General features: G+C 34.5%; 1 protein-coding gene across 1 annotated transcript; it reads right to left on the bottom strand.

Annotated features, from left to right (window-relative positions):
- Positions 1-17,425: 17,425 nt before the first annotated feature.
- On the bottom strand, positions 17,426-66,447 carry LOC145245903 (uncharacterized). The gene is made up of 9 exons (XM_080107639.1): positions 66,087-66,447; positions 51,877-52,795; positions 50,883-51,287; positions 49,679-49,836; positions 38,138-39,413; positions 35,971-36,196; positions 24,432-24,684; positions 20,506-20,723; positions 17,426-17,735 (listed from the first exon to the last, which is right to left on the bottom strand). Exons 2-9 carry the CDS (start codon positions 52,766-52,768, stop codon positions 17,609-17,611), a joined length of 3,555 nt encoding a protein of 1,184 aa, XP_079963765.1. The 5' UTR covers positions 52,769-52,795; positions 66,087-66,447; the 3' UTR covers positions 17,426-17,608.
- Between the last annotated feature and the right edge of the window lie 5,642 nt (positions 66,448-72,089).

Raw genomic sequence — 72,089 nt, 5'->3', positions numbered from 1 at the left:
TTGTTAACAGTCGCTTCAATTGTGAAGAGTTTTTCATAAAAAAAAAACGATCTCTCGCTGTGACGTGCCAGCCTTCAGTTCTCCAAGAAGAAGCTTTGCTCTTTCAAGTCTCTTGTGCTTTTGGGCAGGTGTGAGGTACTGTCTCTTTCTTATCTTGTAGGGGGACAACTGAATATCGTTTTTTACGATGGTTCTCATCGAGGTCACGCTCACATTCATGTCTTTAGCCATTTGTCTTGCAGATCTCTTCGGGTTCCTCCTTACCCTCTCTTGGACAGCTTTAATCACCTTCTTTGTTCGAGCAGTGCGAGGTCTTCCACTCCTAGGACGGTCTTCAGATGTACCAAGTTCCTTAAATCTGTTCACAACATGGTACACGGTGGATTAAGCCACTTTCAAGAGCTTAATAATCTCTGAGTTTGTCCTTCCCGCGCAATGAAGCTGAATTATGGCCTCTCATTTGCTTATTTTTCTTAAAGTTTAAACAAAATTATTTTAATATTTTTGTTGAAAATAATTAGATCAATAGTTAGACTAAATACTTACTTTATTCGAAAAGAGAATAAGTGATTTTAACAATATTTAATTTTAAAATTTTAAAACTAAAAATGGTCCAAGGACTTTCTGTTCACCCTGTATATATATATATATATATATATATATATATATATATATATATATATACACACACATTAGAGAGAGAGAGAGAGAGAGAGAGAGAGAGAGAGAGAGAGAGAGAGAGAGAGAGAGAGAGAGAGACTTAAAAGTAGCCCAATCTATTTAATATTTCTCTAATCAATTTTTTTTTTCAGATTAAGCGGTCTATTAAAAGTAGTCTGATCTCTAATCTTTCTCTTAACAACCAACTGACACCACAAGACAAAATGCAATTCTTTTATCAACAAGATGGTGCTACATGCCACACGTCCCACAGATCACTAACATGAGTTCATGACATGTTTACAGAATAGAGAACAATAAGCAAAGGGTTATGTCATCACATGATTTTTATCTCTGGGGGACTTTAAAACAAAAAAGTTTATGCAAATAATTCTCGCAATCTAGACCAACTAAAGGAGAACATTACCAACGCTATCAGGAGAATCACCAGAGTAGTATCACTACAGGCAGTATCTGCAAACGTTGTTAAAAGTGTCCAGAAATGCATAGATTGCAATGGTGAGCACTTCCAGAATCTTTTATAACACTACAGGTAATTCCAACAATAAAAAATGTTCCTCTTCTCGGCTTTATTTTCTGGGCTACTTTTAAGTGGACCACCCTGTATATACATTCCATATATATACACATTATATGTTTGGCCCTGTCGGTGGGGCATTAGAATACACCGACTGCCCCCCTGCAGAGGGTAAAAGTCCCTCAATGGGGGTCCTTGATATGACCTTAAACTATATCCAGTGGTGAGGCCCCAGCTTGCGGGCTTTGGGGAGTGTGGAGCCACCCTTTAATTACCATTGCTCCCAGGTCCACTCTGACCTGGAGTGGTAGTACCTGTTAGGGTCCCAACTATGGGTTAAATAGAAACTGATTTGAAAACAACAAATATATTCTATTAAAAAATTTTTCTTCAAAATCTTTGGATTCGGCATTAAATAACCTGAAAAGGGTTGATATGCCGTAAACCACCACCACCACCATCACCACCTTATTATAAGCTCTATCTCCTATTTGGTTTTATCGAGCTTTTACATCTGGTTGAGATAACTTCATAAATATTAATTCTTTAATATTTATAATATACTTTAGTTTTACCATCTTGGATCATTTTGGTAAATTTAATTGTCATTTTTATTTTATTTTATTTTATTATCATGCATAATAAATGCATAACCGCATTGACACACCCGTTTTGGTCAGATCACCAAAGTTAAGCAACAATGTCGACTCAGGAGAGGTGTGGTTGGAGATTGCGCACTTCCTGCTAATAACACTTTCACGTGCAGGCACCCCTTCGTGGGTAAACCATAGTCTGTCCAAGACAGAGGGAGCTCAATTCAAATTGAACACAGAGGTAACCAGGACCTACAGCATAGTGGATAACCCTTTATTTGGGATAGTCAATAAAATAATTGGTAAAATTCAGTTGTAATGTTCAATCCTCAGTGTGAACGACAATCAAAATACAATTGCGAACTACTTGGGATCTCTATCCAGTCGTCACTGACGGACTGAGAGTATGCTACTCATGTGAATTAAATAAAGGATTCCATTTGAAATTTCATGCAGATTCCCGAGTTCGACAAGATACACCTGAAGAAGGTCGGAGGTTACGGCTGAAACGTTGTGAAAATAACACTCAAGATGAGAATGGTAGTTCAAATAATATGAATAATCAATCCTCATCTCAAAAATTGAGAAATGTAAAAAGACAAAAAAAAAAAACCTTTCAATTATAAATGTATCTGACTGTCTGAAAGGAGGAATATCAGCAGGTGCAAAGTACTGGGGCTGCTGTATTGCCATTTGATGAATGGAATCTGGACCATGCAGTAGCTTCTGGTGGGGCCTCTCGATGCCATATTAGTGGGTAATTGTTAAGGCTTTACCTTATCATTAGCTACAAATAAAAAAAAAAAAATTCTTTGTTTCTTTTTCTGTTTTAGTTTCCCCTCTCTGCCTTGCTCTAAGTAAATCTGACGACCTATGACAAGTTTCAAGAAAAAATACACGATTAAACCCGGTTCTCCAACTTCCAATGTAGACCCCTACTACCATGTCTCCTTCTCCAATATCAGGGGTCTACGTTGTAAACTTCCAGAGGTTGAAACACAATTACAGGAGACTAAACCAGACCCTTTATTTTTAAGCGAAACTGGCATTGGGTAGGCTATTTCCCTAGAAGAGTTTGCAATTAAAGTATACCCATGTGGTAGGGACATCTCCAGGGAAGATCCTAACTTACCCTATATGTGCTTCCAGGTTGCTTTAGCTCACACTACTGCATTTATATTTACTCTCTATCGCCCTCACAACAGCGGAATTACTATCTTTAAAAGCATATCTGAGAAAATTGACCAAGTCCTATCTGCTTATCCTTTAGCTAACACTAACGTATGTGGAGACTTCAATGTTCACAACATCGAATGGTTGACCCACTCAAACAAGACCGATGATGAGGGGAGGTTCTGTCATGATTTCTCCATTGCTTATGATCTCACTCAGATTGTTCATGAACCCACCCGTGTGCCCGACAATGACGGCCAGTATTCAAGCCTACTAGACCTTTTTCTCACAACTTGCCCTGAACTATGTTTAGTTTCTGTTCTGTCTCCTCTTGGATCTTCCGACCACTCTGTTGTATCAACTAAGATAAAAATGAAATGTAATAAGTCCCCAGACGTACCTCTCCATTGTACAGTATATCGATACACTAAAGCTGACTGGGATAGCTTCCGTACATTTATATCGGATCTACCTCTGCATTCCATGTTTAAAAAGGATGTGTCCTCTATAGTATCAGACCTGACGGAATGGTTAATTGTAGGTATAGACCATTTCATACCCTCGAAAAAGTTCCAGCAAAAAACTGTCAGACAGCCATGATTCTCTCCAGAATGTGCTACTGCTATTGCGCACAGAAATCACTTTTTCCACTGTATGGAAACTAAAGCCGCTTTCAGGACTGCCAGCAACTATTGTAAGAAAGTAATAAAGAATGCAAGAAAGTTGTATGCTCAATCCGTTAAGTCCAAAGTAGCTGAGCAGTGGCTTGGTTCCCACCAGTTTTGGCAAATAGCAAACAGAATCCTGAATAGAAGCGTGTGCTCTATCCCAACTATCATCAATGGACCTGAGGTAATCTCGTCAGCATCAGACAAAGCCAAACTCTTTGCCAAAAACTTTGCTGCTAATTCTACCCTTTGCGACCAAGGCCGCCAACCCCCAATATTTCCTCCTGTATTAGAAAACACGATATATGATATACATATATTTGTACGTGATGTTGCCAAGCTAATAAAAAACCTTGATTCCAGTAAAGCAACTGGCTCTGACGGTATTCCAATTATAGTACTCAAAAAACTTCAACCTGAACTAGCACCCATACTTACAAAACTGTTTAAACGTTGTCTTAAGGAGAATAGCTTCCCATCACCCTGGAAAATTTCATCAGTATGCCCTGTATTTAAAAATTCAGGTGATCGCTCATCCCCCTCTCAGTACAGGCCAATAAGTCTCCTGTGCATAATGAGTAAGTTGCTGGAATCTGTGTTAAATACAGAAGTAATCAACCATCTCAACAAAAATAACCTTCTTAGTGACACTCAATATGGTTTCCGTTCTGCTAGATCTACAGCAGATGTGCTTACAGTTATATCTCATAGGATTAGCAATCTCTCGATGGAGGCAACCTTTCTAGGGCAATTGCTCTTGACATATCTAAGGCATAAGGTATGGCATAAAGGTTTACTTCACAAGATCTCTAGCTATGGTATAGCTGGAAATGTCTTCTCAATTATTAAATCATTTCTTTCTGATAGGTTCATAAGAGTAGTAGTTGAGGGGCAAAAATCAGAAGCTCACATTATTAATGCTGGTGTCCCTCGGGGGTCTATCCTGGGCCCAACTCTTTTCCTGATCTACATAAATGATCTTCCAAATCACATCCTTACATCTTTTGTAGACAGTTATGCTGACGATACTACCATTTATGGTAGCACATCTAAGACAGTAAACGACCAAGTTCTCTCCGATTCTCTCTCCTCTGATCTTGAGCACGTAGTACAATGGGGTAAAGAATGGCTGGTTACTTTTAATGCATCTAAAACCAAGCTTCTCTCTTTACATCATCAACATTCTGATCCACATCTGGCATCAAGTGAAATGAATGGCTCTCGTCTTCAGGAGGCCTCAAGTTTTGACAAGCTTCTGGGCTTGACCATTACTCCTGATCTTAAATGGAACACGTACATCAAATCTGTTGCCAAGGCTGCTGGAAAAATGGTGGCATCTTTCTATCGATCCGGTAGATATCTCACTGCTGATGCTATTCTCTATCTATATAAGAGCCAGGTACGTCCAAGGATGGAATACTGTTGCCACATCTGGGCAGGAGCTGCTAGAAAGGATTTGATAGAGTTCAAAATAGACTTCGTAGCCTCGTAGGAGATGTCCTTTTCTCTTCCCTGCAACCACTATCTCACAGAAGAGATGTTGCGAGTTTGTCTCTGATGTATCGTTATTTTCATGGAAAGTGTTCGACTGAGCTTCAGTCTATGGTCCCCCCTTGCCAAACTTTCACAAGAAACACTCGTCTAGCAGAAAACACTATCAATAATTCCCCCCACTCTTTATTTGTGCCTAAACCTAAACGTAGATTCCATGAACAAAGCTTCTTTCTTAGAACTGCACGCCTGTGGAATTGTCGTCCGTTTTCCTGCTTTCCGGCTTACTACAATATGGTTGTGTTCAAGTCTAACGTAAATAAGTTTTTGATGAGCCGTTCCATATAAGTTATCAAATTTACCGAATTTTCATTACTAATGATTCCTATATTGTCCAATTTCTACTGTACACTCTTTAACCCTTATCCTTGAGTGGCCTCTTGGCCTTGATAATGTGGTGATGCCTGCGTAAAAAAAAAAAAAAAAAAAAAAAAAAAAGAACCTGAAGTCCTATCTAACTAATATTCTTGGCGAACCAAGTGCAAAAGAGATCCAAACAATTGCACTTAAGGGAACAGCGAGAATACTAAAAAGAGCTCTCGGTTGGTTTCAATAAAAAGGAGGGCAATGTTGGCAGCTGGTTTGGCTGCCTCATACCAAACATTACAATCTTCAAAGAAAGAAAAATAAAAAAAAATAAAATTCATATACTCATAATCATATCATATAATTAATGTTGGGATGATTACCATATATTTCAGCATATAAGGCGATCGTCAGATAAGACGAGGTACAAAATTGGAGCAAATTTGAATAAATTTATCATATATCGGTTATATAAGATGACTGCTAAATCACGAAACCATGTTTGTTTAGCCTAAGCTAGAGATTGCAACATCCGGTATCTAATGAAATGTTGGCTTTTTAAAGATGATTTTTTTTAACTTTAAAGGTCGTGTTATGCGTGGAAATATACGGTAATGGGAATTATAAAAATCGGAAGTTTTTGGGGTATAATCTGAAAAATTTGAAGCTTATTTCTAATTCCAAAAACGATTTTTTAAAATTGCTTTTCTTGACACTAAAAAAGAAAAAAATAAATGAAACAAACATTTCTTTATATATTAGAATACTGTTTATTTATAAAATAAGCCACAGGTTAGAAATTCATTCCTAAATGTAGTATTAAACTGTCTGAGTCTAGTTTAATTGTTTTTATTGGCAAACTAGCAGCCTGCCTGGCGTTGCACTGTCATAAAATACGCTTAAATATGATATTTTAATTCATGTGAACACCAAACGTATTTATTACTCTAAAGACAATCGATTATTATAATCAACCTATTATATAGTAGTGAGAGCAAAACTATATATATATATAGTGGGTGCCATCAGCTAGAATTGAAACCAAAACATACAATTCTCCATCTTCATTCCTTAGCCTCTGAGCCACACCCATATGCATATATTTATATATATATATATATATATATTTATATGTATATGTATATTATATTCACTTGTAATCCCTTTTTTAAAAGATGGAATCACCCGATCATCAAAGACAAGATTCAAGCAAGCAAGAAAGGACGCTTGGACGATCTACAGAGTTTTTATAATTATATAAATTATGGAAAGCAAAGTAAATATTCTAGAGTTCACTTATCTATCTCCTTATAAAACCTTTTCGAAATGTTCAAATTTCTTTTCAAACCTATCTGCAAAACATCTATGCGGTGCCTCTCAAAGAGATAATGGTATAAAAAAGTAACGGAATAATAAAATAACAGAATAACAAAATGATAGTGTAGGAGGATGTGCAGAGGTTGTGTGTTGCTTTGTAGGACCCACGGAGGAGTTACCAATTTGTTGGACCTGACCGTGGAGTTACTAACTGATAAGGATGTGAGTCAGTGTTCACCAATTCATAACTGGGATCTATCAATTTTTAGGATCGAGATTGCAGCTGCAGAAATTTCTTATAGTTGAAAGTAGTAGGATATCCAAGAGACCATTAAATGTAAATTTAATGAGATCGGCGATTAGTAGAAGGGTGTCATCAGATCACATCCTCACATGCATAAAAATAAAAAAACATGCAAGAGAGCTTTATTTCCAGTCTGTTAAATCCAAAGTAGCTGATCAGCGGCTTGGTTCCCACCAGTTTTGGCAAATAACAAATAGGATCCTGAACAGAAGTATGCGTTCTATCCCAACCATTATTAACGGACCAGAGGTCATCTCCTCAGCTTCAGACAAGACCAAACTATTTGCCAAGAACTTTGCAGCTAATTCTACCCTATGCGACAAAGGCCATCAACTCCCAATATTTCCTCATATAACACAAGGCTGACTGGGATAGCTTCCGTACATTTATATCTGATCTACCTCTGCATTCCATGTTTAAAAAGGATGTGTCCTCTATAGTATTAGACCTGACGGAATGATTAATTGTAGGTATTGACCGTTTCATACCCTCGAAAAAGTTTCAGCAAAAACCTAACAGCCAGCCATGGTTCTCTCCAGAATGTGCTGCTGCTATTGCGCACAGAAATCACTTTTTCCACTATTTCCAACGTAATAGATGTATGAAAACTAAAGCCGCTTTCAGGACTGCCAGCAACTATTGTAAGAAAGTAATAAAGAATGCAAGAAAGTTGTATGCTCAATCTGTTAAGTCCAAAGTAGCTGAGCAGTGGCTTGGTTCCCACCAGTTTTGGCAAATAGCAAACAGAATCATGAACAGAAGCGTGTGCTCTATCCCAACTATTATCAATGGACCTGAGGTAATCTCGTCAGCATCAGACAAAGCCAAACTCTTTGTCAAGAACTTTGCAGCTAATTCTACCCTTTGCGATCAAGGCTGCCAACCCCCAATATTTCCTCCTGTATCAGAAAACACGCTATGTGATATACGTATATCTGTACGTGATGTTGCCAAGCTAATCAAAAACCTTGATTCCAGTAAAGCAACTGGCTCTGACGGTATTCCAATTATAGTACTCAAAAAACTTCAACCTGAACTAGCGCCCATACTTACAAAACTGTTTAAACGTTGTCTTAAGGAGAATAGTTTTCCATCTCCCTGGAAAATTTCATCAGTATGCCCTGTATTTAAGAATTCAGGTGATCGCTCATCCCCCTCTCAGTACAGGCCAATAAGTCTCCTGTGCGTCATGAGTAAGTTGCTGGAATCTGTGTTAAATACAGAAGTAATAAACCTTCTCAACAAAAATAACCTTCTTAGTGACACTCAATATGGTTTCCGTTCTGCTAGATCTACAGCAGATGTGCTTACAGTTATATCTCATAGGATTAGCAAATCTCTCGACGGAGGCAACCTTTCTAGGGCAATTGCTCTTGACATATCTAAGGCATAAGGTATGGCATAAAGGTTTACTTCACAAGATCTCTAGCTATGGTATAGCTGGAAATGTCTTCTCAATTATTAAATCATTTCTTTCTGATAGGTTCATAAGAGTAGTAGTTGAGGGGCAAAAATCAGAAGCTCACATTATTAATGCTGGTGTCCCTCGGGGGTCTATCCTGGGCCCAACTCTTTTCCTGATCTACATAAATGATCTTCCAAATCACATCCTTACATCTTTTGTAGACAGTTATGCTGACGATACTACCATTTATGGTAGCACATCTAAGACAGTAAACGACCAAGTTCTCTCCAATTCTCTCTCCTCTGATCTTGAGCACGTAGTACAATGGGGTAAAGAATGGCTGGTTACTTTTAATGCATCTAAAACCAAGCTTCTCTCTTTACATCATCAACATTCTGATCCACATCTGGCATCAAGTGAAATGAATGGCTCTCGTCTTCAGGAGGCCTCAAGTTTTGACAAACTTCTTGGCTTGACCATTACTCCTGATCTTAAATGGAACACGTACATCAAATCTGTTGCCAAGGCTGCTGGAAAAATGGTGGGATCTTTCTATCGATCCGGTAGATATCTCACTGCTGATGCTATTCTCTATCTATATAAGAGCCAGGTACGTTCAAGGATGGAATACTGTTGCCACATCTGGGCAGGAGCTGCTAGAAAGGACTTGGCCTGCCTTGATAGAGTTCAAAATAGACTTCATAGCCTCGTAGGAGATGTCCTTTTCTCTTCCCTGCAACCTCTATCTCACAGAAGAGATGTTGCGAGTTTGTCTCTGATGTATCGTTATTTTCATGGAAAGTGTTCGACTGAGCTTCAATCTATGGTCCCCCCTTGCCAAACTTTCACAAGAAACACTCGTCTAGCTGTAAACACTATCAATAATTTCCCCCACTCTTTATCTGTGCCTAAACCTAAACGTAGATTCCATGAACAAAGCTTTTTTCTTAGAACTGCACGCCTGTGGAATTGTCTTCCGTTTTCCTGCTTTCCGGCTGACTACAATATGGTTGTCTTCAAGTCTAACGTAAATAAGTTCTTGATGAGCCGTTCCATATAAGTTATCAACTTTACCAAATTTTCATTACTAATGATTACTATAATGTCCAATTTCTACTGTACACTCTTTAACCCTTATCCTTGAGTGGCCTCTTGGCCTTGATAATGTGGTGATGCCTATGTAAAAAAAAAAAAAAAAAAAAAGTGCCTAAATCAAAACGCGGATTCCATGAACAAAGCTTCTTTCTTAGAAGTGCACGTCTGTGGAACTCTGTTCCGTCTGTCTGCTTCCCTCCGGACTACAACTTGGATGTCTTCAAGTCCAATGTTAACAAACTCCTAATGAACTGCCCCCTTAATTAAACACTTCATCAAATCTCCACACTAACGTAATGTACTTGCAATAACCCTTATCCCTGAGTGGCTTCCGGGCCTTGATAAGTGGTGATCACTGTGTAAAAAAAAAAAAAAAAAAAGAACACGCGAGGTAACATACAACTATCTGTGCATGAGGTCGCCAAACTAATCAAGAACCTTGATTTCAGTAAAGCTACTGGCCCTGACGGCATCCCAATTATAGTGTTAAAAAAACTTCAACCAGAACTGTCTCCCATACTTACGAAACTGTTTAAATGTTGCCTTAAGAAGAAGTGCTTTCCAACACCCTGGAAAACCTCATCAGTATGCCCTGTATTTAAGAACTCAGGTGATAAGTCATCTCCCTCTCAGTACAGACCAATAAGTCTCCTGTGTGTCATGAATAAGTTGCTGGAATCCATATTAAATAGAGAAATAGGCACCCACCTCAGCAGAAATAAACTTCTTAGTGACACTCAATATGGTTTCCGTTCTGCAAGATCTACCGCAGATGTGCTAACCGTTATATCTCATAGGATTAGTGAATCTCTTGACAAAGGCTTCCTTTCCAGGGCAATTGCTCTTGACATATCAAAGGCCTTCGATAAAGTATGGCATAAGGGCCTACTTCACAAGATCTCCAGGTAAGGTAAACCTGGAATATATTCTCTCTATCATTAAATTATTTCTCTCTGATAGGCTCATAAGAGTAGTGGTTGATGGACAAAAATCAGAGGCCTGCAGTATTAATGCTGGAGTCCCTCAAGGGTCTATCCTGGGCCTAACTCTTTTCCTGATCTACATCAATGATCTCCCTAAACACATACTTAAATCATTCGTTGACATCTATGCTGATGACACGACCATCTACAGCAACACATCAAAGGCTGTAAATGACAAAACTCTCTCTGATTCTCTCTCCTCTGATCTCTAACGAGTGGTTCAGTGGGGGAAAACGTGGCTGGTTACTTTTAATGCATCTAAAACCAAACTTCTATCTTTACATCATCCACGCTCTGATCCCCCATCTGGCATCAATTGAAATGGATGGCTCTCATCTAGGAGAAGCCCCATGTTTTGACAAGCTTCTGGGTTTGACCTTCACTCCTGATCTGAAATGTAACACGTACATCCAGTCTGTTGCCAAGGTCACTGGAAAGATGGTGGGATCCTTCTACCACTCCAGAAGATATCTCACTACTGATGCAATTCTCTATCTATATAAAAGCCAAGTACGTCCAAGGATGGAATACTGCTGCCATATCTGGGCAGGAGCTGCTAAAAATAGCCTATCCTGCCTTGACAGAGTACAAAATAGACTTCGTGGCTTAGTGGGGGATGCCCTTTTCTCTTCCCTGCAACCTCTCTCCCACAGAAGAGACGTTGCAAGCCTATCTTTGTTTTATCGTTATTTCCATGGCAGGTGCTCGTCTGAACTCCAATCTCTGGTTCCCCCCTCGCCAATCTTTTATAAAAACACCCGTCTAGCTGAATCCACTGTCAAAAACTTTCCCCACTCTTTATCTATGCCTAAATCAAAACGTAGATTCCATGAACAAAGCTTCTTTCTTAGAACTGCACGCCTGTGGAACTCTGTTCCGTCTGCCTGCTTCCCTCCTGACTACAACTTGGATCTCTTCAAGTCCAACATAAACAAATTCCTGATGAACCGCCCCCTTAAGTAGACACTTTAAATATCCACACTAACATACTGTACTTACAATAACCCTTATCCCTGAGTGGCTTCCGGGCCTTGATAAGTGGTGACCACCTTGTAAAAAAAAAACAAAAACAAAAAACACAACTGTAAGCTTTTATAGTAAATAAACCAATTTTTTTTTTTTAAGAATATAAATAAGTTTTTTGTCAGTGAAGCAGCATAATATTAAAAGTATACATACATACATACATACATACATACATACATACATACATATAAAATGCACTGTGTGTGTGTGTGTGTGTTTGAGTTTGTTCCATAGGGACCTAAAACAGCAAGACCATTTTTTTTTTAAATTCACATAAATATAATGTATGTGTCTGAAAATGTTCTTAGATAGGTTTTGTATTGGAATACCTCCAATAAGTATCAAAAGTTGATACCCAAAACAATCTTATTAAAGAAGAAACAAACCAAAGTTAACATCACACAAGTTTTATCACAGTGTATAAAATCAACAGTATGTTCTTTGATAAGACAAGGACACATTCCAAATGAATATTTTTGTTAAGAGAACAACTGAACCATGATAGTTGACTTTTTCATTTTATATTTTAATTCAAGCCATTGTATATAAAAATAATTTTATAAAATAAACAGTAGGTTCTCTACAGTGCAATGTACAATGTATTGTGAACTAAGTCACTGAGAAGACATGTGAAGCTTCCTCCCGGTGTGTACCAAGATGGGTCCCCAACTAGAACAGGCAATCTATCAATTTGATTGGAAAATGAGTGACTTCCGATAAAAGTATTAGACGCATAGAACATTTCATTCAATCTCAGGCAACGTCGGGTCTCCCTGCTAGAATGATATAAGTATACATTTGCAATTCAATATTAACAAATTTTACATTTACATTTTAAAGTGAAAGAAATCTATAATATAACTTTCACCTGTCTGTTTAAATGTATGTATGTATGTATGTATGTACAGCATAATCACGTTGACACACTGGTTTTCATCAGGCCAGTACTATTTACTGAGATTGTCGGACTGACTTCCTCATCTTGGTTGTTATAGTCACAACGTTTCGGCCGTTTTGCCCTCTGGCCTTCATCAGGTGTTTATGGTTTGAGACTCCTAACAAATGGTTCCTCAGTTCGATACAAAACACCTGATAAAGGCCGGAGGGCAAAACGTCCGAAACGTTGTGACTCTAACAACCAAGATGAGGAAGTCAGTCCGACAGTCTCAATAAATGAAAACACCTCATCTCAAAAATACAGACAATTACAAGGCCAGTACTAGATGGGTGACCATTTGGGAATTCTAGGCAATGTATGTGCTTTCTGCTTATCTCGGCATTGTTTCCAGTCATCCTGAACCTCCACTTGCCACTGGTATTCAACAATGTTGACTCAGGAGAAGTGTGGTTGGAGATTGTGCAACACTTGCCACAAAAATTTCATGTGCAGGGACACTTACAGTGGGTATCCAGTCTGTCTGTTATATAGTTATTATTATTATTATTAGACTATACCACTTGTGCGCGTATGTTACGTGAGTTCTTATTAGTAATGATATGAGTCTTAGTGAGAGTTCTTGTCTTATTACATATGATGTTGTATCTTAGAGAGAGAGATGTGTATGTAATGACATTTTATAACACAGACATATAATAACGATACAATTTACCTTTTTGTAGAAATCACAAACACAAAGATGAGCTTTATCACAAACACATGATGGATTTATTTTCTGACGACCGGTCGACTTCCTCATCAAGAACTCAAAGTTTCACATTTTAGTTTCTGAAGTAACGTCTCGCTTCAGACGTCCGCCTGTCTCTGAGTTTTCTCACTGACTGTCTCTGACTCTCTCCGACTCTCTCTCGACCAACTAACTCCCACCTGCTATATTGAGAACTCCATGCATCCCGGCCACGTGAGCAAAATTCATGTGTCTCAACATGCGCGACTTTGCACGTTTTCGACATTGATTTCCCAATAACCTATTTTCCTTGTTTGTTTCCACAAAGGAATTTAACCTACATATCTAATTTATTTAACTCATATTTTATTATCCACATTCTTTTAACAATTGAATAGTTTATTTATTATTTATTTCATCCGAATTAACAATTTACTGGACATTCCATTTAAACCTATTGTTCTTTAAAACTTATGTCCAGGGTTCGATTTCTGCTTTCTCTTATTTCCATTTTAACTAATCTCTCTATTTTTATACTTACATGAACAGGGGACAGCCCTTATCATGTAACATCCCTCCCTTCCATATTTCACAAAAAAAAATGTATGCATTTTTAACTTTAGTACATTTTTTTATTTTTACATCTACACAACCACACGGCTAGAAAGATCAGGCTAAAAAAACACAAAAAAAATCTCTTTTAGTCAGCCCTTCACGGCCGATTTCACAATTATTTATTTTTTTATAAGATCAGAACCTTTCTGATCTTTGTGGCATTTACTTTTTGGGTGCAGGGTATTCCTATGATTCACATCAGCTATTTTCCAGCCACCCATATGCCGCAGACTAGAGGTTTTCACCTTTCTCGAAATGGACGACTTCCTTCGTCTCAAAAGTGCTCTGATCTCTCTTTCCGCATGGTTAGTCTTATCAAGTATGGCTTTGTTTTTTATTCTATAACTATCTCATACGGGACATACCAAAGCTCATATACTTAAATCTTTGTGGTTGGCTTCAGAAGTTTAAGATATACCTTTTTTTTTCTCTCATACGGATTCACTCGGATTTCCTTGCTTGGATTCTTGAAACTTCGACGAGGATTTAGAAATATCACCCCTAACTAACTAACACGTTTCCTGCGACCAACAACTTAATTGCGCCTAAATTCTATCTAATTGCCCGTTTTTTTTGTGAATTTTCTTTCCTCTCACCAGAGCCTCCAAGATCCAGCAGATATATCCCACATTCATGCGTCTCTAAAAAAAAATACAAGGTTATATCTTTCTTACGTAATCTACGGCATATTTTTGCCTGTCTCTTACTTCATTAAGCTATATGTGATTGCCTCGGGACTACCTCTCATCGGTTTACTGGTCCCCTTAAGAATTTTCGTATTCTTTCCAACGCCTGTTTATTAACTAAGCCAAGACTTATTTACTACTTTGCTTGGAGTCGTTACGTGCAACTAGCTTATTTTAAGCACTTAATTAACCAGGTTCCCAAATTTTTTGTATAGGGGCACTTCTTGTGCTTATCAATCCCTACCAAGTCACTTTTCTTGGAGAAAAAATTTTAGGATCTCTAAAAAAAACAACAAAAACAAATGCTAAAACAAAACATCTTTCTTACGGCGTATCACATCTAAAATCTCTCCAAATGCCCGTTTACGTAATTTTAATTCTTGTCCCCCTTCTAAAATTCTAACTGAATCTGTAAGCCAACCATACGTCTTAACTTATTTTCTACTAGATCATTTTAATCTAATGTATATTTACGGATAACTTTGAATTCTTGCTGTGAAAATCATAACATTACATACATAAGACAATTTACAATATTTGTTCAACATCATAAAAACATTTTCAAAAAAAAAATACATTAATACATTTAAACATTTTGCAACAGTTATAACTTTTTTTTTTTTAACAACAAAAAAAAAATCATCTGTAAGAAACAACAATTCAACAGTCTGTCCAAAACAATTGTCCCTTTTTTTTCAAAAACAAAATAAATGAACACGCAAAAGCCGAAAAGTTCACTATGAACACAAAATGCATTTCAAAACAATTTACACGCTGTTTCATAGAGAGTACATGCGACCTTTGAAATTCCTGTTTTGATTGACAGATTAAATTCAACAATTCGTCCAAACGATTTCATATCAAAACAATAATAATGGGTGACACAATCTCTGCCTTCGCGTGTATGTGTGTGTGTGTGTTTTTTTTAACAGACCAATTCATTTATCAATGAATTACGCATGGTGACTTGTTTACTATTTTTTTCCATTACTACGAATTTCTTTTTACGGCATATCGGCCTTTTCTTCTTTTTCTTTTTAATATTTCTTGTATCTTTTGTTCTCTGTGTGCGTGTATGTTCAAATTTTTTTTTTTTTCATCATTTTTTTTTTTCTTCGCATTTCTGTGATCGTGTAATTTTTTTTCTTTTTCCGTGGTATTATTTATTTATTTTTTTAATTATGTTGGACCCTTTTAAAACGTTGTGTTTCTTTTTCTTTTTCGAATTCTGTGATCGTGTGATTTTTTTCTTTTTCCGTGGTATTATTTATTTATTTTTTTAAATTATGTTCGACCCCTTTAAAACGTTGTGTTTCTTTTTCTTTTTCGAATTCTGTGATCGTGTAATTTTTCTTTTTCCGTGGTATTATTTATTTATTTTTTAAAATTATGTTGGACCCCTTTAAAACGTTGTGTTTCTTTTTTTCTTTTTTTTTCGTGGTATCGACCCCAGGTTCGGTTTCTGCATCGCTGATGCAAAAGGTTCACGAACACCAAATTGTGTGTTGTTATATAGTTATTATTATTATTATTAGACTATACCACTTGTGCGCGTATGTTACGTGAGTTCTTATTAGTAATGATATGAGTCTTAGTGAGAGTTCTTGTCTTATTACATATGATGTTGTATCTTAGAGAGAGAGATGTGTATGTAATGACATTTTATAACACAGACATATAATAACGATACAATTTACCTTTTTGTAGAAATCACAAACACAAAGATGAGCTTTATCACAAACACATGATGGATTTATTTTCTGACGACCGGTCGACTTCCTCATCAAGAACTCAAAGTTTCACATTTTAGTTTCTGAAGTAACGTCTCGCTTCAGACGTCCGCCTGTCTCTGAGTTTTCTCACTGACTGTCTCTGACTCTCTCCGACTCTCTCTCGACCAACTAACTCCCACCTGCTATATTGAGAACTCCATGCATCCCGGCCACGTGAGCAAAATTCATGTGTCTCAACATGCGCGACTTTGCACGTTTTCGACATTGATTTCCCAATAACCTATTTTCCTTGTTTGTTTCCACAAAGGAATTTAACCTACATATCTAATTTATTTAACTCATATTTTATTATCCACATTCTTTTAACAATTGAATAGTTTATTTATTATTTATTTCATCCGAATTAACAATTTACTGGACATTCCATTTAAACCTATTGTTCTTTAAAACTTATGTCCAGGGTTCGATTTCTGCTTTCTCTTATTTCCATTTTAACTAATCTCTCTATTTTTATACTTACATGAACAGGGGACAGCCCTTATCATGTAACATGTCAAGACTGAAGGAAGCCTTTTTTTATGTATGTATGTATGTATGTATGTATGTATGTCTTGCAAAAACTTTCGACAGAGGCAATGGATTTTCATGAGATTGGTATCATTTTGAAGCTCGACCCTTCGGACAACAAATATTGAAAAATTGGCCAAAAACATTAATTCCTTCACCCTCAACTGGGCACTTTTCTATAGGGAGGGGGGTCGCTTTTTTCGCCGATATTTTCGAAAGTCATTGCCTCTTTTCAGTTGACAAGCCTTAATTTAAACGTTCATTACTTCCGGTTTGGCAATGAGCGCAGCAGTTTTTCACTTTTATTTTCCTCCTTTGTGGTATGGGTTTGAGCCTGCCTCCCTACTACCACTTTTTTTTTTTGCTTGCAATTTCCATTTTTTTTTTTTTTGCTCAACCAGCACACACCTCCACTTTCTTTCCTACCTTTGTGTCACGGGTTCGAGCCTGCCTGCCTACTACACCCTTTCTTTTTTTTTTGCTCAACCCACACCTACAAACACCTGGGCAACGTCAGGCACCCAGGTTAGTATTAATATAAATACAATTTAATCAGCAAAAAAAAAAAAAAGAAAACAAATTAATATTTACAAAAAATTTTAAAATCTGCAAAAAATCAGTCAACTAATTAATGCGATAATTAGTCCTTTGAAAAAAAATAAGACAAAACTAATTGATTGACCACCATGTTGGGAGCTAACCACTTCAATATGGACACTCTTTGATTAAAACGAAAAGCAATTGTGAATTCTGCATATATTTCTCAATTGAAGGCGGTCATTTTGATTTGCGATGAAACTGATTCAGATACGACACTTTCAAGTGAGATTCCAACTTCCATTAATTGCGCCATTAGGTGACTCAAATAGAGGGGATCTGGATAACCGTACCTGGAAAGAAAAATATCAAAATTTAGTTTTTTTTCACTTGGAGGGTCACCATTTATCAAGGCCCGGAGGCTACTCCAGGATAAAACTTAATTGCTAGATAGATGGTGAGACAACATGATATGTCATGGTGAAACTTGGGTAGGGCTAGATTATCTGTGGACAACTCACTATGAATTTAATCGCATTAGATTTGAAGATGACCATGTTATAGCCAGCTGAGAAGCCAACAAAAGGTATTTCACTCCACAGATGGACAGTTCTAAGAAAGAAACTCTGCTCATGGAATTTTCGTTTAGTTTTGGGCACAGATAGAGGGGTGAGAAAAGTTATTTTTACTACTAATAAAGATTTGGTATTTGTCTGTCTGAAGGCAACACCATACTCTTCTATTAGTTGTACAATGTTACTATCTTTTAATGCTCAATTCAGAAACATAGTGTAGTATTTGTTTGGTTGTCAGGAGACCATCTTCCAGGCATTACGTCCTCCTTTGATGGTAGGTGTTGTAGTGTCTGTTCTGTTGTCATGAAGCGACCCCCCCCCCAGACATTACCCCTTTCTTTGCAGCACAGTGTAGTATCTGTTCCGTTCTTATGAGAATTACATCCCTTTTTAGCAGGATAGTTTAATATGTTTTGTTGTTATGCTATCTTCCCAAACATTACCTCCTCCTTTTAGGTAGGGGAAGATAGTACAGTATTTGTTCTGTGGTCATGAGACCATCAACCCTAGCATTATTTCCACTTTTCTGAGGTGGGAAGGTATTGCAGCATATTTTTATTCATCATACCACCATTGGACACTTTTCTACAAAGAATAGGGGCATCTTCTATAATATAAATCTCACCTGTCTGTTTAAATGTATGTATGTATGTTCGTATGTCTGCCTAAAACTTTCGACAGAGCGACGGATTTTCATGAGATTGGTATTATGCTCAACTGGGCACTACAAGGAGGGGTAGCTTTTTTCGCTGATATTTTCGAATGCCATCCCCTCTTTTCAATTGACTAGCCTTAATTTAAACCTTCACCACTTCCAGTTTGGCGATGGACGCAACGGCAAAGACATCATGTTTTTTTTTTTTCACATTCTTTTCCTTCTTTGCAGTATGGGTTCGAACCTGCTTGCCTACTACCACTTTTTTTTTTTTTTTTTTTTTTTGCTCAACACACACATCTAAACACCTGGGCAATGCCGGGCACCTAGACTAGTGATTAAATAAATCTGAAAAAAATTGGAAGAGTAGTTGTAATTGTGTTTTATGATATTTAGGCCATCTTTGACTTTAAAAATAAAAATAAAAAATGGCATAAATATCACAAGACACAATTACAACTACTCTTCTGATTTCTTTGGGTTTATGTAATTATGCCCATATTCCTTTTATATGATTAGCAGGACCTGTGGAAATTCCACAGGAGACTTATTCATATGTAATATATTAATGTTGGCATTCTATAGATGTTCAGCATAAATGGAAGCACTCTGATATTATTGTAGCTCTTTTGTTAAAACTGCAAAAATAATTATCTAAGTTAGTAGGGATGCCCGGCATAGCCCGGTCATAAACTATACTCAAATATGATATTTTAATTCTTGCAGATTTCATATATATTATTATAGAGTTAGTGTTCTATCGATTTTTATATATTATAAAGTTGCGATTTTAAAAATAAAAAAAATATATTCATATTACTTGGGTGCATCAGCTTAAATTGAAACCGAAACCAAAACTTATGAAAAAGTAAATATGTATGTACATATAACTTGAGTTCCTTCAACTATAATCGAAACTGAAACCAAAACTTATGAAGAATTCTTGGTAAAATTATTTAAAAAAAAATAAATGACTTGAGTGCCATCAGCAATAATCGAAACTGAAACCAAAACTTATGAAGAATTCTTGGTAAAATTATTTATAAAAAAATAAATGAATTGAGTGCCATCAGCAATAATCGAAACTGAAACCAAAACTTATGAAGAATTCTTGGTAAAATTATTTATAAAAAAACAAATGAATTGAGGGCCATCAGCAATAATCGAAACTGAAACCAAAACTTATGAAGAATTCTTGGTAAAATTATTTATTACAAGAAATGGAAGTCCATAACAATTAAACGACAGTCACTCAGATATAAGCATGACACACAAAATAAATAACACACATACTATCCTATTAATATATAGATTATTAGAGCTTTCTTTATTCTTTATTTTAATTGTATAGCTCAGTATATTTAATTTTTGTTAACTCTCTCTATATAACCCAAATAAGATGGCACGCGAGCAACATTCCCGCTATGATTTATGAAGGTGTCGACAACGAAAAAATACTATTGTAGCCAACAGCCAATCAGAAGAAAACATCTCTAAAACAACAATGTTGAAAAAGTTGCTATAGTAACCAACAGCCAATCAGAAGAAACCGTCTCACACGTTCCTTACTTATTCTGAAGACTTTTGAACACCAGTAATTTTATTGTAACTTTTGTTTTAATGAACGAAAATTGAAAATTTTTATTCCAAAATATAGCTGAGAAGGTGACCTATGAACTGTAAAAATTGTTTGAAATTTGGTTGCAAAATGAGTGAACATCTCTAAATGAGTAAAGCATCTCTAAATGAGTAAAACTAACACTTAACCATATATTCAAACACGGATGGAAAAGCTGTATTTTGCATGAAACCAAGTTAAAGATGCCATGTCTATAGACTATAACTCTCTTTGATTGTGTCAGAAAATTTGAAAGATAAAAAAACTGTACTTACACTGAAGGTCCACCAATTTCTTGTGTTTTGTGAAGAATCCCATTCCAAATGACCACGTCCGATTTGTGTGATGACAAGGAAGTGCCAACAGTAAATATAAGATGTTTTCTGAAAGCTTCCTGAAGCATCCTGATAAGACATTCACCTTCTTCATTTGCAGGTAAGTAAGCTTTTCGCTGCGTGCCATAATATCTTTGTCCAGGATTTGGATGAATTTTCTGAAATTAAAAGGAAATAAGAACAGACATTTTATGAAAATTAAAAAAAAACAAAACAAAACAACAAAATGATGTGATCAGGGCGAAATATGAAACTGATTTTTTTTTTTTTACATAGGCATCACCACTTATCAAGGCTAAGAGGCCACTTGAGGATAAGGGGTAAAGAGTGTACAGTAAAAATTGAACAATATAGTAATCATTAGTAATGGAAATTCAGTAAATTTGTTAACTTATATGGAACTGCTCATCAAAAACTTGTTTACGTTAGCCTTGAAGACAACCATATTGTAGTCAGCTGGAAAGCAGGAAAACGGAAGACAATTCCATAGGCGTGCAGTTCTAAGAAATAAGCTTTGTTCATGGAATCTACATTTAGGTTTAGGCACAGATAAAGAGTGGGGGAAATTATTGATAGTGTTTTCTGCTAGACGGGTGTTTCTTGTGAAAGTTTGGTGAGGGGGGATCCATAGATTGGAGCTCAGCCGAGAACTTGCCATGAAAATAACGGTAAAGCAGAGACAAACTCACAACATCTCTTCTGTGATTTATTTCTAAATTAATTTTGGAACACAACTGTTAGGCATAAGGGGTCGTAATGTGTGCAGTATTTAATTTATGCAAAGGAGATAAAAGAGAGGTGGAAAACTTTTTCAAAAAATTAAGATATTTCCAATATTTGTAAAATTTTAACATGATAATAAACATCAATTTCTTCAAATTCCATTTTTCATGGAGTACTAGCAGGGGGTGCCTGGTGTTGCCCGATCGTAAAATATGCTTAAATATATTTTAATTTATGCAGATTTCGTATTTATTATAATAGAGTCAATTCTCTATCGATTATTTCATATTATATTGTACCCAAATAAATAAGAGGTTAAGGCTAGTTTGTATTGGAAGTTATGCCACGAGAGGAAGTATATGGTAAAGAAGCAAGACCGAGTTTGTTTTTTGGATGTTTGACAACAAGACGAATGAACATTAGTCTTTGAGGCTTTCCCACCACTCCACAGAAAGAGGCACTTCATCTATGCAATGTTTTCATGACCAAAAAGTGCCACTTTCCTTCAATGTTGCAGTTTCGTCTGGTGGTTGCTATATATGGCAATAATAAAGGAACATAATAAAGCTCCTTTTCATGCAGGAAAGAAACAAAGAGACGTTTGCTGAGGTTTTCTATCAGTTTTTATTTTTGGAGAGAATTGACTCACTGGAGATAGAGAGACTAATGTTCTCTTAGCTAATTAATTGAAACAAAAAAATTAAAAAATTTTTTTTTTTTATGAGGTCACCACTTATCAAGGCCACTCGAGAATAAGGGTTAAAGAGTGTAAAGTGGTAATGAAGTAATCATTAATTATGTAAATTGCGTGAAGTTTGATTATTTATGATAGGTATGGACAAAAATAGGGGGACCTAGTTTTGAAAGCCGATTTATCATAATTTTTTTGTAGGTTTCCGACTACTTTTTGATTGTATTTGAAAGATTAAAACCTAAAGTTTATTTCCAAAAGATTGTATTTGAAAGATTAGAGACTTCACTTAATTAGATTAGATTAGGTTAATAAGATTAGAGAATTAGTTAATTTCTAAAGGAAAAAAATATTTGTACACGTGAAAAAAAAAAAGTTATGAAAAATGTTTTCCCGGTGAGCTAACCAATTCAGCTAAATTTTGAAGTTAAATAAATTCATTGTAAAAATCCTTTAAAAGATAAATCTTAGTTTTCTGGGTCAATTTCAAAGATAATTAGTAAAGTCCTAAGATATTGAATTAAATAAAAAAAAACACCTTGTTTATACAAACTACAGCTTTTCCTTTTCATCAAACTTTCTTTTTCTTCAAAAAGCAAGTAATTATGTCTTCGCCAAAACGGAACCTATAAAGGTTTGTAAACACGATTATAGGGAAACCCAAAATTTCAGCCAATCAAAACGCTGTTTCAAAATGAAATCATGATAGTAAAAGGAGGTAGGGGTGTCAGATTTCTTCTATGTTTTTTTCCCAGACGTGCATCCGTACATTCCTATTCTGAAAGTTTGTATCAATTTTTATCATTTTTTTAATTTAATTATTTTTTATGTTCCTGTTTTTAAATTAATTTTTTTTAAAATTATTGTCCGAGATTATATATTAATTATGTTACGGTGAAAGTTTCATATTCTTGCGAGCAAGGAAATTATTAAAACATTACATAAAAAATTATGTGAAATCTGTAATTTAAAAAAGAAAGTAGAAATACTTTTGCTATTATAATTTTTTTTGTGTGAAAATATTAAATAAATAATGCTTAATTCAATGATAATATCGGTAGTTTGATAAATTCATTTTTCTTCGAGTTATATCGAATTCATTAATACGGACTTTAGGGGATTTTTTTTCGTAATGTTCCTGTAAAAATTAAATAATTTTTTAAAAATTGTTATAATTTACAATGCTTTATTTCTATAAAAAAAAGCAAAAATAAATTCTTGCATTTTTTTTTACTGCAAGAAACCATAACTTTAATAAAGGTATTTTTTGTTTAAACAAAATAATACATTTCCAATAAAAATAATGGGTTAATTATATTCTGTTATCATTATTTTATAAATACTGAAAATTTCATTAAAATTGGTTAATTTCCTGATTTTTGGTGAATTTTTAAGTAAAGGGAGGGGTCAAAATGTTTATACATTTTGAGCATCTGCATTTATTTTGCCCGTACCTAATTTATGAGGATGACTTAACAGTAACTTGTTTATATTAGATTTGAATGTTACTATGCCTTTAGCTGGGAAGCATTCCAGTGGAACAGTGTTCAAAGGAAAGAAGCTTTGTTTATGGGATTTGCATTTACATTTATTTAACTTCTTAACTTAAGTGAAATGAGTGGCATGCAGACAGAGATAGTGATGTAACATTTCACACTTATCGATTATCAAAGTTTTTAACAGGATTTTCAGTAATATGGCCAGTACTTGTTCCCACAGACAGACTCCCATTTTCGTATGGCTTCTACACAGACTGATTTGAAAACCTTTGTTTTCTCTCAGCTCCAAAAATTTGATTCATTCGTCATCTCAACTCATACCTCCATTTTGGCAGAAGTAAGTGATGGACAGGGGGTCGTTGCATTAAATAGAAAGCCGACTGAGACAATATTGTCTCTTTGAAACTGTTTCTTCTTAATGTTTGTCATTAGTCAGTCAGTCAAATCAATTCTCAGCTTTTGCTATCATGACATGTACTTAGTGCGACCCATGTCAAAATTCACACAAGCTAAGGATGTGTGTAATATGCAATAATCCAGTTCTAATTACTATAAATTAAATCTTAGAATGAGCAAAGTAATGGAGTTATTCGTTGTTCTTTTTAATTTGCTTTCATCATTATAACCCCAAAGAAAAAAAAAAGAAGAAAAGATCAATATCTGCACACTGTCTAGATTGCCACTATGACCACTTTCACAACTAGACATTGCTATACATTGAGCAACTACTTAGAGCATTTCAGCAAAAAGCGGTTACCACAAAATGTTAATGAGAAGATTGTGGCCCATCTGGTGGGGATTAAAGGGATTAATTCCATCAAAAGTTACAAAATGCTTATTAGTACTGCACAATGTTACAGAAAGATCTAGAACTCAGCGATTTCATTTTGTTTCAAATCACTATGTTAAGTGACCTCCTCTCCCTCTCATATCTGTTTAAAATCAATAATTACCTGTTGAATGCCATCCGGAATGTTATAGATTATATGAAAAGTGTGGAAGTCTTCAAAACCAGGTAAACTTCTTTCAGAGACTTTAACCAGCATCTCTCCTGGTGGCTGAGAATTCATGTTCAAACACAGTGGACACATTTCTCCAATCACTTCTAGCCATTCTTTTAGGCATTGACTGCAATATTCATGCTGACACTCACTGAATAGTTTCGGGTTGACAACTGGTCTGAAGCACACCGGACACGGAATTGGACTGAAACGACAAAAAAAAAAAAATAAAAATGTTATATTCCTAAATACTTAGGAAATAAAGACAAACGTGAGTTACACCGAGTGGTATGTGTAATGGGGTTTATTTATAATACAGAAACGTAAGGCTGCTCGCCTAAGGTAAATAGAAGTACATAGTAACAAGTATGGGGAAGAAAGTCTGATAATCAACACGTAAGACTATCCGTCTTACTGCGACTGCTTGTCTGCCCCTGTCTGCCGCTGTCTGCCAAACAGTCCAATATATATATACAGTTTGTAACCGGTGTATAGCCAGTTATGTTCCTTCACAACACCTCCCCCTGAAGCTGAAATCTTCCTGATTTTAGCTTAAATACCTCTTCCTTTTAGGGTCAGGGCTTAATCTCCTGGTAACTTTTCTCTTTCTTGCGCTTTTCCTTCTGGTCAGCGTTACCCGGGGTAAAGGTTTCTGTCCAGCCCGTATGGTCGGTTCAGGCGAAATATTCATTGTTTGCGGTACACACGCTGGTTTTGGTATATCAAAAATATCGCACAATGTTTCCATTGGTGTCTCTTCCACATTTGGAGACAGTCTGGGACGTATTTGATTTCTGTGTCTTTTGCAGACAAAACTTAATCCTTGGATGGTATAGACCATGCTCCCAATCCTTTTTTTGATAATACCTTCAACCCACTGATTTCGTCCATTTTGAAAATTTTTGAAATATACATTTTCACCTGGGGAGAAGCACTTGGTATTAAGGTTTTCTTTTTTGAAAACTTTCTTTTTCTCTGGTAGCAGCCTATCGAAGACAGATCTTATCTTTCTTGCAAACATTAGCTCAGCCGGGGAAGAATTGACATTATTATTAGGATTTGGTGTCACCCTGTAAATTGCTAAAAATGTTTGAATACATTGTTCGTCTGTGTCCGTAGTAAGATTTTTCTTAAGTGCCCTTTTAAACGTATCTACAAATTTTTCGGCCAACCCATTCGATCGTGGATGGTACACAGGTATTGTCATATGTAGAATATTTAGTGAGTCACAGAATTCTTTGAATTCATGAGCAGTAAATGCTGTTCCATTATCGCTCACTAAGGAAACGGCTAAACTCCAAAACGGCTAAAAATTTCATTAAGCGCACTCACAGTGTTTTTTGCTGTTGGATGTCTAAACTTAAATATTTCTGGCCATTTTGAAAAAGAATCTACAATAATCAAGTAAAAATAACCATTTATAGGTCCCGCATAATCAATATGCAGACGTGACCAGGGTAGGTCCGTCTTTGGCCATGGCGTCGTTTTTACTGGAGGATCTCGAGCTGCTAATTGACATCCTCTGCATGTCTTGACACATTTTTCAACTTCCTTGTCCATACCAGGCCAGTACACATATCCTCTCATAAGGGATTTCATTCTCGAAATGCCCGGATGACCTGTATGAAATTCCTTCAGAATTTTCCTCTGTAACGTTAGTGGAATTACGATCCTCTCACCATACATGAGCACATCTTCACAGATGGAAAAAGGCGTTGTTTGATCTACCTTTTTATTTTTTTTTATCCATCCCAATTGATTTTTCATTTTCTTAATGAAAATGTCATTTACTGGCTCTTTTTTTATTTTTTCGCAAGTTACCGGAAGTTCACGTATCATATTACACATTGAACTTGTACATTCACTTTCGTCTTTAAGCGCAGCAATTACCGTTTCTTCGAAACTTTCGCTTCTTTTAGGGATCAACCGTGATAATGCATCTGCGTGTCCTAACTTTTTTGAGGATACATGTTCCATCTTAAACTGATAGTTTAAGAGGGTTACAGCCCATCGCTGTAATCGATTCGCAGTATGTGTGGGAATGCCTTTCTTTGATCCAAATATGGTAAGTAGGGGTTTATGGTCGGTTTGCAACATAAAAGATCGTCCGTGGAGAAATCGATTGTACTTTGTAATTCCAAATATTATCGACAGCGCCTCTTTTTCAATTTGGCTGTAATTTTTCTCCGCTGCAACCAACGTTCTTGAAGCATGGGCGATAGCTTTTGTCCTACCATCCTCATACTTGTGAAGTAATACAGCGCCAACACCGTAATCACTGGCGTCCGTTGCTAGTATTAGTTCCTTTTCTGGATTGAAATGTGCCAATGCTAAGTCTGACAGTAGACATCTTTTGATATTTTGGAAAGCAGATTCACATTCCTTATTCCAGTTCCATTTAACACCCTTTTTCAGTAACTCGTTAAGAGGAGCTCTTAAATTATGTATGTTAGGGATGTAAATTGCATAGTATTGAACTAATCCCAAAAACGATTTTAATTTTGTCACTGAATCTGGAGCAGGCATCTTTTCAATTGCTTCAGTCCTTTGTGGATCCGGTCTTCGACCCTCTTTGTCGATTATTTGACCTAGATATTTAATTTTTTTCATAAAAAAATCGCATTTTTCTGGGCTCAATTTAAAACCAAATTCCTGTATTCTTTTGAATACTTCTTTTACATGCTTTTTATGATCTTGCAAATTTTCACTTTTAATTAGGATATCGTCAAGGTAGGCCATTGAAAATTCCAACCCTGCCAGCATCGTGTCCATAATTTGCTGGAAAATAGCAGGAGCAACCTTTAATCCAAAAGGAAGCCTCTTTAGCTTAAAAATGCCCTTATGAGTATTTATGCCTAAGTATTTGGAGCATTCATCGCTGATCTTAATTTGCAAGTAAGCATCTGAGAGGTCTATCTTAGAAAAAATTTTTCCTCCGTTAAGCTTAGAGAACAGATCTTCTGCGGACGGAAGGGGATAATTATGGTCCAATAGACAGTCATTTAAACCCGTTGAAAAATCTCCACAGACCCTTATTCTGTTATTTTTTTTCTTTACATACACGGTTGGACTTGCCCAATCTGTGTGGTTAACTTTTTCAATGACTTCCAGTTGTTGAAGTCTATCCAACTCTTTTTCGATTGCGTCCATCGCTGAAAAAGGCACATTCCTTTTAGGTTTGAATACTGGAGTGGCATTTTTCTTTAATTCAAATTTTGCCTCTGTCTTAATACAGAGTCCTAGTCCTTCGGCAAAAACATTGGGAAATTCAGTTTTCAAATCCTTCAGGAAGTCTTCCCTTTGGTTTGCTTTTTCTGCAGTTAAAACGTTACAAAACGAATTTATGGGTTTCTCCCATAAATTAAACAGGACAATCCAATCTACCCCAAACAGGCATGTATTCTTTCCTGGTACGACGTACACTTTGGATTTATGAGTCTGGTTAGCGAATGTCACTTTGCATTTTAATTCTCCCTTGAACTCTAATCTTTTGCCGCACACACTTCTCGCCGTCTTTCTGGTTTTCGTTAATTCAGGTCGACCTATCCTTTTCCATATATCTTCATTTATAATACTAATATCTGCACCGCTATCCAGAAGCAATGTAACCAGATGTCCATTTATCCGAACATCAACATATTTCCGTCTTTCGCAGCTTTTTTCTTTATTCATGCGAAGCGTATTTACATTATCGGTCCCTTGTCTTTTCTTCTGGGCACAGTATGTTCCCTTGTGACCTCTGAGACCACATTCATAACATATTTTGTTCCTAAACCAGCAGGTCTTATTGTTGTGTCTTAAACTACCACAACATTTACACTTTAGCTTTGGGTCTTTGTATCCTTTAAGGATCCTGTGTTCTTGGAACCTGGACTTTCTTGTGGTCCCTTGCCTTTTTACTTAAAAATATTTTTCTCTTCAATGCGAGTGTTGTCTTTCTTTATGTTAATCAGACGTTGACACTCTTCAGTGACTTTTTGCAATGTTATGTTAGGATCCGCCTCCATAATTGTTAGGATCCGTGAACGTATATCTTTGTCCCTTGGTGCTGTGAGACCTTGTACAAAGATTAAACATTTAAATTGGTCTGCGGAAATTTCATTCAATTTAAATGATTCGCATAAACAGTTCACAGTGCAAGCATATTCTAGATAGTCTTCAGCTTCTGCCTTCTGAATGTTCAAACATTTGTATCTAGAGTGAAATAGGCTATCCCTTTTATCAAATATTTTCGACAAGGTACTAATTGTTTCCTCGAACGAAACCTCCTCCGGTTTTTTTGGTAGAATTAGATTTGCATACTTGGTGTTTTCATCAGTACCCAGTTTTTGTAGTAGCAGGGTAACTTTTTCCTCATCGGTCCAGTCTAAACATCTTTTCGTAAAAATTGTTTCGTATCTTCTGTAGTATGCAGGGAAAGTAACACCAGTATCCGGGGAGTAACGAAATTCCGTTAGTGAATTTGAAATACCCTCGGCAGAAAAATTAGTCTTCTTCCCGGTCGACGTCAGAATTAGCTTTTCTAAATTCTTTTGCTGTGTCGACATTTGTCGTTGTAGTATGTTTGTTTGTTCTTGTTGTGCCTCTAAAGTTTTTTGTGTTCTTTCTTGTTGTTGTTGCAGCTGTTGCTGTAGCTGTTGTTGTTGAATTTGTTGTTGTTGTTGTTGTTGCGCTAAAAATTGTTGAGTCATTTTTGTCTGTTCCTGGATGCTAAGGGCTAGAGCCTTAGTTAACTCTGCTAATTGTTCCATGTTAGCTTCTAGTACAAAAATGTCTTTTCGAATTCTACACAATAATTCCAAAGAAAAATCGTAAATTTACGTATATCGTAAATTAGTAGCAATATGCAGACACAACACGTTTCAACAAAGTTCATCCATAGTAATTCAACAGGCTTTGTAAAATAATTCTTTTTTTTTTTTTTTTTTTTCAACAACGTAAGTTCATACACAAAATATTTCTTACTTCCCACGACAAATAGTTCCAATTATTTATATAAAGGCAATAACAAACAATTAATTTTCCAAAAAAAAAAAAAATATATGGCTGCCATTCCCACGTGGCATAAAATGGTACAATAGTCGTTGTATTTATATTTTTTCTTTCGAAACTCGTAATCCTTTAGTGTAGTTTCGAATTCAACTTGCGACCATTTTTTTTTTTTTTTTACTTGTCAAAATAAATATAAATTCCACTTTACCTTGAACATGTTTCTATAATTTCTTGTGAGTTCTTTACGAAGAAAAATCCGTACTTTTCGCTACTTTAGGTAGGAAAAATTTTTAAATTCATTGACGCACGTGGTCAAAAATCCTTGTGTAGTTTGTTTTTTTCGTAAAACAAAAAATCCTTGCATTGTACACAGTCCTTGGTACGGTAATTTATCTCTGTTAAGAGAAAGAACATCCTTTCGTCGCCATTGTTATATTCCTAAATACTTAGGAAATAAAGACAAACGTGAGTTACACCGAGTGGTATGTGTAATGGGGTTTATTTATAATACAGAAACGTAAGGCTGCTCGCCTAAGGTAAATAGAAGTACATAGTAACAAGTATGGGGAAGAAAGTCTGATAATCAACACGTAAGACTATCCGTCTTACTGCGACTGCTTGTCTGCCCCTGTCTGCCGCTGTCTGCCAAACAGTCCAATATATATATACAGTTTGTAACCGGTGTATAGCCAGTTATGTTCCTTCACAACAAAAAATAAATAAATAAATAAAAAATAAATAAATAAAAACGAGCAAAAAAGTTTCTTTCCTTCTAATACTACCAGGTAGAATGATAAAATTATCGCCCTAGAAAAGACAACATGATTCCATTTACATTTGATGAAAACCAGTTTTCTTTTTTTGTTGCAGACCATTTATTAGTTTGCCAGTTGTATACAAATCCCAAGAGTGATAGAAGCATTCTATCATTTCTGAAAGCGACACAATGTTCAACGAGCGAGATCAGAGATGCACTGCTGTACAACTCATGCTCTTTACCAATCCAAGTTATGACAACAGAGCCATTGCCAGCATCCTCAAAATGCAAATCCAGGCAGTTCAATGCTTGAGGGACAGCTCAATGAAGTTTCTGGTTCTTGTGCCACTGTAGGTGAAGCTGTGGAGGATGAATGACTTAATCCTCTGTGTAGTCCCAGGTGTGGTTTTCATATAGAAGAGCCTTTCTTGCTGCTGGTGGATTCTTTCTACTAATGTTGTGTTTCTGACCCTTCTTTAATTCTTTCGTTGTTGGTGATAGCTGATGCTATTTATTTAGAAACAAATAACTATATTTTGTTACTAATATATATATATATATATATTCATTCCTGATTAATATAAATTACTTTTATGCAAATTCAACACCTGTGATTAAATGTGAGTATGCAGATCTGTCAATACTTCTTAATTTAACTATATCATCGCCATTCAAATGAAATTTGTTATATGTCATTTTCCATAGAACTACTGGTCCTGGATATGACCTTAAACTATATCCAGTGGTGAGGCCCCAGCTTGTGGGCTTTGGGGAGTGTGGAGCCACCCTTTAATTACCATTGCTCCCAGGTTCACTCTGACTCGGAGTGGTAGTACCTGTTAGGGTCCCAACTATGGGTTAAATAGAAACCGGCTTGAAAACAACAAATATATTCTATTAAAAAAAATTGTTCTTAAAAATCTTTGGATTCGGCATTAAATAACCTGAAAAGGGTTGATATGCCGTAAAACAAAAACCAACCAACCAATCAATCAACCTAATGTTTAGATTAGAAAAACAAATTGCATTGTCGCTGTAAGAAATAATCCAACAAAGTCGTGTACTCCTACGCCAAGAGCTCTGATTGCCCAATCACTCAGCTGTTAATATGAGTATTTACAGCAAAACAAAATAGTACTTCGAAATATATGACTGTTACATATTTATAAGTTTCAAGCAATTTGTCAAATTTGCAAGTTTGCTCTTTTAGAGTTTAGTCAATATAATCGGTTTAACCCTAACCCCTAACCCGAAAAGGGTTGATATGCCGTAAAACAAAAACAATCAACAAACCAAATCAACCAGAGAACTACTGCACATCTCAGTGCACTAAAAATATTAGACTATCTGCCAGTCATCTTTCGTGACATTTATTTTACCAAATCGCTACACTACAAGATAACAGAAACAAGAGGGTCGATAAAGTGAAAGAGACCAAAGACAGACAGACGTTGCAAGGTAGTAGAACTCTAAAGACAGTTAAACATTATACATAGATGCCTCATGAATATCTGAATGATAATGCATGTGTATGTATATAAGTGTATACGTTTGGAAGTGTTTGTATTCTTATGCATGGTACATGTGTTTCGCTTTTGTTTGTGCATGTGTGGTTCATTTGTGGTACGATTTTTCAATAACAGTTTCAAACATACACGTCATAATTTCATCCATTTCACTTCAGTTGATTTTTTTTTTTTCACTTTAAAGTATTTTAATGTTCCTTGTGGAAAACTAATTTTGTTACGTGTTTTTGAAACAAAAATGTAGCAGGCAAAAAAAAATAAATGTTCTGTCAGCAACAGTACAACTTCAAAATAGTCAATATCGCCCACCTCCAGAAGAGAGGGAATTCCTGTCCGTGATAACCATGGTAAAAAAAGACACACTCCAATCGCCAGAAACACCCACACACACAGTTTGCAGGACACTGCCGACTCGTCTCTAGCCTCCTGCTTTTATAGTGACCGGGAATTATCCATTTGCATAATCACATGAGAAAGAAACGTGATTTTCCGAGAGTTACATGGGGTAAACGCTAATAAAAACCCCTGGACGCCATCTTGGAATTCTCTTTTTCCCCCCAACCGGTGACACAACAGACATACCCGAGGTAAGCTCTTTTCCCCTCATTTTAGTTATTGCTACTTCTGCTACAGTTTTTAAATTAAAAATTTTCTTTCCCTGATTTCTTCATGTTTTTATTTTCATTTAAATATTTGGGTTGCCAGGCATCTACATATGTAATTTTCCTTAATTTTTCATTAATGGCCTTCATTCAACCTGCAGTCTATCATTATGATATGATCTGGCCCACGAGGTCAGATGGTTTGTCGACCTCTGATGTAAATGTACAAATGTATTGTTGGAGTAATTGATCCACCAGCCAATTAGAAAACCTGGTGTAAAAATACAAATTGTCGGATTACTTTTTATAGCACCCATTGAATTTAATTCCCTTTTATAAAAGTGTAGCTGTCACATATTCCACTTGTGCTATATTCTACTTTCCTTTGATGTAAATGGACAGATGTACCACTCGAGTGATTGTTCCAGTCCCCCACCACCAATAACAACCAATAAAACGCTCTGAAATAAGAACACAAATTGCCAAATTCCTTCTTAAAGTATCCACATGATTTCGTTCCTCCTAGTAGATTTGAAGACAGTGCACTGCCCAGAGCAGACATATTTCATTAGTTTCTTCAAATCACCAATTACAGTAGCGTCCAAAACTAAGGGATAAAATTTTAAAACCTAATATTTGTTAGAAATAACAACTGTAAAAAACTGAAGTTTTGACAACTGGTAGTCGTTATCATTCATAATAACATACTAAAATTTGAATCATTTGCAAAGGATAGAAAAAGAATTATAACAATTATTTATTTATTTTCAAAATAGGAACATCCAAAAGTAAGGGACAAAATTGAGAAAAACAATGTAAACAGCCAAAAAAACAATAAAAATACATGTACAATCGATATTTAGTAAATGAGCCCTTGCTCTCAATGACACCTGCACATCTTTGACTACAAGAATGAATCAGTTCTTGACAATCCTCGATACTAATTTTAGACCATTCTTCTTGAAGCTTCATCCACAAATCCTCCGTGTTAGCAGAATTTCTTTCCATAACTTTCACTTCTAAGATCTTCCAGAGATTTTCTATTGGATTTAAGTCAGGACTTTGCGATGGCCAATCCATAATTTCGAAATCTTGCTCGCTAAGGTAACTCATTACCACCTTTGCCTTGTGACATGTGACTTGCATAAATGTAGCCCTATCGAAACCTGAATTCTATATGATTGGCACAACATGATCTTGAACAATGTTTTTATAGATATGCGCATTTACACGAGTATGTAACCGGACAAGAAGCATTGTATCTTGGCTAGAAAACATTCCGCCCCCAAACTTGACAGTTTTCTTAGCACACTTTGCACTTAATCTTTCACCAATACATCTCTTTACATTGTTTTTTCCATCATTTCCAAATAAATTAAACTTGCTTTCATCACTGAAAAATAATTTTGCCCAATTTTCATATGTCCAAATTACATAACTGTTGCAAACTCTAACCTCTTCTTCTTATTCCTTGAACTAACAAGTTGGGTTTGTCAGGGTATTCACGTTGCAGTAAGGTTATCAGAGCACATTTTTTGCAATCATCATCTTCTTTTTAATAACAGCGATTGTAAAAAGGTATTACTAATAGAAGCACACAATCATTTGGGGTTTAACAATTCATTTTCTTTTATGGTATACGTACATAACACTCCGTTGATCTTTCCCTTGTGTATTACCGATTTTCCGGCACCCTTGATTCCTGAACCTTACCAGAGTAACTGTCTTGCCAAACCACGCGATTTCACCTTAATAATTCATCAACAAACCCATAACCCAATAATTACACACCTACCACTTCTCTGATGCCCCAAAGATTGCTAGAAACTTACTTCAACTTTTTCTTTGATGAAAATAGACTGGTGTCCACAGCTGCTACTTGAATTTGCCTAGGGTAAAATTTTAGCAAAATCAGACATTATCTCAAAACGAAGAGAGTAATGGATAGCATGTATTATTTGGATGATTTGAACTAATGTTCTCATTTTAAATGTTATTTTCACAATATTTCAAGCTTCTTCAGGTGCACCTTGTTGAACTCTGGAGTCTTTCTGTCGAACTCAAGAATCTGCATGGAATTCTGAATGGAACCATTATTTAATATACATGGGGTAGCATGCTCTTGTTCCATCAGCCATGACTGGGTAAAAGTCTTAAGTAATTCAAAATTGTATTTTTTCGTATCGCCTGCGCTGAGGATTGAACCTTCAACCTCCATAAGAATGTCGCTTACAACTTTTACCTCATAAAATTCAATTGTAAGTGAAACTCTTCTCAAATTTGACAGAAAGAATCTCGAGTTTGACAAGATAAACCTGGAGAAGTTACATCGGCTGAAACGTTGTGAAAATGACACTCAAGGTGAGCAGTAGTCCAAATAATCTGAATTATCAACTCTTGTTTCCAAAATTCTGATAGTATACTACACATGCTGCCATCTATTGGCCACTAAGGTCTTAAGATATTATCATATCTATCATGGTTATATACTCACTAATTAGATAAAAGAAGATACTAAATATATTTATAAGAAGTTTCTAGTTTAATAACTAGAAACTTCTTATAAATATATTTAATATATTTATAAAAACAATTTCACACTTGTCTGATTTTTCTAACCGTTAAATCTTAGAAACTTTCTTAGTTTAGATTTTACATTCATGAGTTACTAATTGGCTTTCCTTGTTCTTTTAACCAAGAGTAAAGTGTAGTATCTGTTCTTATATTACACTTCATATTGGTCAGTGAAGGAGAAATCCTTCTAGACTGAGCCATCATCATTAAGTTTCTGGATTTGACCTTTACTCCTGATCTGAAATGGAACAAGTACGCCAAATCCGTTGCCAAGGTCGTTGGAAAAATGGTGGGATCATTCTACCGCTCCAGTAGATATCTCATTGCCAATGCAATTCTCTACCTGTATAAGAACCAAGTACGTCCTAGAATGGAATACTGTTGCCACATCTGGGCAGGAGCTGCTAGAAGCACTTTATCTTGCTTTGATAGAGTTCAAAATAGACTTCATAGCCTTGTAGGTGATGTCCTTTTCTCTTTCCTTACAATCTCTTTCCCACAGAAGAGACGCTGCAAAACTGTCTCTGCATTATAGTTATTTTCATGCCAAGTGCTCGTCTGAGCTCCAATCTATGGTCTCCCCCTTGCCAAACTTTCACAAAAAAAAACTTGTCTAGCTGGAACGAACTATCAATAATTTTCCCCACTCTTTATCTGTACCTAAACCTAAATGTAGATTCCACGAACAAAGCTTCTTTCTTAGAACTGCACGCCTGTAGAACTCTCTCCTGCTTTCCAACTGACTACAATAGGGTCGTCTTCAAGTCCAATGTAAACAAGTTCTTCATGAACCATACCCTTAAGTAATCTAATTTATCAAATTTCCATTACTAACAATTACTATGATTGACTACTGCAGATTCTTTAACCCTTATCTTTGAGTGACTTCTGGGCCTTAATTTCACTGCACTTCTTGTGTATCTAATGCTTGCAAAAATACAGCAAAAGAAAAAATGAGTTTCACTTAGCACAATATGCAAAGAATTAGATAAAGAAAGAGAAAGTCAAACAAACATCGGATGATTCTGAACATTTCTTACGTTTCTTGTCTGATGATGTTTCTGCGTCGTTGTGTCCTGCTTTTAAGATTAGGTTCAACGGGAACCTTGCACAGCTGAAGGATATCAATCGCCATCCTGCAATTCTCCTTTAGATCATCAACGAAATGGATCGCTTCAAGATATCTTTCATAATTCTCATTCACAAATGACGTAATGCTATCCAAAATTGCCTTCAAATACATCTCCAATGGAATGTTGAAGCTTTCTGTGAAAGATATAAAGCATTTAATCATTTGCAAAAGAAAAACAATCATTCAAGACTTTACTGACAAGGTTGCAAAGGGTAATTTTAGTATCTTCTTTTATAGTGAGTATATAACCATGATAGATATGATAATATCTTAAGATCTTAGTGTTCCGATAATTATTGAGATTCCCATAATTTTTTTATTGAATATCTCCTTCAGCTCTCTGCCGAGTTCTAAATATTGGTCCCCTGACAAAAGGAGAATGGACCTGTAAATTCACCCTTGTCCGTTCATCCATTTGTCTGTGCACTTTTCTCAATAATTATGCATTGGAATTTTTGAAATTTTGCACAAACATTAAACATGATATGAGTAAAAAAAGTAATAGAACAGATTTTCCGGGAAAACTCTGGTTGCCCCCCTAGGGGTACCTATCAGGTTAAAATGGCTAAAATTGACACTTTTGTGCTTATTAAAAAAATTGATGCCTTGGATTTTTATAAAACTTTCTGAAATGTTGCAACTAACTGATTTCTATATAATTTTGTTTGTCTATACTTTGCAATAACTCTTGGGTGTGCCCCAGGGGCTCTTTTAGGACTAAGAAAAACACTCCATTTTTGGAAGTATTTTACCATATTTGTTAAAAATTTTCTGTGTATGTCTATTTAGCAGTTTTGCATGGTGCTGAGCTCAAATTTAAATATGTTAAGGTCTTGGGTACTTTTGGGGCTGAAGATGGGGGGGTGGGGACAAATGATTGTCTTAGTCATTTCTTTTTTTGCAAATTTCTCAAATTTACATATGCTAAGGCCTAAAACTGGACCATTTGTTCATTTTCACAAGGATTTGACGTCCCCTGGGGACTTTTGGGGCTAAATGGGGGGGGGTAAATGCTGAACTTAGTCATTTTTTATGCTTCGTTCACTGTGCACTCACGGGGGACCATGCATGCTTAGTTTGTAGCCTTTTTTAGATATTGACTATTGTCTTATAGGTTGAGAAATAGAATGTTTCAGCATCGCTGATTTGACGTTGCAAATTTGGCTCAGCTGATTCGATGGCATGGGTGATTTAATGGAGGGGCAATGCACTGTTGACTGCACCAGTCAGCATTTTTATAAAGATTGTTTTTTTTTTTTATAACTTTTCCAAAAAAAATTAAAAAAAAACAATATGAAAATATATCACTTTCACTGTTTTCAAGAAAAATCATGTTTTTTGCAAAACTGTTTTTTGGTTAATTATGTTCTAATTAATTTTTATATATATATAAAGTAGTAGCGTTCATGTGTGTGTGTGTGTGTACACAACTCTCCTACAGCCCACATCACTGGACCGATCGTGACCAAACCTGATATAATGATGATCTCTGACCTGGGGATGGTGCACACTATTTTGCAAGGTCAAGGTTAAAGGTTATGGTCGGGACTTTGCTAGTTTTTAATAAGTACATTTCAAAATGTGACGTTTGTTTTGTTGTTTTAAAGAATATTTAGCTGACAATTATTTTTATAGGAAGAAAATAGAATATTTATTGTTTTAAAAAAAAACTTGCTACAACTTCAAATAAAATAAATATAGAAAAGAATTATTTGTTTTATTTATTTAAAGTATATTTAACTGTCAATTATCATCATCATCGTCGTCGGTGGCATAATGACCATTATACATACTGACATAACCTATCTCTGACCAGGTCTTTAGTTATCCCTCTTTCTCTCAAGTCTATTTTTATCACTTTCCCCATGGATTTCCTCTTGTGAACTGGATCTGCTACCTTAGCAGTCGAATAACAATTCTTTTTACGGACAAAGAAAGAGATATTTTTATTAATAGTATTGACCCTGGCAGACATCATTTCAAAAGGAATACAATTATTAACAGTAAATTATACAGATTACTAAACATCGTGGAATTTCCAAAGGCCACACTAGTATATAAAAAAATACACTTACCAGCATTACAAATGGTAACGGCTATAGATCGCAAGTGTTGTTGTTCTGACGCTTCCAACAGATCATGCATGCCCAGTATTATCCTATCTGGGATATTGTTGTATGGGTTAGAAATATTGTATTCGGGGCAGCTTATGTAAAATATACGTTTGAATTGTAGGTTGCCGGCAGAAGTAGATACCATTTTACCTTCGAGTAATATTTTGTGTGAATGCTCTTTGTAGCAAGCCATTAATTCATTTTTAACTATGTTGCCGGCATTAGTAAGAATCAATTGTTGAACGTTTGACATTCTTTCCATTGTCCTAAAAACAAGACAAACAACAGCATCAGCATCGTCTGAAAGAATATCACCACAAATCACGTTGATAGTTGGGCATTTTGAGTGCCTTTGTTTTGGTTGAAAATCAGACTCAGTCTTTTCCGGGATGTTTCCAGGTAATTCCTCTGCACTTTCTGGAATATTCGTTGGCATATCTCCAGTATTTTTTGGGATGATCTCAGACATATTTCCAGCATTTTCTTTGATGTTCTCAAGCATATTTCCAGCATTTTCTGGATAAGTTCCAGACATATTTCCAGCATTTTCTGAGACAGTGCCAATCATATTTCCAGCATTTTCTTTGATGTTCTCAGGCATATTTCCAGCATTTTCTGGCCAATTCCCAGACATATTTCCAGCATTTTTTGAGACAGTGCCAAGCATATTTCCAGCATTTTCTTTGATGTCTTCAGGCATATTTCCAGCATTTTCTTCAACGTTCCTAGGAAATTCCCCATCATTTTCTTTGATGTTTCCAATTCCTTTTGGGGATATTTGACAATTTTTTTGTAATTTTGTTAACATTTCTTCATAGTTTAGGTTTGGTTGATCAAGATGTTGACTAAAAAGACTTTTAATCTCCTTTTCCACCATCCTATTGCATCCGACGTCAATACTTTCAAGTAAAATCTTGCTGTTCTCTATACACGTGCATTTCATATTTGGAAAATACTCATTACACTGTGTCACAATGCACTCCAATGTGGATCCATCTTGAATGCCCACATCAATTAGCGTGCTGGTGATCTCCATCCGCATGTTCTCGAATGCGTCTATTATTTGAAGCTGCGAATCTTGAGGGATGACAATCATAACTATTTCCCCTCTTGATTTTGTGACCTGATCTTTGAGGTCAGGAACAAGTTCAGTGATTTCGTTTTCAAAGAAGAAGAAAAGGCTTTCCAGTTTCTGGCGGTGCATTCTTATGATACAGGTCTTTCTCGGCATACTCTCCTAGAAAAGAGCAAAGAAATGCATTCACAAAATTCTAATACAAAAATATGGTAGACATCTTGGATCATCCATATTATTTGGATTCACCAGACTACTGTTCTCATCTTGAGTGAGATTTTTCACAATGTTTCGGTCGATGTAACCTCCGACCTTCTTCAGGTGTATCTTGTCGAACTCAGGAATTATAAACAATAGATAATATATACAAGTAATAAGTAAACACATTATTATATATAGATATATATATACGTTAATATATAGTAATAATTAGTAATAAATAGTGATATTTACTACTAGAAATAAAAATAGGTTTAAGGCTCCTAAAATTCGTACTAGAATTGGTGCAGTGATTAGAGTACTTAAAAAAAACAATTGTAAAAGTGATATTCCTGAAGGTTGAAGGTTCAATCTTCAGTGAAGGTGACCGAAAAATACAATTGTGAATTACTTAGGACCTCTGTAAGGTAAATACAGACTGGATACGCAAAAGAAACCAAATATTTTCTAAACAAAAACGTATAATTCAAATCATAAAAATTGCTCAATTAAATTAATTGGCTACACAAACAATCTGTCTTTAACAAAGAAACGATTATAAAATTTCTTTGTTAAAAGCAAATTGTCAAAAAAAAAAAAAAAAAAAATGGTTAGCTATACCCGATATGCGACATAAAAATACAATTGCGAATTACTTAGAACCGCTATTCAGTCGTAGCTGAGAGAAGAACTGCATGCTACCCCCGTGAAATAAATGAAGGGTTCCGTTCGAAATTCCGTCCAAATTTCTGAGATCAACAGAAACATTCCAGAGTTCGACAAGATACACTTGAAGAAGGTCGGAGGTTACATCGACCGAAACATTGTGAAAATCACACTCAAGATGAGAACAGTAGTCCGATGAATCCAAATAATACGAATAACCAATCCTCATCTAAAACAATTCAGAAACGTCATCTTGGATCATAACCAAATTCTTAATTATATGCTAACAATGCATTTTCTCTATTGTTCAGCATAATTACATTGACACACTGGTTCTTATTTGATCGACAATGTTAAGCAATGTTTTACCAAGAAAATAAAATTTTAGGATTTTTAGTGATTAAAAAGTTTAAATTATTATTTTGAATACAAACAAAATCTCTATAGTCAAATTGAATTATCATCCTTGAATTTTAAAACAAAATGGCGTCTCTCTGACCCCATATCACTTCCTCATAAAATTTGGGCCCTTCTATAAGAGACGTCTCCCTGTCTACCTTCGCTTTTTCTCACTCACATGTCTCTGTTCTGAATTTGTAGCAAGGGGCCGATCTGTGTACGTTTTTTTTTCTACCAAAACGGTCATTAACAATATTTTTTTTAACGTTTAACATATTTCAAGCTGATATAAAATAATGCCCAATAAAAATAATTAAATTAAAACAAAAATATGTTTTCTTAATTCTAAATTATTTAATCAAGTAAAAATTCCATAAACTGAACTTAACTTGAAAATACTATGAACGAAATAACTTTTAAATTTAGTAATCAAGTAAAAACAAAAATGGCATTTTTACTTGATTGAATAATTTGAAATAAGAAAAAGTTTTTGTTTTAATTTAATTATTTTTACTGTGTAATAATTTATATCAACTGAAATATAAAAAGTTATGTTTTTTTTTTTTTTTGCATAGTATTTTTACTTTAAATTCAGTTTTTACAATATTTTTGCTTATTAAATTGTTAGGTACTATAATTTGCTAGAATAACTCGAAAAAAAACAAAAAAAAAAAAAAACATTGTTAATGAAGTTTTGGTAAAAAAAAAAAAAATCCACTGATATTGGCCTGCTGCTACGAATTCAGAATAGCAGCATGTGAGCAAGTAAAAGCAAAAGTATTTCAGGGAGACGTCTCCTAGAGGAGAACCAAAATTTCTTTTCTTTATTTAAAAAAGCCTACTTGATCAATCTATGTGATTTTTAGAATATGACATCTTCATAGCATGACGAGTATGTACCCCCCCCCGTCATTAAGTTTCCAGACTTTTTTTGTATAGAAACTTTTATTGAGTGCACACATGAAACTCTAATCCCTTTCAAAGTAATCTCCTCCGGCTGCAATGCATTTGTTGTACTGTTCCAATAACCTCTGAAAGGCCGCATGGAAGTCCTCTGGTGTGAGCGTGTCAATGACCCTTGTCGCAACCGCTTTCATCTCCTCAATTGTCTCATAATAGTCTGATCTTCTCTAAGCACCCTTGGGACAAACTTTGCGCAAATCTTTCACATTTTCAGTTCCTCACACCGACATCAAACTGTGCACTTATTGTCTCTATAGACATACGATGGTCCTTATCCATGAAATTCTTTATTTGGCCAATCAACTCTGATATTCTGGCTTCTTTACTCTTCCCGCGCCTCTCATCATCCCTCACAGACTTCCTACATTCCTTGAATCTCTTATGCCACTCAAAAACTGATGCTCAGTTCATGCAAGAGGGTCCAAAAGCAGTCTGAAGCATTCCATAGGTTTCTGAGACATTTGTTTCGAAGTTTAAAACAGAATTTCATTGCATATCTTTCTTCTAAAGTGTCCTTATGTCCAGATTGCATTTTTTAAATTCACCAGCTCTGACAATCAGGCTTTAGTAGAGTGTATTTTAATTCCTGCTGTAGCTGTTCCTTTGGGACCTGAACTCTTAAAAATTGGTCGGTCATCTCATAAGATGTATAGCAATAACATACAGAATTTTACAAGAGTCTACCTATGACAATATTAAATGCCTGTACAAAAAAAGTCTAGAAAACTTATTGAAGGCACCTTGTACATCATAAATATTTGTTTGCATTTTTATTTAAGCGCCATTCTAAATAAGAACCCTGTCTTGTCACACAAGGGAGATTACTCTGAAATATGAATGGATTATCTCTCTTGATATGCACGGCGTAATCACATTGACACAATAGTTCTTTTAGATCACCAAAGTTAAGCAATATTGAGTCCGGCAAGTACTAGGTGGATAACCATTTGGGAATAACAGGTACTGTAGATAGGAACATATCAACACCTCCCTGCATGAATCGCAAAAACCTTACATCATCATCTCCCTGCGACTAGGGACTGTTTGTGAATTTAATAGGAAAAGCTGGTTCAATAAAAATGCACGTTTTCAACCATTACTGACACAATTTCACTTAGACACATCATCACACCGCATACACATGCACAGGTAACAGTGGTAATGCTCTGCTGGTCAGTAATGACAGAATTTTCCTGAACTTACTCATCTATTTCTAATTCTTGCAATTATACTAGCACCTGCTCCACTCTGTGTTTCAATAGTATCTTCTCAAATGTTCCAAAGCAATTGAAAGGGAGATAACTTCTGGTGTCACAAGAGTTACGGACCCTGGGGACATCCGGGGTTTTGTTTATCTCTGAAAATTTATGAAACAGAAACGTGTGTTCATTTTCTATTTCCTCTTGATCAAAACTATCCTACTATACCCACCGTGGTAATAACCGACATTGATTACCTCATATAGGATACGGCATAATCACATTGACACACCGGTTCCGATCAGATCACTGCATTTAAGCAATGTTGAGCCTGGTCATTACTAAAATGGGTGACCAATTTGGGAATTCCAAGCGCTGTATGTGGGAGGATGTCGGCACCTCCCTGCAAGTGTTGCAAAAATCTAACATCGTCATCTCCCCTAATGGCGATATACATGCAACTGGGGGGCCGCTTGTGAATTTCATACTCCCAAAGAACTTCCTCCTTTGGAGGAAGCCAGTTAAACCCGAATAGGCCTAGTGCCGACCGACACACCTCATATAGCAAATGTGACAGGAGCCGGTTGCTAATTCTTGCAATCATACTAGAACCTGCTCCACCCTGTGATTTTTTGACTAAGATCACAGTGTAATATCTGTTCTGGTATTATAATTCACCTTTTCTGACCTGGATCAGCGTAGGAGAAATCCTCCTAGACTGAGGCAATTTTTATTTTTGTCCCCCCCTCCAGAGTGCCCCTTTTTGTGGAGCTGGATTTTCCCCCACATTAAAAACCGACCTTGTGTCTAATTCTGCCCTCGTGGGGAGGCAAGTATATAGGAACATCAAAATTTTTAATGATCCAGATATATTGTCTCCACATCTAAGTTCTTATTATCTTTCTCAGCCTAATAGTAATTCTACTCCACTTACCCAATGCTTACATATATCAGACAAAAAAAAAAAAAAATAAATAAAATGAATTGCACCTGACTATTTTTACACAAACTTTTGCGTAATTTCCCAACATTACAAGTCCTAATTATCACTTTGGTCTTGGTGCCATTTACTCCCAGACCTTTCCTTTCCATAACAATGCTGACAAATATTCTGATTTATTATTTTTTTCTTTACACTCACCTTCACCCAAAACAAGGCATATTGCCACTTAAACATAAAGGGCTACTAATAGGGACCATGCCTAAGAGAGAGTAACAAGATGTTGGTTTATATTACATTTAAATTTCTGCATATTAGTATATATATATATATATATATATATATATATATATATATATATATGTGGCACTATGTTCTGTGTCACTGTTTCTAACACACTCTGCAGCATGGCCGAGTTGTTATTTGGCCATGTGCGTAGATATACAAAGAAACACCTTCCCATAATCCCCTTTCCTAGAGCTCTCCCTCTTTCCTGCACGACCACCATGTAGTGAAGACGCATATTCTGTCTCTCCATAAATGAGGGGGGGGGGGGGAGGGGAGGGGAGCACCCCCTCCCTCAATACTAGTTAGGTTAGTTAGCTTCGAAAAACCTATTGTCCAGTTTTTTAATTGTAAAAGTTTTTTTTTGCAATATATATTGTATCTAATGTAAAATAAAATAGTTATGTTCCATATATATAACGATTGTGTCGCGTGTCGTTTTTCTTGTGTCTGCCATAAATGCCTTCATTGAACAACGAAGCTGTCCGGAAAATGAAGAAAGAAAATTCCAGTCAGAATGCCACCAAGGGTGAAGAGGTCAAGACGCTTCCTGGGAGAAGAAGGAGCCACCAGCACATCCAATATCTCGTCGTGCAGGAAAGAGGGAGAGGTCTAGGAAAGGGGATTATGGGAAGGTGTTTCTTTGTATATCTACGCACATGGCCAAATAACAACTCAGCCATGCTGCAGAGTATGTTAGAAACAGTGGCACAGAGAAAATAGTGCCACATATATATGTGTGTGTGTGTGTGTGTTTATAAGGAAATATGTTTATTTAATTATATTTCACTTTTTATTTATACCAGTCCTTTAATTTACGAAGCTCGATGTAACTACAGAGCATATACAAATAAATGACAAAATTCTATATTCCAAATTTCAAGCTGTTAACCATCTTACGGTTTATTTCTTTAAGTATTTTGACATGCACAATTCTTAAGAGCACCTGTTTCATAGTGCAAATTCATTCATGTAATCGTATTAAGTCAATCTTGGAATTTATTCCACTCTTAACTCATCAGAAGAAAAGAAACTCATCAACTTTAAAGGAAAATAAACGAATATGGGCATGATTATAAAGTCCGAAAGTTGGAAGAGAAGCTGCAGTTATTTTTCCATGCGTTACACCATCTTTTAACATGAATGGTTCTGTGATATGAAACAGGTGCTGTCAAAAATTGTGCACGTCGATGTACTTAAAAAAATACCATCATTTATCCATTTCAATCCAAAGAAAAACAAAACAAAACAAAAGACTGTGTATTTTTTCCGAGAAACTTATATGTCTCCAAAGATTCGTTTGGGGAATTTCTACCATTCAATGAAACACATGTAAGACACAACAAATAAAACAATATGAATGCAAAATAAATTACTATCGATATATCTGCTCTGAAAGTGTAAATCCATTTTTATTGAGCTTAACTAATTGTGGCAATTTAGAAAAACTTTAATGAATATATACATTACAAGTATATATTTTTTTATAATTATATATATATATATATATATATATATATATATATATATATATATATATATATATATATATATATATATATATATATATATATATATACTAGCCTAGGTGTCTGGCATTGCTAGGGTGTTTGGAGGTGTGTTGAGCAAAAAAAAAAGTGGTAGTAGGCAGGCAGACTTGAACCCGTACCGCGAAGGAGGAAAAGAACATGAAAAAAATGACATCTTTGCTGTTGCGCCCATCACCAAACTAGAAGTGATGAATCATTAAATTAAGGCTAGTCAATCGAAAAGAGCGGATGACTTTTGAAAATATCGGCGAAAAAAGCAACCTCTCCCTGTAGAAAAGTGCCTAGTTGAGGGTGAAGGAATTAATGTTTTTAGCCAAGGTTTTTTATATTTTTATATTTGTCGTCCGAAGGGTCAAGCTTCAAAACGATACCGATCTTGTGAAAATCTGTCGCCTCTGTCGAACGTTTTAGGCAGATATACAAACATACATACAAACAGGCAGACAGGTGAGATTTATATTATAGATATACACTAGCTGGACACCCGGCATTGCCCGGTTGTACAATACGCTTAAACATGATTTTGATTTATGCAAATTGCATACATATTATTATAGAATCAATCCTCCATTGAATATTATATATTACGAGGAATAATTTGCCCGGTCGACTAATCTGCAAATAAAAAAATAATAATGATAACGTCGTTCATCAAATTCTGTCTGTTTCTGTTTACAATATCACTTCAGCTAACATTTAGGCTTGATGATCTTAAAAATAGTCTTTCTTCTCTCATAGATTAAAAAAAAAAGAAGAATTTTTACAGGGGAATATTTTACATTACACCTGCTATGGTTAAAAATAGTCTTTATTCTCTCATAGAATATATGAGAAAAGAAAGACTATTTTTAAGATCAGATTTTTTCATTTTTCGATACTTACTAGGTGAATTTATGTACAAAAGATATCTGAGAACACTCCCAGAAATATAAATTACCTTTGTGCGAAATTTGCGTTTCGAAACCTTTGAGGAAGGAACTCACATACGCACACACACGCACAAAGTGACTTATATACATATATATATATATATATATATATATATATATATATATATATATACATATATATATATTTAGTTGAGATGGTAATTAATAAAAACTGAAGAAAGTGCTCAATACTGCTGTAGAGAAAATATGCGTTTTATTTTTTATTACCGTATCTTTCTGTTAAGTTACATTATTAAGTAAGGCAGATTTTTTTCAGATTCATCTGCCTTACTTTTAATGCTAGGTTTATTTATGGTGTCTTTTAAATTCAATAAAAACCCTTCAAAATTTGCTGATGAGGAGACCTTGCTTATCAAAAATCTATATATAATTATTGTACATAACTTGATGTATACCACAATAAAAAGCATTGTTTTCCGAAACGATCGTACAGATAATTGATTTTGTTGTTGTTCCTTCTTATGAAACTGATTTTTAATTTAATTATAATTTTATTTTTAAATTTTAAATTATCAATCACATTACTTAATATATATATATATATATATATATATATATATATATATATATATATATATATATATATGTGTGTGTCAACATGATTATGCTATATATATATATATATATATATATATATATATATATATATATATATATATATATATATATAGCATAATTATGTTGACACACAGGTTCTCATTAGATCACTGAAGTTAAGCAACGTTGAGTTTGGTCAGTGTTAAAATGGGTGACCATTTGGGATTCCAGGTGCTGTATGTGTTCACTTTTCTTGACATTGTTTCCAGTCGTCCTGGACTTCTCCTTGCCACCGGGCTCAAGCAGTGCTGATTCAATAGAGGTGTGGTTGGAGATTGTATCACCCTTGCCTCATCATTACATGAGCAGCTACCCTTACAGGGGTATCCATTGCGGTGTGAGACTGAACAGAGGCTTCCATCAATTCCATATATGAGATCGCCTATCCTGTTGATTTCGAAGTATGAGCTCCACCACAACAACTAAGTTGTTCGGAAATCCACACAGATGATTTTTTATAATGGTGAAGACTTTGTGCAGAACCAACCACATTGCTAATCTCAGTTGGTGCAATGACTGCCACAAGACAGAGCATACAGTAGACTTCAGGCTTATGGCATAATCATGTTAAAACAATGGTTCTCGCCAGATCACCAAAGGTAAGCAACGATGAACTTGACCAGTACACCATGGGTAACCATTTGGGAATGCTAGACACTGTATGTACCGCGCCGGATGTAGAAATTTCCAGGTTTGATATCTGGAGACATGTTTAATCCACTGGGAGAAGATGCACCCTCAGTCTTTGTTAAGACATGCATCTAGGGGGAAAAACACTTTAATGATAGAGTGAGAGAGAGAGAAGATTGTTATATAATGAAGTTTATTCTATATCTTCAGTTAATTGCTATTTTGCTTTTACAATTTTGTAAGTTTTGAGGATTTAAAAAATTTCTAATTTCTAGCTTCTCATTCAAATATAATCTACACCAGTTCTCTATATATTTTCATGTACTGCCCATCTTAAAATTTTCTATTTTTGGTTGAGCTTCCAGTAATGATGCTTTGAATCAGTATGCCTTGATATTAATTATGTTTTTGTGATTATTATACATGATTGTAAAATTTAGAGAGATTTCTCTCATGTAGTATTTTTTATTATTTATTGTTTTCATGAGCAAATGTTGTGATTAAGTAATTGATGCCTTTTGTTAAACAGTTATTTTGTTGTGAACAAAGTGCACAAGTTTTACAATTGCAGTTTTTATTTTCATTATTAACTTTCTAATTTCAATTTGGGTTATTACAATTATCATTATCATCTAAATCTTAATTTACCTATCTGACGTTTGGTGTCACAAAAAAACCATCATCATCACAAACATTAATTAATGAGAAACGAATGATCTCCCTTTATAGTCGCTCTTTATCAGTTAAAAATCATTAAAACTATCTCCTTTCCAAAATTTTTTAAACAAAAAACATGACTGTCTGTTTACGGTTTCAAATTGTCCATTTTATTTTATAATTTAAAAAAAGTCTTGTTGAGAGGAGACAGTAAGTTTTTTGATTAAAGATTCTTTTTAAAATCCCCCTCCCCCCAAAAAATGTGTGCAAGTGATTTGATATCTGTTCCTTTATAATTTATATTAAAAAATTATTCAGAAAAAAAAATAATGTGTTGTGTGTTGAATTTTCATTGAAAAACATCTAAATTTTTAAACCAATTGTTTTTAGCTTTAAAAGGTTTTAAAAAAAATTTGCTAAAAAAATTGTTTCAAATTCGCCATTATTTATATTATTTAATTGTAATTCATTATTGAAACGAGTATTTTTATTCATTTATTTATTGGGGACTATGATCCTCATCTTTCTTAGTTGTTGTTTCACAACGTTTCGGCCACCTATTCCTCTGGCCTTCGTCAACAACTTAGAAAGATGAGGCTAATAGTCCGCAATAAATAAAAATTAATAAATAATACTCATCTCAATAATGAATTCCAATTAAATAATATATATACTATTCGGTACAGACCTGGCCATGGAAGATCAGATAATAAATTAACGTGGATTTATAAGACTTTAAAAAATCCAACCTCGAAGATCAGATAATAAATAAACGCGGAAACACAACAAATACGCCATTTATTAATTTATTTATTGCGGATTATTATCCTCATCTTTCTTAGTTGTTGTTTCATGACGTTTCGGCCAACTATTCATCTGGCCTTCGTCAGGTTGTAACCGTGACGGGATAGGAACTCCGAATCTTCTAACTGCATTCTCAGCAATTACTGCCATCCATAGTTGTCATCTCACCACGTTTTGGCCAAGTAAGCCTCTGGCCGGCTTTGGGTAGGATTGAAACCGCTATCTTCAGACAATTCTCACCAACAATTATAAATGGCAGTAATTGCTGAGAATGCAGTTAGGAGATTTGGAGTTCCAGTTACTACCTGACGAAGGCTAGAGGAATAGTTGGCCGAAATGTCATGAAAGTATAACTAAGAAAGATGAGGATAATCGTCGTTATTTGTTTTGTTTTACTTTTTATTCATTTTATTTATAATGTGTTTTAAAATTTTCCAACTACCATGGAATTTCCACGGGTTCTGCTAGTTATTATTATTTCTAGTGATTATATTATTGTTCTTCTTATTGTTATTTATTGCTAAATTGACATATACAAATCTAGAAGATTATTTCAAATAGATTTTACAAATTCTTTTGAATTGCTTACCATTTTTATTTTTTGTTTCAATCTAAGAACTGCTCCGGTTAAATTCTCTGGAGTGCCAGAAAAATCAGAAAATGTAACCCAAAGTGCAAGTTTGTCTTCATGAAGTTTTGTGGAAGTTTTCGGGATTGCTCCATGTCCAACGTTTTTAACGTCTTTAGCTTTAAAAGATAAACGTAAAAATAAATCAATACAGAGTGATTAAAAAGATGTCATTCACCAACGGAATCATTAATAAAATTCAAAATTCTATCTGCAATTCAAACCATATTCGTTACAAATAAATTTACATTTATGCCTGACTTGTCCACCAAGTTTTAACCATAAATATTCAACAGTCTCTGTTTTATCATCAATGTTTAATAATATGCTCCATATACGCATCTCTGTGTCGCAAGCACACTCGGATATTACTGGTTTGCAGTGATAATTACTACTGGTCAGGAGACTTGAATCCAGTCACAAAGTCACCCTTGACTCCATAGGTTGGCATTTTTACCTCAAGGCCGCCGGCAATTAACACAAGAATTGAAGGAAATTAAGTGTCTATAAATTCCAAACCAGTGGGCATACATAGTAAGCAACTAGAAAGTATTCAACGACAGGAAGTTGAAATGTTGCACTTGTGCTAAAGTTGACTTCTTTTTCTTAATTCCCTAAAGAGAGCTTAATTTAATTTTTTAAATTTCTTATGACTATAACATTTAAAAAAAAATAAATATTAATAATCATTGTTGTTGTGGAGACACCCACTAATTAACATAGGTGGGTGAGTGAGGTATATAAAGGTATCAATCACCAATACCGGGGGGGGGGGGTCTGCAACGACCGCCAAATAGGCAAGACGCCTATATTGCCTCCAGTAAGACATGCAACACGCCACCTGCCGGAATATCTCCAACTGAAGTATATCTGAAGACATGTAAATATGTATATAACTTTTTTTCTTAATATATTATTGTTGTACCTTTATTTTCCGTGTTCTTGTTAATTATTTGTGCAGACACAACAATTGTTATACCTACAGACACTAGTGTTTCATGCTTATGTAATCATCAGTGTAGGAAGTGATGATTACAGCCAGTTGGTAGACTTGAACCTAGCCACAAAGATGCATTTGACTTTTGTAGGCTAGCATTCTACCTACACACACATATAAAATAACAGTTGCTAAACCACCAAAAAAAAAAAAGTTCAATACAATTACCTGCCAGTTTTTCATAAATCCCTTTAGTTGAAAAAGTCTTCGCAATTTTGGCTTGAATTTTAGGAGTGTCTACAATAATAGCTATGCCTTTGCAAGAAAAAGAATCTGAAGGATGTTCCTGATCAAATGAAGACAAGACATTCGCAAGGCCATTGCAAAATTGTTTTTGGACTTTAGGATTTGGAGAAGACAAGTAAATTCCAGTGATTTTAGATTTGAAGCCATTCTCGGTACCAACCTCCAACATCTGGAAACACTCTGCAAGGATACTCTCAAAATCAACTGTCATACCATATATTTGCATTGAAGGGAGCTCAACAAGAAGTCTTTGGTTAAATGGAAAATTCCACGTTTCACCTTTCCAGATTTTGTCACCGTTTGGAAACTCCTTGGCAACTGTATATTCTACAAAAGAAATAAGCACAATATGATATAATAAAAATATGCAGGCGAACCGGTGTTCGTTTAGATCTAGCATTTATTTTAAAACTTAAAATAAATTCAATTGAATTATTTCCCTTTGAATGCATACAGCGAATCTATTATCGATGGCATTTAAACATTCATTTAAATATCATAGACTCTTTCATAATTAAAAAAATAAAATGCAACACTCAAGAACAACACATAGCTATCAACTGGAACACAGCATTTATATATATTAAAAAATAGTTTTATGTAACACAGTAGTTTTTTTTTATTAGTGGTGTGGAGTATTAACTATCTCTTGCCTGGTAATCCGTAATGAAGTTAGTAAGGTTGATGCTCATTAATATCAAATTAAAATCCATTATATTTTTATAGAGCAGGCTTAGAAATGTTTTGATACATACAGCTACGTATTAATTCATATTTATCCATTTATCCTCAGCGTACATATTTCCTAGTAAATAAAACAAAGAATCTTAAAAATATAATTTTGTTTTCATTTTAACATTTTTAAAGTTAAAAAACAAAACGAAAAAAGACAAATGAATCTCAGACATTCACTTACCTGTTTGATTGTGTGAGAATTGCCATTGCAACCGAATGTGGTTATCAAAAGGGAGACAATCAGGGTTTGAAGAGACAAGACAAACCATGCGGGTCTGCTGAGTGAAAACGAGATTCTCCATAGGTAATTTTGGGGTAAATACATTTCCTATAACTTGATATTTCTTTTGAATATCAAGCAGTAATTTATCTTTATTTGCCATAAACGCTTGCGCTTCAGATTCCGTAAGGATACAACTTTGACTGATAATTGTTTCTAGCTTAGATTTCAGAATTTCCAACGATTCAGGACTCAAGTTCATCATCATGAGTGGAGTGTCGAGTGATTCATGTTGCTTTTTGCTTTTCAAAATGGCGGACATTTCTTCATGGTTTTTCAGATAATCCACAAACGGCTTGTAGACAAAAACAGACAGAGATTGCACAGAGTCTATATCTTCTGGGATTACTTCAGATTCTTTGTACGGTAAGAAGTTGTTGATCATTTTAGATACGTGCTCGTTGTGATGAGGCGCTATGAAAATATACGATTTCGAGAAATCCGAGTCAGTGTGAATAGCGCAAATATAGTCATCTGTCAAAAAATCAGTAAACGCAAGCCAAGATTCACTGTTTTCAGCTAACCAACCCTTCATCGCAGACGAATGGTAGAGCTTCACTGGTTCATCCATTAAGATCAATTGCATTTTAGCCAGGGTATTCTTGGAAGCAGTAGCACGTATCAATTCTTTATTGATCATTGTCAAAGAGATTTCTTCTCTGAACGCATTTCTAAATGCATTGGATACAATATCGGCATCACTTTGCAACAAAGACAAGAATGAAGGGGTGACCAAGATATCCTGTGTTCCCAAACTATTTTCCTCTTCCTTATCTGCCATTATTGCTTCCATATACTGCACCAAAATGTCTCAAAGAGTCTGGAAGAAAAATTGAAATAATATTATTGGGTTTATTCTTGTACAGTGAGGCCCAAATTAAATGTCTCCCCTCCACAGAATCATTAATGAAATTTACAATCCTTTCTGGTATCCAAGTTAAATAAATCCAAGCACAGCTGACTTAGCAAAATGATTATCTCCTGTCTCGATACTCTCAACCAACAACACCTCTGCTTTAGATATTGTTAATCTCCCCCGTATCGGATCATTCGAGTAATTTCGAGGCCTACCATAAAATATTTTACCGGTAAAATTTTTTCTTTGAATACTTGGAATGCATCTCTTTCGAGACCCTTTCTGATAATGTAACCAAACCAGTTTATTTTTCTTTTCTGGATAACTTTTTGATATCATTTTGTAACCTATGAGTTTTTTTTTAAATTTAGATGAATTTATGGCAATCCAGACTGGTTTTGTGTTTCTTTGTTTATTATCTATCATTATTGGAACTACAAGTGCATTTGTCTTATGGTTTGAAACTCAGGCAAGTAAATTTAAACATCTATATAAACGCTAAATAATATTGCTCTTCTCTTACCAAAAAAATCACAGGGAGGTGATGATAGTTCAGTGGTTAAGGGCATGGACTTACGACCCTGGTATCTCAAGTTCGAATCCAGTTTGCTGCACAAAAATCACTTTCACTTAAGATATTGACAACCTTTATGTGGTCCCTCCCGTAAGTACCTGATGTCTTTCTAGAAATAATTCTGACCAGAAAAATATCAGGGAAACCAATGCCAACAACAGAATCTTTCGATTCATATGATGATGATGACTAAAAACACAATGCTACTACAATTTATGAAAAATAAAAGAGTTGATTTTATTCTCAACTTTTTATTGATGTTATTGGCATTATACAAAACACTGTTAGAAACTCATCCAATATTTGTGACCGTGACATATATTAGGTGGGGTTCTGTTGTATTAGTTAAGTCCCTTGGACAAATCGGAAGTTATGAAGAGTTACTTCCCCTATACATATGCCTGTCATCAGGGTTGCAGAGTTGGAGTCAGAGGGAGTTAGAGGTTTTAGTTGGAGTTGGAGTCGGAGTCAGATTTTTATAGTACTAGAAGTTGGAGTCGGAGTCAGAATTTTTTTATCCGACTGACTCCTTAAGTCCGATAAATTTATTTTTTTACATGGTTTTCCTGTTTGGTTTTACCGGTTGCACAATTTAGCAGTTTTTGTATGGTTTTGATTTTATTTTTGGAGATATATCATATTTTGTACTGAACTGAAATGTTTCCACTTCATGAAGATATTTCGGTCTATCGGATCACTACAAATCTTGTCTGGACAGCTGCTTTCGTTTTGGTTCTGACGTCACACAGGATCAATGAAAATTTTGTCTTTGAGTGAGACCACCGTAGATTACATTGAATAACAATCAAATTGTAATCCGAAAGTTATCCAGTTCCTGAATCAAATAGAATTTTGCAATTGGATTAATCTGGGATCAATCCAGAATTGCAATCTTATCCGAAAAAAATGGGCCTAAATCAATAAGAAGCAACCCATGCTACTATAGACCTTTATAGCTTTTTATTTGTTTAATTGTTTTTTGTTTTTTTTTTACATAGAAGTCACCACTTATCAAGGCCTGGATGCCACTCGAGGATAAGGGTAAATGAGTGTACAGAAGTCAATGGGACAATATTATAGTAATTGTTTGTAGTGGAAATTTGGTAAATTGGATTACTTAAGGGGATGGCTGATCAAGAATTTGTTTATGTTGGACTTGAAGATGACCAAATTGTAGTCAGCTGGAAAGCAGGTACAAAGGAGAGAGTTCCACAGGCATGCAGTTTTAAGAAAGAAGCTTTGTTCATGGAATCTATGTTTAGGTTTAGGCACAGAGAAAGAGTGTGGGAAATTATTGATAGTGGTTTCAGTTAGACGAGTGTTTTTCATGAAACTTTGGGGAAAGGGGACCATAGATTGGAGCTCAGACGAACACCTGCCATGAAAATAACGATAAAGCAGAGACATGTTCGCAACATCTCTTCTGTAGGAAAGATGTTGCAAGGAAGAGAAAAGGGCATCCCCCAATAGGCTACAAAGTCTATTTTGAACTTTGTTGAAGCAGGATAAGATCTTTCTAGCAGCTCCTGCCCAGATGTGGCAACAATACTCCATCCTTGGACAGACGTAGAGAATTGCATTAGCAGTGAGATATCTACTGGAGCAGTAGAAGGATCCTACCATTTTTCCAGTGACCTTGGCAACGGATTTAATGTACGTGTTCCATTTCAGATCAGAAGTAAAGGGCAAACCTAGAAGTTTAAAAAAAAATGGAGTCTCCCCAAGACGAGAGCCATTCATTCAATTGATGTCAGATGGGGATCAGAGCGTTGATGATGTAAAGATAGAAGTTTGGTTTTAGATGCATTAAAAGTAACCAGCCACTTCTTTTCCCATTGCACCACGTGATCAAGATCAGAAGAGAAAGAATCAAAGAGAACTTGGTCGTTTACGGCCTTTGATGTGTTGCCATAGATGGTAGTGTCGTCAGCAAAAATGTCTACAAATGATCTTAAGATATGATTTGGAAGATCATTGATGTAGATCAGGAAGAGAGTTGGGCCCAGGATTGACCCCTGAGGGACTCCGGCATTAATACTGTGAGCTTCTGATTTCTGCCCATTAACCACTACTCTTATGAACCTATCAGATAAAAATGATTTAATAATTGAAAAGACATTTCCAGCTATACCGTAGCTGGAGATCTTGTGAAGCAGGCCTTTATGCCATACTCTATCAAAGGCCTTTGGTATGTCAAGAGCAATTGCTCTAGAAAGGAAACCTCCATTGAGAGATTCACTAATTCTATGAGATATAACCATTAGCACATCTGCTGTAGATCTAGCAGAATGGAAACCATATTGCATGGCACTAAGAAGGTTGGTTTGCTGAGGTGGTTAACTACTTCTCTATTTAACACAGATTTGGGCAACTTACTCATGACGCACAGGAGACTTATTGGTCTCTACTGAGAGAGATGATCGATCACTTGAGTCCTTAAATACAGGACATACTGATGAGGTTTTCCAGGGTGTTAGGAAGCAATTCTCCTTAAGACAACGCTTAAACAGCTTTATAAGTATGGGAGCTACTTCTGGTTGAAGCTTTTTTAACACTATAATTGAAATGCCGTCAGGACCAATTGCTTTACTGGAATCAAGGTTTTTGATTAGCTTGGCAACATCATGCACAAATATTTGTATGTTGCATAGCGTGTTTTCTGATACAGGAGAAAATATACAGGGTTGACGGCCTTAGTCGCATAGGGTAGAATAAGTTGCAAAGTTCTTGGCAAATAGTTTGGCTTTGTCTGATGCTGACAAGATTACCTCAGGTCCATTGATGATGGTTGGGATAGAGCACATGCTTCTGTTCAGGATCCTGTTCGCTATTTGCCAAAACTGGTGGGAACCAAGCCACTGCTCAGCTACTTTGGACAACGGACTGAGCATACAACTCTCTCGTATTCTTTATTACTCTTTTACAGTGGTTGCTGGCAGTCCTGGAAGCAACTTTAGTCTCAGTAGTTTCCTGTTTTTGCTTTGATCCTCTTTTCATAAAGGCAATATTATCTTTTAAAAAATTTATTCTCTGTATAATACTTCCCTCCTCTGATGAGAAGCATTTGGCTTTGAAATGCTATGGCCTAAAGAGGTTTCCCTATCCTTAAACATTGTATTCTATTTTAAGCTGATAGCATAATAAAATTTCACTGTAAATATTTTTATCCCTTTGTTATCTTAACTTATTCTATAAAGCTGGTTGAGTTTATATGTGAGTATATTTATTATACAAGTGAATGTTAAACATAAAAAATAATATACATGAAAAGTAATTATAAAATGCTGAATAGGTGTAGGAGGCTGGTATATGGATGTGCAGAATAGATTTCCAAATAGGGGTCAAGGAGTCAGGAGTCGGAGTCAGGAGTTGGAGTCGAAGTTGAAGATATCAAAGGAGTCGGAGTCAGACTTGGCATCCTAGGAATTCTATGAGTTGGAGTCAGAGTCACACTTTTACCATCCGACTCCACAACCTTGCCTGTCATAGCATCTTTTGTAAATAAAGCTTGTATTCTTTAGTTCTTGTTCCTTTTCTTATCCATTCTTTATCACAGCCATCCTATTGGATTCCCCCCCCCCCTCCAACATGACATGGTGTCAGAAGTGGGATGGAGCTGCCATGATAAATAATAACGATTTGGTATAAAATAACCTATGTTATAAGATCTTACCTTTCGCATTTAACAGCTATGCACGTGGTCGTTCTTTTTTTTTTTTTTTAACTTGTGTGGAAAAACAAATGTCATTGCTTATTCATTATTTCCAATTCGATTCATTTTGGTAAAAAATATGTCCTGGTAATCCCAAGTTCCACCACCAACAATAGATTGGTCCAGTGCAAACCTTGCCAAATCGATGGACAGATTTATTTGGCAGGTCAGGCTTCATTTTGAAGGTCCAATGCACAATGTTAACGACGATATCAAGGTTAGATATCTTTTGTTATGGGCTGGTGCCAAAGGACAAAAAATAAGTGACACATTTGTCTTTCAGCATGAAGAAGAAAGGATAGTCGAAAACTACATTAAATACCTTAGACAGTATGCAAACCCAAGGTCTAATTTTTGTGTGATAAAACACAAATTGCTGCAGTGCAAACAAAATTTGGATGAATCAGCATACTCATTTTTGAAACAGCTTCGTCAAATAGCCAAATAATGTAAGTCTGGCCAAATACTGGAGGATATTCTTGTCGCCGACCTCTACATATCCGGAATTTATCCAAAGTCATCACAGAAATTCTTAAAGAAGGTAATGATTTAACTACGCATAGTAGAAACAGAGGAGGTGATTTGCAAGCAAGTTGAAGCGATATGCACCTCAGTGGAAGAGAGCAGTACACATGTAATACAAGCAAGGAATAGTAAAAAGCCAACACAGCGTGGATATTGTGGCAAAGGATATCCTCGAGGATAACGCCCAGCAAAAGGAAAATCGTACATGATATGCAACAAAAACGAACATTTTGCCAACGTTTGCCGCTCCAAGATGGGAGATAACAAACAAGTATAAAAAAGAACGACACAGCCAGTCACGTAAAAACAAACGAATCCACATGGTGACACAAGGTGAAAGCGACATTAGTGGTTCAAGAGAAGACATTCATTTACACACCATTCAGCAGTTGCCATCATCCACTACCGAGGCGTATGCTAAATTAAAAATTAGCAATAGTCAGATGCAAATAGACATAGATCCGAAGGTCAATACATATGCTTTGAGCAACCTTTTACCCAAGAAAATATACAATAAACTACTTGGAGTACCACTCAAAGTAACAGTGATTGACCAAAAAGGAACATGCCGGCTAGGGGTAAGATTCAGCAACAAATTTTTTTGGTGCAACATTCTATATTGTGAATTCCAAAGGGCCCATATTAATAGGACTACATACATCAAGGGAGTTAGGGCTAGTGACCCTAAGCTTAGCTGTAAAATCAGTCGATACAGACAGTTCCAAACTCATCAGGTGCAAACAAACGATGACCAAACATCACAAAAAAATACAAAGCCCATTCTAATGCCAAGACGTATTTGATGCTATTTGGTGTCTACCAGGTGATTATACTATTCATGTGCACCCCAAAGTACCTCCAGTTGTATATCCACCACAATGAATTCTGATAGCTCTCAAAGAGAAGTTAAAATTGGAATTAGACTCCTTAGTGGCACAAGGCATAATATCCCCAGAGACTGAACCAACACCATGGGTAAATTCATTTATTGGTGTGACCAAAACAACAGTTCAGTCAGGCTATGTCTAAACCCTCAGGACTTAAATAAAGTAGTGTGCAAATCACATTATACAACTCCAACGTTTGAGGATGTCACCACGGAGCTAAATGGTGCAAGATGGTTCATAATCGTCGACATTAAATCTGGGTACTGGAATCTAAAACTGGACGAGAATTCCAGAAAACTCACAACATTCATAACACCATAAGGTAGATATATGTTCAACAGGTTTCCGTGGGAGTAAAATGTGCCCAGGATGAATTTCAGAGGGCCATGCAAAAGAATTTTGGTGACCTTAAAAACGTCCTTTCTATATGTGATGACATAATCATATAAAGATTTGAAGAAGATGGTAGTGATCATGATGAAGCACTTAAGCAATTAATGCTTAAGGCAAGAGAAAAAACTGCAGATTCAACTCAGAAAAATTTGTAGTAAAAACATCCGAAATAACCTTTTTTGGTCACATCATTTTGAAACAGGGTATCAAACCTGATCCTAAGAAAGTAGAGGCGACTATGCAAATGCAATAACCCAAGAATGTAAAACAACTCTCCAGTTTCTGAGGATTTTCACCACGACTCGCAACCTTAACTAAACCCCTTCGCAACTTGACATCAAAAAGAAATGAATTCACATGGTCATCCAAGCAACAAAAACATTTGAAGAAATCGAAGAAGAGATCGGAAGAAATACAACACTCCGATATTTTAACCTAAAAGATGGATGCGTTGACTGCAGTTTTGCTACAAAAGGGGATGCCAGCTGCATTCGCAAGCAAGACACTGTCAGGCCCAGAAACTCAATGCTCAAACATCGAGAGGGAATTGTTAGCCAAAACAATACCAATTGCAGACTGTCTATCACAAGTGTCATCAAGGCTTAGCAAGCACATTGAAGGAATTCACCTTAATGTCCACAGTGTGGTGAACTATCTTAATTTTTCACCAACCAGAATAGAGAACATCGGGGTTGAGAGATTGCAAGACCCATTACTAAAAGAACTTGTAAATATGATAATGTCCAGCTAACTAGCTGTCTCTTACCATTTTGGAACTTTAGAGATGAGATTGAGGTTCAATAATTCCCCCCATTCTTTATCTGTGCCTAAACCTAAACATAGATTCCATGGACAAAGCTTCTTTCTTAGAACTACATGCCTGTGGACCTGTAGGTGTGTCAGAAATTTCATGAAAAATATTGAATAATTCCACCCCGCCTTTCCAAGCTTATAACTCCTCGGAAAATGTAATTCAAGCACTAATTTTTTTTTCAATTAAAGGAGCAAGGACCAAGGTTTCATTAAAAAACAAAACAAAAACAAAACAATAACAAACAACGTGTTTTTTTTAAAAAAGGTTTTAAACTTCTGACTTTACAGGTAAATTTCTAAAAAACACTACTTTTTTTTTGTTTTAAATTTGAATATATTATTTATTTATCTTTTCTCTTCAATTTGTGATATACGTGGGAAATGATGAGAATTAGCAGCGAACTGGATGTTAACGCATCCACCATGAGAGACAAAATGAAAAATCGTCTTTTGCACATGGCTCCACGCATCGCTTCCGCTTGGGAAAAAAAAAAATAAGATAACCACAAAATAATTATCGACCAATGGCAGAGCTCCGCGCCTAAAATAAACACCTCAAATATCACAGTCACTGGGAGTCAGTTTGCCACTATAAAACGAGGGTTTTAGGGAACCAGGAGAGAGGAGGAGAAAGAAGACGAAGACGCCGAGCTGCTAGCGCTGATGAAAGCAGAGACTCGCTTTCCAGTTACAAGCCAGGACACGCATCACCGACAGCAGGATGACCGGTCTACCCTAACCCTCTCCATCGTCCAAAAGATAAGTTACATTTTACGAACATTCATTCCTTATCAATTCATACATACCTACAAACATTTTACGAACATTCATTCCTTATCAATTCATACATACCTACAAACAGTTTACGAACATTCATTCCTTATCAATTCATACATAACTACAAACAGTTTACGAACATTCATTCCTTGTCAATTCATACATACCTACAAACATTTTATGAACATTCATCTCCTTTGTTAAATACCTTTTTCATAAAAAACCCAGGCCATATATACATAACACTTTAGTGGGCAAATTAATTATTTACTTTTTAATAGACATTTCAAAATGGGAGGCGTGAATTAATTCGACCCCCTGTCTTTCCAAGCTTATAACTACTCGAAAAATGTAATTCAAGCCCTAATTCTTTTTCAATTAAAGGAGCCAGAGCCAAGGTTTCATTAAAAAAAAAAAATAACAAAAGAAAAAACAAACAACGTGGTTAAAAAAAAAAAAAGGTTTTAAACTTCGGACTTTACAGGTAATTTTCTAAAAAACACTACTTTTTTTTTTGTTTTAAATTTGAATATATTATTTATTGATCTTTTATCTTCAATTTGTGATATATAAAACTTTGGTGACTAAATTAATTATTTACTTTTTAATAAACACTTGAAATGGGGGGGGGGCGTGAATTAAAAAAAAAGTTTGTCTAAAATATTATATTCTATTTATTGGAAAGAGCATAAAATTTCACATTGACCCTAAAAATATCGTAAAAATTGAATCAATAGAAAAATTTTGATAGATTTTTTAAGTTTAAAAATTGAAAAATACTGAGCTCGTAAAATTCAATTAATTTCATTACTGTTTATTAAAAGATAAAAAAAAGTATTTCTATTACTTTTAAAACAACTTTAATAGTTTATTTTGGAGGTACAATCCATAAAGAAAATAAACAACCCACTTTTAAAAGAGAAATTACGAGTTTTTTATATTTTATTCGCAGTTTCGTGTTAGTGGGTGTCAAAAATTCCTACAAAAATTCTGACACACCTAGTGGACTTGTCTTCTGTTTTCCTGCTTTCCAGCTGACTACAATATGGTTGTCTTCAAGTCCAATGTAAACAAGTTCTTGATACCATTCCCCTTAAGTTAACAAACTTACTGAATTTTCATTACTGACAATTACTCAATTGACTACTGTGCACTCTTTCACCCTTATCCTCGAGTGGCCCATGGGCCTTGATAAGTGGTGATGCCTATGTAAAAAAAAAGAAAAGAAAAAAGATGGTACTTTGCTAAAGAGCAATAAAATCCTAATACCAACCTCCCTACAAAGACGTATATTGGAAGAACTTTATGCATCACAATGCATCATATCAAGGAGTTGAGAAAACCAGACTAAGAGCCCTGTAGTGGACTGGTGGATATATTATACATCCCCCAGTCGTACAAAATAGAAAAAATGATTTGAATTGGGAAAGGAAAAATGAATTGCTTTGAGGAAGGAACGAACAACGCGTTTACTTGAATTAAACGAACTAGGATTTATTTTGCGAAGAAATAAGTGAAAGAAAAGGGTACAGCACGTGTTCATGTCCGCGTTCGTCTCTCGCTGTTTACTGGTGGGAAGGAAAGTCTATTGTCGTAGAGAGAGAAAGAGAGAAAGTCAATCCAGTTTGGTGTGCGTCTCTCGCTGTTAGCTGGTGAGGAGGAAAGTCTATTGTAGTATAGAGAGAGAATGAGAAAAAGTCAATCCAGGCCATGGAGATAGAAAATGTATAAAGTGTACATACTGTCTGTTAGCTCGTGCCGCATACATAGTCGCAGGGGATGTGACGCGCGCGAGCGTGCGCCTCCCAAAAGGGAGGCGGCTGGTTAGCCGAACCTCTCAGCTCGAGAGCTGGTCCGAAAAAGGGCTGGAAACAGCTTGTCTCTTGCTTTTATAATTGTTTCTGGTGGTCTTTTGCGAATGTGTGGATTCCCTTTGAAAGGGAAGTGACGTCGTTCATCTGTGCGTACGTTAGCGTGTGTGTGTATACACGTGAATGTGAGTGTATGTACATGAACGTGAATATATGTGCATGTGTGGATGTGCGCGTGTATGTTTGTGTGCGCGTATGTATGTGACAAGTAATATAGCTCGAGACGTGAACGCGTGTTTTTGTGTCAGACTAGAAAAGGCTCCCACAGCCCGGCCAGTTCTATATTGGGTAGGGATAAATAAGGACGTTGAAGATAGAGTGGTTAATGGTCACACCTGCAAAAAATATCAGGCAAATATCCCTGCCGAATCGATACACCAGCATGAAACCCCTAGCTACCCTTGGCAATATGTCAGCACGGATTTGTTTTCTCTGGCTGAAAATAAATAAATAAAAATAAATAAAACCTCCAATTTCTTCTTGGTCAAGAGGTTTGCCTTTTTTTCTGTTGTTCTTGGCCTTCGGGCCGGGATCAAAGTGTAGTATCTGTTCCGGCAGATACTGCAAGCTAAGACCCTATGTGGGGGCGACCCCACAGATAGGACCTTGGTCAATGTAGGGGCAACCCTTCATACCAATTGTCACTATCCAGCTCCCTTACTCCCGGGGAGTTGGTCCCCATTTCCCCTTCACTCCTCACATTAAAAATCGGCCTTGTGCCTAATTTGCTCGGTGGGGGAGCAAATAAATACCGGGATCAAAGTGTAGTATCTGTTCTGCAGATGGTGCAGTGCTGCACTTAAGGTAATTTGTCCCAGTCAATGGAGGGGAAACCCTCTATACTGGGATAATTACTATTTTGGGACCCAACCAGAGTGCCCTCCCCCCTTTTTTTTTCGGGGAGCTGGTTTAACCCCACTTTAAAAATGACCTCGTGTCACATTTTGCTTTGGTGGGAAAGCAGATAAATACTAATTATATGACAAATAAGTAATAAACAAGAATTTTTTTTCCAAACACAAAATATTTGAAAACCAAAACATTTATTGTATAAAAATGTATCAATATATAATTGTAAAAACATTTATTTAAACGTCTGCATAAGAAAATAAAATTTTAATAAAATAATTTCGTAATGAAAGCAACATTGGATTTTTATAAAGTTTTTTTTTTTTTTTTTTTCGAATAAATAAATAATTTAATTGAAACATTTTTCGAATTTAAGCTACTTTGAAAGGTCAGCAACAAATTAATAATTTAAATGAAACCATTTTTCCGAAGTAAAGCAACAGTAACACTGGATTTCAAATTGCGTTCGCCCAGTTTAGACAATTATGAATATGTCATTTTCATTTTCTGTTTTTAATTATAATTTCTTTTTCATTTTCTATTTTTAATAAAAAAAAATGTTTCATTGAAAAACTTCCCCGTTTTCATTAATTAATTCGAAACATTTCCAATTAAACAATTATGGATATATGTTCTCTTTCACTTTCTTTACATTTTTTTTTCATAATTATTCCTGGAAGTAATTAATATCTAGTTTAATTTTTTGGGTTATTTATTTCGGTACTTCTACAATTTATCGCCGAAACTGGAGATGTCTTTATTTCACACACCTGTCGTTGAAATCCAAGAGAGAAATCAGTATTTTAAACTATGACCGAAGCATGAAATAAATGACAAAATTAAACTAGATAATGATTTTTCGGTTTCCTTTAAATTAATTTGTTGTTGTGTTGACCCTTCAAAGTTGTTTTAATAAAAAAAAAAAAAAAATGTTTCATTGAAAATATTATACGGATATATGTTCTCTTTCACTTTCTTTCTTTCTTTATTTTTTTCATAGTTCTTTCCGGAAGTAATTAATGTCTAGTTTAATTTTTTTGTTATTTATTTCTAACGTCGGTCATAGTTTAAAATACTGATTTCTCCCTTGGATTTGAACGACAGGTGCCCGAAATAAAATGGCGTCTCCAGTTTCGGCGATAAACTGTAGAAATACTTTTATTTCTAACTACGGACCTAGTTTAAAATACTGAGTACTTTACGGGGAACGTGGACCCTGCGTAAACGGATTTTAATTTAATAGCTGCTCCCTGAGGTGTTCTTTCCCTTTCTTCGTATATATCTCGCACTTTTTTCTTTTTTTTTAAAATCAAACGCCTTAAGTGTTTCTACGTGTTTTTAAAAATGTTAGGAACTGATGACGCCCCCCCTCCCACCAAACTTGAAAAAATGCTAACGATTACATATCCAGTTACCGCAATCGGCGCAATGTGGCCCAAAAGTGGGTGCTCATTTGACGTTAAATTTATATAGGAAAGTGATCCCACTCTAAAATGCTAATTTTTTTTATTAAAAAATTCCTTCTTTGATATTATCGGTACTGGTCGCGATTAGAGTTCCCTGCCGAACACCCCAAAAAAAACACTGACTTCTCCCTTAGTTGCCATAGTAACTAAACGATCATGAATTTTTATCGACTGTGTTTTACTGTTTATGAATATTGAAATAAAAGACATTACTACCCGTTTATTAATAATATTTCACTTTTAATCACTTTTATCAACTTTTTTTTTACTGTTTTACTGTTTATGTGTCACTTTTATCGACTTTTTCTTTTATTTTTTAAATAGCATTTTCTTTTTAAATGACGACGTTTTTAGTGTTTATGAATATTAAAAGAAAATAATTACTAAACATTTCTTAATAAAAAAATGGGTGCTAGTGCACTGCACTGGACTGCACATGATCCGCGCTATATTTTAAATCGTATTTCTAAGCTTAATTAAATTTTAATGTTTTTTTTTATTCAATTGTAAGGTTAAAACGTAGTCATTTAAAAAGAAAATGCTATTTAAAAAATAAAAGAAAAAGTCGATAAAAGTGACACATAAACAGTAAAAAAAAGTCGATAAAAGTGATTAAAAGTGAGATATTATTAATAAATGTGTAGTAATGTCTTTTATTTCAATATTAAAACAAAGTCGATAAAAAATTCATGATCGTTTAGTTACTATGACAACTAAGGGAGAAGTCAGTGTTTTTTTTAGGGTGTTCGGCAGGGAACTCTAATCGCGACCAGTACCATATTATCTTTAAACGTATTAGCTAAAAAAAAAAAAAAATGAGTAGAATTTAGTTTCTTTTTAGGAGGTAAACTACGCAGAATTAGGTTGTAAAAAATACCAAAAGAAATAAAGCTGTTTCGTTTCATTTTGATAATAATTTCCGGTTCGATGTTTTGCTGCCTTGATTCAACCTCGAGATTGTTTCGTTGGTCCAAATCACACTCATGGTAAAAAGAACCAGTCAGTATTTCTCGAAAGGGTATACCTCCGGTTCTTCACTGAAGAACCGGAGTTTATATCGGCCGAAACGTTATGAATATATAACAAAGATGAGCAGTGATCACACTAGTCCAAATTATAAAAAATATTAATCCTTGTCTAAAAAACAAACAAACAAAAACAAACAAACAAAAAAATAGATTCTAACATTTTTGTATAATTACAAAACAAAACAAAAACAAATTAATGAACTCAATAATAATAATAATAATAATAATAATAATAATAATAATAATAATAATAATAATAATAATTATGAGACGCTTTACGTTGTTTTTCGAATGGAAATAATAATAATAATAATATTAACAATAATAAGAAGTTTAAAAAATAAAAAAATAAAACATTACCACTAGAAAAAGTTGGACGATCTGAGTAAGTTTCAGTATTTTTTCTAACTTGAAAAAGTGAAACTAGTTTCTTATCACGTGATCGCAACTACAGTACATTTTTTACGAAGTATTTCCAAGAAAGTATACTTTAGTTTCAATTTCAATTTAAGCAGAAAATTCACAGAATTCAAGCCATTTTACTAATAAGTTGGCGTGAATAAACAATTGGGGAGTGGGATGATGGGTAGGATTACTGCACGTGTGCACGTTAGGCTAAAAAGTAACGTAAAAAATAAAAATATGTTGCCTGTTTACAATAAACCCGAAACCTCGCCACTTAAAAAGCGGCACACCTTCTGTCGGAGTGACCGTCGAAGACGTATCCTCAATTGGTATCAATGTATCTGAATAAAAATTAAGTGAGACACAGAACGTGTAGTATCTGTTCCGGGCAAAGTACTAAATCGCGGCGTTAAGTAAAGTTATGCAATATGATCCCAAAAGACGGCCATTTAAAATAATTTGTTATGATTTACTTAATGTTTACATATTTAAAGTTTGTATTTCTCAATACAAAATGTGTATTTCTCAATAAATTTTAACTCGAAAAGATCCCTCATGTGATATTAAAAAAAAAAAAAATGTCTACACAGATTTTTTTTTCTCTTAATAAACCGCGATTTAATGACTATGTCCTGTTCCAACGCGACACTCGGTCTTGGGGCGCCCGGAAAACTCGTATGCCGAAAACTCGTCTCTTTTGGCTAGATAAGAAACCACTCGGGGTTTGTATTAGTGAACACATAGATTCGAAAAAGTTGTCAAAAAACAAACATATAACAAATAAATCTTATCAAAAGCAAGATAAGTTATTTTTCTACCAAACTGGATATATTTTTCGTGTGTTTATTCAATATAACATGTTTATTCAGCTCGAAAAATATACATTGTTAACTGATGTATTGGAAAATTTTAAATGGCGCCCGACTCATTCTTTAACACGGTAAGTTCGGGAAAAGGTGTTATAAATAATAAACTAGAGAAAATACTATTAAAAAACCACCGAATATATGTCAACCTATGTCACGGTAATATATATTGAGCGAGTTTCTAACAGTATTTTGTCTAGTTTTATATTTATAGCACCTTTTCTCAAACTTACCGTGTTAAAGAGAGAGTCGGGCGCCATTTTTAATGTTCCAATACATCGGTAAACACAGTATGTTTTTCGAGCTGAATAAACATGTTACATTAAATAAAAACACTGAAAACATATCCAGTTAGGTAGAAAAGTAACTTATCTTGCCTTTAATAGCATTTATTTGTTATATATTTATTTTTGACAACTTTTTCGAATCTATGTGTACAAACCCAAAACTCGTCCCTTATTAAATAAATATCGATTGAAAACACATTTTATGACCGTTCTTGAAGGAAATATTGTTTTTAAAGGCGACTACGCGACGCAGTACGCACCCCATAATATTTCTAAAAAATATTTTTAACTCTTATTAAAAAAAAAATAATAATAATAAACTTGATTACGGAGTCAAGACACGAAAAACGAAACCATACATTTAATTTTTAATTTTTTATTTTTTATTTATTTATTTTTTATTTTTTTATTTTTATTTTTATTTATTTATTTATTTATTTATTTATTATTATTATTATTATTATTATTATTATTATTATTATTATTATTATTAATAATAATAATAATAATAATAATAATAATAATAATAATAATAATAATAATAATAAAAAACAAAAAAAAACAAAAAAACAACTTTAGTTTTAACACTTTTTGTGTTATTATTACGAAACAAAAGTAAAAGAAAGAAAACACATATTATCAAAGAAAGCAATTATTTTATTTAGAAGAATTAATTTAGTTTAAACAATTCTCGTGTTATTACGAAACAACAAAAAAGAAAACACAGTACTTCTGTATGTTTGGTACCGCGCTGAAATAATAATGTTATTATTTCGAAAGCCATTCTTAACATGGGGAGGGGAAGGTATTGTTCAAAAGTCATTTCGGTGGCACTTCTGCAGTATGGAAACGGCTGCTATTGTTAGCGGGCGATAACTCCAATTTCTTCTTGGTTTAGTGCGGCAAATAAGAAAAAAACAAGATTTTTTTTGCGAACAGAAAAATATTTGAAAACCAAAACATTTATTGTATAAAAATGTATCAATATTAGTCCTCGCGCGAAAGAGCAGGACACAAAATGTTTTAAATAATAATAATAATAATAATAATAATAATAATAATAATAATAATAATAATAGAATAACAATAACAAATACTTTCGCTGGTGAGGACTACTATTGACCGTAACGAGTTATACAGTCCTTTTGAAATTTTCATCTCTATTTTTCTCGTTATGTACTGAATATTTGTTAATGTCAACCTATATGAATATGTTCCTTTTTAAATTTTAAAGATTTTCTATTCTGAAAGAGGTTAAAAAAATTAATCTAAAAAAGTTATTTTAAAGTTTTTGTTAAAAAATATTCAGATTTTATCATTATTTAGACCTGTATTACAAAGAGAGGGTTGCAAAAAATGAGTTATGGTGTGAGGAACAATACAAACTGAAACAGAGAGAATATTCAAACCTGTAATAATACAAAGAGGGGGTTGCAAAAATGAGTTTTGGTGTGAGGAGAAATACAAACTGAAATAGAGAGAAGGAGAGTTTTAAAATATAATCTTAAAAAGATAAGATACTAGTTAGAAAAGCATTTCATCCAAGGCATGAAAATTGTTAAACAAAATGTTTTTACTATAGGCTTTAAAAATAAAGGTACAAGATTCAATGTGAAATTTATTTATCTTCAAAATGCACTTTTATAAATCTTAGAAAGTAAGGTATAAAAATTTAATTTAAATTGAATAAAAAAATTGCCTTGGATTTATTTTATGTAATGTACATTCTGTTGCACTTTAAAAACATTATCTTTCATCAAGCAATTAATGATATAGATATAAAATTTTCAATGATTTTTTAAAAAAGTGCAACAGAATGTACATTACATAAAATAAATTGAAGATAATTTTTTGATTCAATTTAAATTAAATTTTTATACCTTACTTTGTAAAATTTATAAAAGTGAACTTTGAAGATAAATAAATTTCAAATTGAATCTTGTACCTTTATTTTTAAAGCCTATAGTAAAAACATTTTATTTAACAATTTTCATGCCTTGGATGAAATGCTTTTCTAACTTGTATAATTGTAAAAGCATTTATTTAAAAGTCTGCGTAAGAAAATATATGGTATTATTTTAGAAAAAGCGTGAACTCGAATTAGTTGAAAAAATATATTATTTTTGTTGCATGAGGGACTAATAAAGAGTTTTCATCGTCTCGAGTTGCGTCCCTTATCGGTGTAGGTTTTGCTTTGTTTACAATGATAACAAAGACGGCATTATGTAAAAGCCGATCGATCGTTCTGTCATTTCTAATCCATTGACATCCTCAATAAGATAATGACATAGCTTACATGGGTTAATGGCTATTTTCCTCTTAGAAAATAACCACATTCAAACCACGCGTGTCACTTGGTTCATAAAAATCAGTAATCTTAAACTTCATTTTCACGAGATTCTAATTTAGCTAAGTTTACATAATAGACACTCGTTACAAGAAAAAAAAAAAAAATAAATAAATAAAAAGCTAACGCTGGAACGATTTGAATTAATATTTCTCCAACATGTAAATAAATGTTATTTCATATCAGTACAGCAAATCTGAGTGTCGTTATTTTCCGGAGTTATTCATATTTTTATTTTATGTATGTGAGGATGTGGTTTGATAAAAACCTTCTGTTAATCAGAGATTATGTTAAATTTGCCTTTAATGGTCCCATGGATACTCTACTACTTTCGACTTCTAGAAATTCCTGCACCTGCAACCTTGGTCTTAAAAATTAATTGATCCCGATTACGAATTAGTGGATGCTGACTCACACTCTTACAATAGATGACTCCTCACCGAGTCATTACTACAATTTTAGTAATTATTTTTATTTATTACAAAAGTTTAAGTTTTATTTTTAAAAAAAGAGTTTGCTTTCAAAAAATGTCACACTTTGTATTAATAACTGTTTGAGACTATGCATTTTAATTATTTTTATTTATTGCAAAAGTTTGTAGCAACCGACAGTCGCTACAAACAGGCAGAAGCTACTTCTCTCAAAGAGATTTTAAATCCACTTTCTCTCTGGCTCGTCCAATCAAAAGCCAGCTTTCTATCACGTGACAGAGTATATAAAAGACAAAATCTAAAACCATTAATCCTCTTTCTCGCTGCTAAGCCCAGCAGTACACACCGCCGGGGTGCTTTGGCCCCTGGCTGAACGTGAGTACTACAAGCTAACAATGGCTCTCTCCTAACTACCATTTATTTCCACGTGCTGTACCTAAACGAACATTCTTTGTCATGTTAAAGAACATACAACTCACACTCACCTATGACAACATGCAAACACTCTGAAGACTTTGCTCTTTCTTTCTTTTTTAACTGGCTTCCTTTGCCCCGGCGACTGCTAGCAACCAATTAACCAGCCGGCATGATATAAAATCTATCTTCGCACAATCTTCAACCTACTAGCCCGGTTCTCTCCTGTACTCTTCTACTAATGCTACTAATGAAAATGACAAATAAAATTTGTTTATTAATATAGAATGAAACTCCATTGCGTTGTCCCTTATTCAATCTATAAGTTGAAATTTTGTTTTAAAAAAAAGTATTTTTGAGTCGTACATTTTCATATAACGACAATTCTCATTCATTTCAAAATTTTCTTTTCTTAGACTATTCACCAAATAGTTCATTTGAAAAAAAAAAAGTCATTCATTTTTATTCACTTATATGAAATTTCTTCCAGAAAAAAAAAATACAAAAAACTATTATTGGTGCTTCTTCTTAAATAGAGTGGAATTCGAAAATCGAAATATTAATTTTCAAATAAAACCAATGGTATATCTACTAGTCATGCAGCAATAATGAACATATCCAAAATTTTTTGAAAACGATGAGGTAGAAAATTAAATATTAATGAAAACTGTTTTCAAAGAAAATTAGCGAAAATTGAGTTTTGCAAATAAATAAATAGATAAATAAATATTAATAAAAAATAAATAATTAATAATAATAGAAAATAAATAATTGATAATAATAAAATAAATAAATAATAAAATAAAAAAATAATAATAAAAATAAATAAATAATAATAATACAAAATAATAATGATAATAAATAAATAAATAAATAATAATAATGATGATAATAATAATAAATAAATAATAAAAATAAAAACAAATAAATAATAATAAAAATAAATAAATAAATAAATAATAATAATAATAATAATAATAATAATAATAATAATAATAATAATAATAATAATAATAGCCCAAAACCTGAGAAGATGTATACAGGAAGCAAGCGTACCAGACTGGATGACAAAAGGTAGAACCACACTGCTACAGAAAGACACGGAGAAAGGAACCGTCCCTAGCAACTGGATGAGGTAGAAAATTAATTATTAATGAAAACTGTTTTCAAAGAAAATTAGCGAAAATTGAGTTTTGCAAATAAATAAATAGATAAATAAATATTAATAAAAAATAAATAATTAATAATAATAGAAAATAAATAATTGATAATAATAAAATAAATAAATAATAAAATAAATAAATAATAATAATAAAAATAAATAATTATAATAAAAATAAATAATAATAATAATAAAAATAATAATACAAAATGATAATGATAATAAATAAATAAAAAAATAATAATAATAATGATAATAATAATAATAAATAAATAATAAAAATAAAAATAAATAAATAATAATAAAAATAAAAATAAATAAATAATAATAATAATAATAATAATAATAATAATAATAATAATAATAATAATAATAATAATAATAGCCCAAAACCTGAGAAGATGCATACAGGAAGCAAGCGTACCAGACTGGATGACAAAAGGTAGAACCA

This window comes from Euprymna scolopes, chromosome 23 (assembly GCF_053919585.1).
Source record: "Euprymna scolopes isolate OS-2025 chromosome 23, ASM5391958v1, whole genome shotgun sequence".
Taxonomy (NCBI): Eukaryota; Metazoa; Mollusca; class Cephalopoda; order Sepiida; family Sepiolidae; genus Euprymna; species Euprymna scolopes.
Note: the sequence above shows the minus strand (reverse complement) of the source record. Positions and strands in the feature narration are given on the sequence as shown.

Bases quoted from the DNA above. Each gene is read 5' to 3' on its own strand.
- LOC145245903 (XM_080107639.1), bottom strand. From the start codon at position 52,768: ATGGAAGCAATAATGGCAGATAAGGAAGAGGAAAATAGTTTGGGAACA. The intron at 20,724-24,431 runs GTAATTATTGAT...TTTTAATTTCAG, and splicing joins TTCCGGATGGCATTCAACAG to AAAATTCATCCAAATCCTGG. The intron at 17,736-20,505 runs GTAAGTACAGTT...TTTTCTTTCCAG, and splicing joins GAAATTGGTGGACCTTCAGT to GTACGGTTATCCAGATCCCC.